General features: G+C 44.4%; 2 protein-coding genes and 1 pseudogene across 4 annotated transcripts; 2 read left to right on the forward strand and 1 right to left on the reverse strand.

The window, feature by feature from the left end:
- Window positions 1-12,826: 12,826 nt before the first annotated feature.
- On the forward strand, window positions 12,827-27,148 carry LOC115158485 (delta(24)-sterol reductase-like; annotated as a pseudogene).
- Window positions 27,149-27,890: 742 nt separating this feature from the next.
- Window positions 27,891-32,678, reverse strand: LOC115158487 (lymphocyte expansion molecule-like). Of its 2 annotated transcripts, XM_029707485.1 has the most exons (10): window positions 32,596-32,678; window positions 32,389-32,476; window positions 32,024-32,197; window positions 31,828-31,947; window positions 31,415-31,555; window positions 29,312-29,455; window positions 29,046-29,219; window positions 28,757-28,888; window positions 28,546-28,676; window positions 27,891-28,376 (listed from the first exon to the last, which is right to left on the reverse strand). In XM_029707485.1, exons 1-10 carry the CDS (start codon window positions 32,643-32,645, stop codon window positions 28,289-28,291), a joined length of 1,242 nt encoding a protein of 413 aa, XP_029563345.1. In that variant the 5' UTR covers window positions 32,646-32,678; the 3' UTR covers window positions 27,891-28,288. The 2 variants fall into 2 exon arrangements, with proteins under 2 accessions (XP_029563345.1, XP_029563344.1); XM_029707484.1 differs by lacking the exon at window positions 32,596-32,678 and having other exon boundaries at window positions 32,389-32,563.
- Window positions 32,679-38,890: 6,212 nt separating this feature from the next.
- LOC115158488 (collectrin) lies at window positions 38,891-41,574 on the forward strand. 2 transcript variants are annotated; one of them, XM_029707487.1, is made up of 7 exons: window positions 38,891-39,028; window positions 39,142-39,220; window positions 39,882-39,940; window positions 40,154-40,239; window positions 40,673-40,789; window positions 41,034-41,228; window positions 41,320-41,574. In XM_029707487.1, the coding sequence occupies exons 2-7, from the start codon at window positions 39,148-39,150 to the stop codon at window positions 41,450-41,452; spliced, it is 663 nt and encodes a 220-aa protein (XP_029563347.1). In that variant the 5' UTR covers window positions 38,891-39,028; window positions 39,142-39,147; the 3' UTR covers window positions 41,453-41,574. The 2 variants fall into 2 exon arrangements, with proteins under 2 accessions (XP_029563347.1, XP_029563346.1); XM_029707486.1 differs by lacking the exon at window positions 38,891-39,028 and having other exon boundaries at window positions 39,057-39,220.
- Window positions 41,575-51,733: the final 10,159 nt, after the last annotated feature.

A 51,733-nucleotide genomic window follows, 5' to 3' on the forward strand; every position in this document is an offset into this window, starting at 1 on the left:
TTGAGAACAAGTTCTCATTTACAACTGCGACCTGGCCAAGATAAAGCAAAGCAGTGTGACACAGACAACAACACAGTGTTACACATGGAATAAACAATAAACAAGCCAATAACACAATAAACAAGTCAATGACTCAGTAGAAAAAAATTAAGTCTATATACAGTGTGTGCAAAAGGTATGAAGAGGTAGGCAATAAATAGGCCATAGTAGCGAAGAATTACAATTTAGCAGATTAACACTGGAGTGATAAATGAGCAGATGATGATGTGCAAGTAGAGATACTGGTGTGCAAAAGAGCAGAAAAGTAAATAAAAACAGTATGGGGATGAGGTAGATAGATTGGGTGAGCTATTTACAGATGGACTATGTACAGCTGCAGCGATCGGTTAGCTGCTCAGATAGCTGATGTTTAAAGTTCGTGAGGGAAATAAAAGTCTCCAGCTTCAGCGATTTTTGCAATTCGTTCCAGTCACTGGCAGCAGAGAACTGGAAGGAAAGGCAGCCAAATGAGGTGTTGGCTTTGGGGATGATCAGTGAGATATACCTGCTGGAACGTGTGCTACGGGTGGGTGTTGTTATCGTGACCAGTGAACTGAGATAAGGCGGAGCTTTACCTAGCATAGACTTATAGATGACCTGGAGCCAGTGAGTCTGGCGACGAATATAACGAGGGGCCAGCCGACTAGAGCATACAGGTCGCAGTGGTGGGTGGTATAAGGTGATTTGGTATCAAAACGGATACCACTGTGATAGACTGCATCCAGTTTGCTGAGTAGAGTATTGGAAGCTATTTTGTAGATGACATCGCCGAAGTCGAGGATCGGCAGGATAGTCAGTTTTACTAGGGTAAGTTTGGCGGCGTGAGTGAAGGAGGCTTTGTTGCGAAATAGAAAGCCGATTCTAGATTAGATTTTGGATTGGAGATGTTTAATATGAGTATGGAAGGAGAGTTTACAGTCTAGCCAGACACCTAGCAATTTATAGTTGTCCACATATTCTAGGTCAGAACCGTCCAGGGTGGTGATGCTAGTCGGGCGGGCGGGTGCGGGCAGTGAACAGTTGAAAAGCATGCATTTGGTTTTACTAGCGTTTAAGAGCAGTTGGAGGCTACGGAAGAGGTGTTGTATGGCATTGAAGCTTGTTTGGAGGTTTGTTAACACCGTGTCCAAAGAAGGGCCAGATGTATACAGAATGGGGTCGTCTGCGTAGAGGTGGATCAGGGAATCACCAGCAGCAAGAGCGACATCATTGATAAATACAGAGAAAAGAGTCGGCCCAAGAATTGAACCCTGTGGTACCCCCACAGAGACTGCCAGAGGTCTGAACAACAGGCCCTCCGATTTTACACGTTGAACTCTGTCTGCGAAGTAGTTGGTAAACCAGGCGAGGCAGTCATTTGAGAAACCAAGGCTATTGAGTCTGCCGATAAGAATACGGTGATTGACAGAGTCGAAAGCCTTGGCCAGGTCGATGAAGACAGCTGCACAGTACTGCCTTTTATCGATGGCGGTTATGATATCGTTTAGTACCTTGAGCGTGGCTGAGGTGCACCCGTGACCAGCTCGGAAACCGGATTGCACAGCGGAGAAGGTACGGTGGGATTCGAAATGGTCAGTGGTCTGTTTTGTTAACTTGGCTTTCAAAGACTTTAGGCAGGGCAGGATGGATATAGGTCTGTAACAGTTTGGGTCTAGAGGGTCACCCCCTTTGAAGAGGGGGATGACCGCGGCAGCTTTCCAATCTTTAGGGATCACGGACTAAACGAAAGAGAGGTTGAACAGACTGGTAATAGGGGTTGCAACAATGGCGGTGGATCATTTTAGAAAGAGAGGGTCCAGATTGTCTAGCCCAGCTGATTTGTACGGGTCAAGGTTTTGCAACTCTTTCAGAACATCTGCTATCTGGATTTGGGTGAAGGAGAAGCTGGGGAGGCTCGGGCAAGTAGCTGCGAGGGGTGCGGAGCTGTTGGCCGGGGTTGGGGTAGCCAGGAAGAAAGCATGGCCAGCCGTAGAGAAATACTTATTGACATTTTCGATTATCATGTGGTGGTGACCGTGTCACCTAGCCTCAGTGCAGTGGGTAGCTGGGAGGAAGTGCTCTTGTTCTCCATGGACTTTACAGTGTCCCAAAACTTTTTGGAGTTAGAGCTACAGGATGCAAATTTCTGTTTGAAAAAGCTAGCCTTTGCTTTCCCGACTGACTGTGTGTATTGGTTCCTGACTTCCCTGAACAGTTGCATATCGCGGGGACTATTCGATGCTATTGCAGTCCCTCACAGGATGTTTTTGTGCTGGTCAAGGGCAGTCAGATCTGGAGTGAACCAAGGGCTATATCTGTTCTTAGTTCTACATTTTTTGAAAGGGGCATGCTTATTTAAGATGGTGAGGAAATTACTTTTAAAGAACGACCAGGCATCCTCGACTGACGGGATGAAGTCAATATCCTTCCAGGATACCTGGGCCAGGTCGATTAGAAAGGCCTGCTCGCAGAAGTGTTTTAGGGAGCGTTTGACAGTGATGAGGGGTGGTCGTTTTGACCGCGGACCCATAGCAGATGCAGGCAATGAGGCAGTGATCGCTGAGATCCTGATTGAAAACAGCAGAGGTGTATTTGGATGGCAAGTTGGTCAGGATAATATCTATGAGGGTGCCCATGTTTACAGATTTAGGGTTGTACCTGGTGGTTTCCTTGATAATTTGTGTGAGATTGAGGGCATCTAGTTTAGATTGTAGGACTGCTGGGGTGTTAAGCATATCCCAGTTTAGGTCACCTAACAGAACGAACTCTGAAGATAGATGGGGGGCAATCAATTCACATATGGTGTCCAGGGCACAGCTGGGAGCTGAGGGGGGTCTATAACAGGCGGCAACAGTGAGAGACTTATTTCTGGAGAGATTAATTTATTTAATTAGAAGCTCGAACTCTTTGGGCATAGACCTGGGAAGTATGATAGAACTTTGCAAGCTATCTCTGCAGTAGATTGCAACTCCTCCCCCTTTGGCAGTTCTATCTTGACGGAAAATGTTGTAGTTGGGTATGGAAATCTCAGAATTTTTGGTGGCCTTCCTAAACCAGGATTCAGACACGGCAAGGACATCAGGGTTGGCGGAGAGTGCTAAAGCAGTGAGTAAAACAAACTTAGGGAGGAGGCTTCTGATGTTAACATGAATGAAACCAAGGCTTTTTCGATTACAGAAGTCAACAAATGAGAGTGCCTGGGGAAACACAGGGCCTGGGTTAGCACCTCCACATCACCCGAGGAACAGAGGAGGAGTAGGATGAGGGTACGGCTAAAGGCTAGCAAAAATGGTTGTCTAGTGCGTTGGGGACAGAGAATAAAAGGAGCAGATTTCTGGGCGTGGTAGAATAGATTCAGGGCATAATGTGCAGACAGGGGTATGGTGGGGTGCGGGTACCGTGGAGGTAAGCCCAGGCACTGAGTGATGATAAGAGAGGTTGCATCTCTGGACACGCTGGTTATACTGGGTGAGGTCACCGCATGTGTGGGAGGTGGGATAAAGGAGGTATCTAAGGCATGTACAGTGGGACTAGGGGCTTCGCAGTAAACTAAAACAATGATAATTACCATAAACAACAGTATACAAGGCATATTGACATTTGATTGAGACATAAAGCGAGGCATAAAGCAATCACAGGTGTTGATTGGGAGAGCTAGCTAAGTCAACCACGGTTAAGACAACAACAGCTAATCATCTAAGACAACAACAACAGGTAAAATGGCGATGAATGGGCAGAGAGGGTCGGTTAACTACACACAGGGCCTGAGTTCAGGGCTAGGGCCAACAGATAAACAAAGATAAACAAAGTGGAGTACTGTGATAAATGAACAGTCCAGCAGGCATCAGCTATGTAGCCAAGTGATCATTGGGTCCAGTGTACAGCAATAGATGAAACAGGGAAGCAGCTAGGTAGTCATTACTACGCTAGCACGCGGGAGACACAGCGTTTAAAGTTAGGTAATCCAGGGTAAGTAGAAGCGTCTGCTCCGTCGTCCGGCAAAGGCCGGTTGAAGGCACAGCTGATGGAATTACGTCTGCGGACCAGTCGTGGTGGTTCGGCGGGGCGCCGTGTCGACGAAGGGACCGGGCCAGATGGCGAAAGAGGTAATGTAGTTGTGGTAATTTCGTTTGCGGGCACATGACAGCCTGCTTGGAGTTTGCCAAAAGGCACCTAAAGACTCTCAGACCATGATAAACAAAATTCTCTGGTCTAATGAAACCAAGATTGAACTCTTTGTCCTGAATGCCAAGAGCCACATCTAGAGGAAACCTGGCACCATCCCTATGGTGAAGAGTGGTGGTGGCAGCATAATGCTGTAGGGATGTTTTTCAGCGGCAGGGACTGGGAGACTAGTCAGGATCGAGGCAAAGATGAACAGAGCAAAGTACAGAGAGATCCTTGATGAAAACCTGCTCCAGAGCACTCAGGACCTCAGAATGGGGTGAAGGTTCACCATTCAACAGGACAACGACCCTAAGCACACAGCCAAGACAACGCAGGAGTGGCTTCGGGACAAGTCTCTGAATATCTTTGAGTGGCCCAGCCAGAGCCCGGACCTGATCAAACATCTCTGGAGAGCCTTGAAAATAGCTGTGCAGCAACGCTCCCCATCCAACATGACAGAGCTTGAGAGGATCTGCAGAGAAGAATGGGAGAAACTTTCCAAATACAGATGTGCCAAGCTTGTAGCGTCATACCCAAGAAGACGCAATGCTGTAATCGCTGCCAAAGGTGCTTCAACAAAGTACTGAGTAAAGGGTCTGAATACTTATGTAAATGTGATATTTCCATTTTTATTTTTTATAAATAAGCGAAAATGTAAAAAAAAAATTGGTATTGTGTGTAGATTGATGAGGGGGAAAAACAATTCAATACATTTTAGAATAAGGCTGTAAAATAACAACATTTGTAAAAAGTCAAGGGGTCTGAATACCTTCTGAAGGCAATAGACAGTTTATTAGGTACACCCATCTAGTACTGGGTTGGACCCCCTTTGCCTACAGAACAGCCTGAATTCTTTGGGGCATTCTACAAGGTGTGGGAAATGTTTACAGGGATATTGGTCCATGCTGAAGCAATGGTCAAATCAAATCAAATTGTATTTCTCACATGCTCAGAGTTAAACATGTGTAGATCCTACAGTGAAATGCTTACTTACAAGCCCTTAACCAACAATGCAGTTTTAACTTCTTACATCTAGGAACACCCGTTCCGCCAGCGGAACCCCTAGCCAACAGCCAATGGGATCGCATGGCGCGAAATACAAAAACAACTAAAATACCACAATTCAATTTTCTCAAACATACGACTATTTTACACCATTTGAAAGATAAACCTCTCCTGAATCCAACCACGTTGTCCGATTTCAAAAAGGCTTTACAGCGAAAGCAAAACATTAGAATATGTTAGGATACCACCACAGCAAAAAAACAACAACACAGCCATTTTCCTAGCAAGGACAGCCATTTTCCAAGCAAGGGTAGCCGTCCAAAAGCACAAAACCAGCTAAAATTATGCACTAACCTTTGACGATCTTCATCAGATGACACTCCTAGGACATTATGTTAGACAATACATGCATTTTTTGTTCCATCAAGTTCATATTTATATAAAAAAAAAACATTTTACATTGGCGCGTGACGTTCAGAAAATGTATTCACCCCAAATTTTCCGGTGAATGGGCACCATAATTTACAGAAATACTCATCATAATCGTTGACAAAATATATAAAAATTAATTAAAGAAGTATAGATGAACTATTCCTTTATGCAACCGCTTTGTCAGATTTCACTTTACGGAGAAAGCACATTGTTCAATATTCTGAGTACTGAGCCCCAAGCTATTCAGTTAGCCGTCCAGCCACGGCATCCACAAAACGCTGAAATATGTTAAAAATATTATCTTACCTTTGCTGATCTTCGGCTGAATGCACTCGGAAGGTCTCCCACTTCCACAAGAAATGTTCATTTGTTTGATAAAGTCCATAATTTATGTTGAAATAAATCCGTTTTGATGGCGCGTCCAGATCACCATTCCAAAATGCATCTATCCACCATCGACGAAAAGTTATAAAGTTCCCTCAGCGTTTGTAGAAACATGTCAAACCATGTTCACAATCAATCTTTAGGGTGTTTTTAACGTAGAATTTCGATAATATTCCAACCGGACAATAGCAGATTCATCACAGAAGAAAAATAAAAATGGCAAGCCCTACGTGAGTGCGCACGAGGTAAGTCAATGACACCAGGTCGACCACTTACTGTTCCGGGTATTATTCAATCAAATTGCATTGTAGAAGCCTCAAACAAGGTTCTAATGACTGTTGACATCTAGTGGAAGCCTTAGGAAGTGCAATATGACATCACAGACACTGTAGTTTAGATAGAATATCATTTGAAATGACTACAACCATGTGAGGTCAAACTTCCTGGTTGGATTTTTCTCAGGTTTTTGCCTGCCGTATGAGTTCTGTTATACTCACAGACATCATTCAAACAGTTTTAGAAACTTCAGAGTGTTTTCTATCCAAATCTACTAATACTATGCATATCCTACCTTCTGATTCTGAGTAAGAGGCTGTTTAATTTGGGTATGTTTTTTCATCCGACCGTGAAAATACTGCCCCCTATAGTGAAGAGGTTGTTAAGTAAAAATAAGATTTAAGTAAAAAATAAAAAATAACAGTAACAAATATTTAAAGAGCAGCAGTAATAACCATAATGAGGCTATATTATGGGGGTACCGGTACAGAGTCAATGTGCAGGGGCACCGGTTAGTTGAGGCAATTGAGGTAATATGTACATGTAGGTAAAGTTAAAGTGACTATGCATAGATAATAAACAGAGAGTAGCAGCATAAAAGAGGGGGGGAATGCACATAGTCTGGGTAGCCATTTCATTAGCTGTTCAGGAGTCTTATGGCTTGGGAGTAGAAGCTGTTAAGGAGTCTTTTGGACCTAGACTTGGCGCTCCGGTACCGCTTGCTATGCGGTAGCAGAGAGAACAGTCTATGACTAGGGTGGCTGGAGTCTTTGACAATTTTAGGGCCTTCCTCTGACACCGCCTGGTATAGAGGCCCTGGATGGCAGGAAGCTTGGCCCCAGTGATGTACTGGGCCGTACGCATTACCCTCTGTGGTGCCTTGCGATCGGAGGCCGAGCAGTTGCCATACCAGGCAGTGATGCAACCAGTCAGGATGCTCTTGATGGTGCAGCTGTAGAACTTTTTGAGGATCTGAGGACCCATGCCAAATCTTTTCAGTCTCCTGAGGGGGAATAGGCTTTGTCGTGCCCTCTTCACGACTGTCTTGGTGTGTTTGGACCATGATAGTTTGTTGGTAATGTGGACACCAAGAAACTTGAAGCTCTCAACCTGCTCCACTACAGCCCTGTCGATGAGAATTGGGGCGTGCTCGGTCCTCCTTTTCCTGTAGTCCACAATCATCTCCTTTGTCTTGATCACGTTGAGGGAGAGGTTGTTGTCCTGGCACCACATGGCCAGGTCTCTGACCTCCTCCCTATAGGCTGTCTCATCGTTGTCGGTGATCAGGCCTACCACTGTTGTCATCTGCAGACTTAATGATGGTGTTGGAGTCGTGCCTGGCCATGCAGTCATGAGTGAACAGGGGGTACAGAAGGGGACTGAGCACGCACCCCTGAGGGGCCCCCGTGTTGAGGATCAGCGTGGTAAGGGTTGTTATCTACCCTTACCACCTGGGGGCGTCCAGGATCCAGTTGCAGAGGGAGGTGTTTAGTCTCAGGGTCCTTAGCTTAGTGATGAGGTTTTAGGGCACTATGGTGTTGAACGTTGAGCTGTAGTCAATAAATAGCATTCTCACATAGGTGTTCCTTTTGTCCAGGTGGGAAAGCAATGGCTTATCCGTGACAAGGATCAGCAAGTTGTGCATTCTGAGATGACGTTCTGCACATCACTGTTGTACTGTGCCATTATTTGTCTGTTTGTCTGTTAGCTTGCACGATTCTTGCCATTCTCCTTCAACCTCTCTCACCAACAAGCTCTTCTTGCCCACAGGACTGCCGCTGGCTGATTGCTTTTTTTTCTCGCACAATTCTCCGTCAACCCTCGGCCTTGACACTGTCGTGCGGAAAAAGCCCAGCTTTCTGAGATACTGGATTCGGCGCGCCTGGCACTGACAATCATACCAAACTCAAAGTTGCTTAGGTCACTTTTTCTTTGCCCATTCTAACATTTAATTGAACAGTAACTGAATGCCTTGATGCCTATCTGCCTGATTTATATAGCAAGCCATGGCCAGGTGACTCACTGTCTGTAGGAGTGATCCATTTTTGTGTACCTTTTCGTGTACCTAATAACCTGGCGGGTGAGTATATTTCCACACTGAGTCTAGAATAATACTGTGAAATTGGTAGAGCATGGTGGTTGCAACACCAGGGTTGTGGGTTCGATTCCCACGGGGGGCCAGCACAGAATTTTTTTTTTAAAAATGTATGAAATGTATGCATTCACTACTGTAAGTCGCTCTGGATAAGAGCGTCTGCTAAATGACGTAAATGTAAATGTGAATTATAATGCCCTTTCAGTGTAAGAACTGTTTGAAAATACCACCTGAAATGTCTGCCTGTTTTGGTGGGACAGTCCTTGCAGTCCTTGCAAAATTCTTGCATGAGGGATTTCTGTTTGGTAAGAAGCTATTTTTGTTTATTTTTTACCATATTAATTGAGAAAAAAAATCACAGTAAGGTACTTAATTGTTACCCAGAAATTATTTGATATTGAGATAAAAACGGCTGCATTAGACCTTTAAATTCAACAATACCAATTCAAGAAGAACGCTATACACCTCTGCAGCAGGGCTGATTGTGACTCTGGGAAGTGTCCAACGGGACCAGGATGGCTGAAGAGGACGTGGCCCAGGTCAGGATGGGCGTACCGGCCAAGGTAGTTGAGGTCTGGGTGTGGATAGGGGTAGTTGGGGTGTTGTCCCTGGTGAGGATAGTGGGGGATGTTGGGGTACTCTCCCTGGCTGTACTCTACGTGGTTCTTGTTGTTCATGGCCCAAAACAGCCCCAGAATCAGCATGATGGCTCCCAGAACCACGCAGCACAGAGAGAAGGCCTGCAGGCGACTCTACAATCATAACAACATCATATTTATATTAACATTAATTTGAACAATAATAGTAATACATTTCACATTGTATTTCTTTATAGTACCCACCTGAGGGGAGGTGAGAAAGGCAGTGGAGCCACCTGTCACAATGAGGAAGAATCCAAGGAAGATGGCTGCTTGGTGGAGGGAAGGCATCGCTCCAGGACCCCCGGGGATGGTGTTTGTTAGTCTCTGTGGTGTAGGGAAGGCATCTCTCTCTCCATGGGACCACCGGGGATGGAAAATATTAGTCTTCCCAGTGGAATAACCCCCTGGTAAATAACCCTAACCCCCGTTAGGCATGCTCTGTCCCGATCAGTTCCATGGGACCAGGTCCAATTCTAAGTGTGGCTTCCGTGTCGGTTATTTGGGATTCAAGAAGCAATGAGATGATGAATGGAGCTGAAGTTAAAGGAGAGTTGAAGTTTAAAAACATTCCCACAGAGTCCCGTTACCTCCAGGTATTAACACAAATAAAATGAGTGAAATGTTGGTCTTTTATTCCTTCCAGGCTGGATAATGAAATTAAGACAAAAGATGAAATGATCTCCATCAATTTCTTTTAGAATAACAGAGACACATTTTCCAATGATATCCAGAGGCTCGGATGAAAAACTGTCAATATAATACAGTTTCTTAGATAAAGGCACATTTTCTCTGAAAGCTGGAGAGCATTGCCCGGGACGGCTGAGTATGTGTGTGAGTGAGAGAGAGAGAGCGAGAGAGAGTGTGTGTGTGTGTGTGTGTGTGTGTGTGTGTGTGTGTGTGTGTGTGTGTGTGTGTGTGTGCGTGTGTTCCGGACTGGAGAGACAGACAAGCTGACAGCAGAAACCATTAAGGATCCTTACTGGCGCCCCACCCTCTGTCTAATGTGTGTGTACTACTCACCAGCCTAGTAACGCTCCATTCGTGTGTGTGTGCGCGCATGCCTGGGTGTATGTGTGTTTTCATGTTCACTCCTTTTTATTTGACCCAACAATTGAAAGTGAATTAAACAGATTTTCATTGAAGATGTGAAAACACCTTAATTGAAACCAATCAGTCAGAATTCCCTCCCATCACTGTGACAGTTCATAGATGTCACTAAAGCTATGTACAGTTGTGGCCAAAAGTTTTGAGAATGACACAAATATAAATTTTCACAAAGTCTGCTGCCTCAGTTTGTGTGATGGAAATTTGCATATACTCCAGAATGTTATGAAGAGTGATCAGATTAATTGCAATTAATTGCAAAGTCCCTCTTTGCCATGCAAATGAACTGAATCCCCAAAAACATTTCCACTGCATTTCAGCCCTGCCACAAAAGGAGCAGCTGACATCATGTCAGTGATTCTCTCATTAACACAGGTTTGAGTGTTGACGAAAGGAGGGTGGTGCTTGGAATCATTGTTCTTCCTCTGTCAGCCATGGTTGTCATGGACAAACTGATATTCTGCAAAAGGTACAGGGATTGGACTGCTGAGGACTGGGGTAAAGTCATTTTCTCTGATCAATTTTGACTTTTTGCATCAACTTCATGTAATTGTCAATAAAAGCCTTTGACACTTATGAATGGCTTGTAATTATACTTCAGTATTCCATAGTAACATCTGACAAAAATATCTAAAGACACTGAAGCAGCAAACTTTGTGGAAATTAGTATTTGTGTCATTCTCAAAACTTTTGGCCACGACTGTATACAGACCTACCTGAAAGTATGGTTATGGTATATGGTATTATTTTTACGGTTTGATTTCAGAATACAGTGGCTTCAGAAAGTATTCATACCCCTTGACATATTCCACATTTTATTGTGTTACAGAATTATTTTTTTTTCACACAATACCCCACAATGACAAAGTGAAAACATGTTTTTAAAAAGGTTTGAAAATGTATTGAAAATTAAATACAGATATCTAATTTACGTAAGTATTCACACCCCTAAGTCAATACTTTGTAGAAGCACCTTTAGCAGCAATTACAGCTGTGAGTCTTTCTGGGTAAGTCTAGAAGAGCTTTCCACACCTGGACTGTTCAACATTTGCCCATTATTATTTTCACGATTCTTCAAGCTCTGTCAAATTGGTTGTAGATCATTACTAGACAACCATTTTTAAACCTTGTCATAGATTTTCAAGTAGATTTAAGTCAAAACTGTATCTCGGCCACTGTCATTCACTGTCTTCTTGGTAAGCAACTCCAGTGTAGTTTTTGCCTTGTGTTTTAGGTTATTGCCCTGATGAAAGGTAAATTAATCTCCCAGTGTCTGGTGGAAAGTAGACTGAACCAGGTTTTCTTCTAGGATTTTGCCTGTGCTTATCTCCATTCAATTTATTTTTATTCTGAAAAACTCACCAACCCTTAATGATTACGAGCATACCCATAACATGGTGCAGCCACCACAATGCTTGAAAATAAATGTTATTTGGGGATTTGCCACAAACATAACAATTTCTATTCAGGACAAAAAATTACTTGCTTTGCCAAATTCTTTTGCAGTATTACTTTAGTGCCTTGTTGCAAACAGGATGCATGCTTTGGAATATTTTTTATTCTGTACAGGCTTCCTTCTTTTTAATCAATTAGGTTACTATCGTGGAGTAACTACAATGTTGATGACCCATCCTCAGTTTTCTCCTATTATAGCCATTAAACTCTGTAACTCTGTAACTCTGTGAAATCCCTGAGTGGTTTCCTTCCTCTCCGGCAACTGAGTTAGGAAGGATGCCTGTACATTTGTGGTGACTGGGTTTATTGATACACCATCCAAAGGGTAATTACTTCACCATGCTCAAAGAGCTATTAAATGTCTGCTTTTTTTCTCTTTCTTTTTTACCCATCTACCAATAGGTGCCCTTTTTTGTGAGGCATTGGAAAACCTCCCTGGTCTTTGTGGTTGAATCTGTGTTTGAAATTCACTGCTCCACTGAGGGACCTTACATATAATTGTGTGTGTGGGCTACAGAGAAGAGGTAGCCATTTAAAAATCATGTTAAACACTATTATTGCACACAGAATGAGTCCATGCAACTTATGTGACTTTTTAAGGAACGTTTTACTCCTGAATGTACTTAGGCTTGCCACAACAAAGGGGTTGAATACTTATTGACTCAAGACATTTCATCTTTTCATTTTTTATTCATTTGTAAAAATTTAAAAAACAATATTCCACTTTGACATTATGGAGTATTGTGTCTAGGCCAGTGACAAAAAATCTCAATGTAATCCATTTTAAATTCAGGCTGTAACACAACAAAATGTGGAAAAAGTCAAGGGTGGTGAATACTGTCTGAAAGCACTATAGTTAAATGCATTAGATTTTGCACTGGTTATTGTTTCATGTAATAATCAGGGGAGTTTTATTACCTGGTTTATGGCAGTAATATTGTTATATAATACCGCCAAATAAAATCTATAATTACTATGGTAGTTAGATGTAAGTTATAATAAATAGGTTATTTAAATAATGGTTAACCACTGTAGGCCTAGTTTGATATCAGTTTAGTTGAATGGTTTTAACAATGTATTATTGACACTGTATTACTTAACTGTTGCATGTTAACGAAGGTTTGCGCCGGGTGCATGGGGTGACGGGATTTCTGCTCTCTGATTGGACGAAGCGCGCCAATGAGCGCTGGCCAGAGGCAGGGCTAGCCGACCACACAGCCAGACTCGCCTATCAGAGAAAACGACAGGAGTGGCAGGATTCTAACTTCAATATTTACCCACCTGTCTGTCTATGTTGTGATGTGTGCATTTATGTGTGTGTATGTGTTGGCATAGATAATCTATGTGGATTTTAAAAAGCAGAAGTTTAGAAATCTTGCATCGCTCGCTCCTAACTAAAGGCAATAGAAAAATCGATTGTTCCTAGGAGGGAGTTATTCTCTGGAACAGTCTTAAATAGACCATCATCAGGCCAGTAGACCAGCAGCGCAGGGAGGATAGGATGGATCCGTTGTATCTCGGTGGACTGGTAGTTCTATTTCTGTTGTGGATCAAGGTGAATGGCTTAGACTACGTGATCGTTCACCAGAGATGGATATTCGTCTGTCTATTTCTGCTGCCGCTCTCAGTGATATTTGATGTCTATTATTACATGCGCGCGTGGCTCACCTTCAAAATGTGTTCCGCGCCAAAACAGCACGACCAGCGCGTGCGGGACATCCAGAGACAGGTAAATCCACGTGGCTAAATTACAACGACAATGTGTGTGTGTGTGAGAGAGAGAGAGAGACTGCTGTGAGGTTCCTGGGGTGAGGAAAGACTGTAATCCCTCTCTTCCTAAAGGGATTTTTGGAAAGAACGAGGGATTTGGGAATGAACGAGAGGAATAACAAACTGCAGCATTCACTGCATAGGTCTTGGAGTTCAGTGTGTGAGTGTGTGAGCATTCTGGGAGCTCAGTATTTGAGCATGGCATCAGATACTGTATTTCCTTCTGTCTTTTACAAAGTTTAAATTCTTTCTTCCATCTCGAATGCTCTGTAGTGATTTATAGGGAATAGCAGGAGTAGGGCTTTAATCAGAGACCCCAGAGAAAGTGTAGTGCCTTCTGTGCCATAAAGGTCCAGACCTTTAGGCAGAGGCCATAATACTTACATACAGTATGATACTGTGTGTGGGTTGCAGGTACATGTGTGGAGGAAGGAGGGGGGGGAGACTCACATGTGTACAGGTCGACCCGGCTAGCTGACTGTCTCTCTCAGAGTTGGGAAATACAAGAAGACTAACAAGAACATCATGATCAACATGATGGACATACTGGAGGTGGACACACAGAGACAGGTAAGACAAACACGCTCACACGCTGTAGCTCTGTATATAAAAGTATGTATGTGTGTGTAAACCTGTATGATCCGGGCAAGTATATGTACAACAGGTGGTTCGTGTATCTCTTCAACTCACTGGGCTGGACTCTGCCTGTGCTGCCAGAACTGGACAAGCTCACTGTCGGTACGCTATGCATATCATTATCATTATATCTGCATATCATCAGCATATATGGTTGGCTCAGGTTTTATGGTGTATAGTGGTATATGTTTTTGTGTATGTTTTTGAGTTATATGGTTTATAATGTATATATTATGAACCTACCCGATCCTGTAGGTTCATGCTCTACAACATTCGCAGAGTACGACCCTGCCTCACACAGGAAGCGGCGCAGGTCCTAGTCCAGGCACTTGTCATCTCCCGCCTGGATTACTGCAACTCGCTGTTGGCTGGGCTCTCTGCCTGTGCCATTAAACCCCTACAACTCATCCAGAACGCCGCAGCCCGTCTGGTGTTCAACCTTCCCAAGTTCTCTCACGTCACCCCGCTCCTCCGCTCTCTCCACTGGCTTCCAGTTGAAGCTCGCATCCGCTACAAGTCCATGGTGCTTGCCTACGGAGCTGTGAGGGGAACGGCACCTCCGTACCTTCAGGCTCTGATCAGGCCCTACACCCAAACAAGGGCACTGCGTTCATCCACCTCTGGCCTGCTCGCCTCCCTACCTCTGAGGAAGCACAGCTCCCGCTCAGCCCAGTCAAAACTGTTCGCTGCTCTGGCACCCCAATGGTGGAACAAGCTCCCTCACGACGCCAGGACAGCGGAGTCAATCACCACCTTCCGGAGACACCTGAAACCCCACCTCTTTAAGGAATACCTGGGATAGGCTAAAGTAATCCTTCTACCCCCCCCCCAAAAAAGATTTAGATGCACTATTGTAAAGTGGTTTTTCCACTGGATATCTTAAGGTGAATGCACCAATTTGTAAGTCGCTCTGGATAAGAGCGTCTGCTAAATGACTTAAATGTAAATGTAAATATTGTTGTATGGCTGTTATATGGTATATATGGTGGTATATGCAATGATGTATATAAACCCCGGATTGCTGATGCTATGTATTGGCCATTGGCTTCTTTCACGCTTCCGGGTTTGTAGAACCGAAGTTCAGCAAAGTGGTATTGTTTATGTTCTGGTTTATGTTCTGGTCACTAGCAACAGCGCAGAATTATCAAGCTTGCATAATGGCGGCACAATCCTCTCACCGATGCTGTTATAGTGTCCCTTTTTGTTCCAACAACAAACAAAAACCATACCTCAGCTTTCACGACTTCCCAAGGATGCCACTTTACGTGACAGCTGTGTGAGAGCAATTAGAAGAGATGAGGGCCCTGACGTCACTATTTTACATGGGAGCACCTTTGTCTGTAGCCTGCATTTTAACCTGGCCAACTGTCGGTCCATATTGGCACTCCCCAGTTGGTGCAGTCCTCCATAGGAATGGATGGAATTCTACACTATTTCAATTAAGGACAAAATTATATGTATTTAAGTATTTTTGTTTTTGTAGTGGGGACAGTAAAATTATACTTTAAGGAAAATGTTTTTACATCTATTTATTTTAATTTTAGTGTTTAGTTCACGTAATAAAATTTATACTGAACAAAAATATAAACGCAGGCCTCCCGAGTGGCGCAGCGGTCTAAAACACGCAGTGTTGCAGCGTCACTACAGCCTGGGGTTCACAACCGACCAGGACCGGGAGTCCCATAGGGCGGCACACAATTGGCCCAGAGTTGTCCGAGTTAGGGGCAGATAATGCCAAGAGTGAGCAAAGCTGTCATCAAGGCAAAGGGTGGCTACTTTGAAGAATCTCAAATATGAAATATATTTTGATTTGTTTAACACTTTTTTGGTTACTACATGATTCTATATGTGTTATTTCATAGTTCTGATGTCTTCACTATTATTCTACAATGTATAAAAATAGTAAAAATAAAGAAAAACCCTTGAATGAGTAGGTGTGTCCAAACATTTAACTGGTACTGTATATAAACGGAATATGTAACAATTTCAAAGATTTTTTCTTGTTGTAGTTCATATAAGGAAATCAGTCAATTGAAATAAATAAATTAGGCCCTAATCTATGGATTCTAGGGCATAGGCCCACCCACTTGGCAGCCAGGGCCACCCACTGGGGAGCCAGGCCCAGCCAATCAGAATGATTTTTTTCTCCACAAAATGGCTTTATTACGGATAGAAATACTGATCATAGCTTTTTGTGTGTATGGAACATTTCTGGGTGGCACGGTGGCTTCAACCCAGCGCCCCATGTCAGTCATCTAGCATATATATAAATCATTGGGTATATATTGTTGTCGGCTGTGTTATATGGTGTATATATATGGTGGTATATGTTGTTGTTATTGTTGTTGTTCTATAGAACAACTGACCGATTGTCATCCAGAGGGGTATACCACAAAGCAGGATCAATGAGTTAGTCAGCTGACTTGCCTATATATTTCTGAAATTACTTTTTTTTTTAAAGATAAGCTTGAAATGGGCATGGACTAATTGACTCAACAACCAAAAACACATATCTATGTTTAGTTTTCTTAATGAACCAGAAAATCACTAGTTATTTCTGGTTGTTGATCAAAGTTAGCTGGCTAACTCATTGATTCTGCTTTGTAGTATACCCCTCTGTAGCTGAGTGTTTCCATGGCATCTTATCCATCAGGGTTGTTTATTTCCTGTTAGGAGCATCATCACCCTCTCTTATTGGATTAGAGGATCAATTGTTTATAGATGGTAGAGTTCCGAGGGTGAAACTCAGAGGAAATGGCTTTGGAGTGCACAGCACTCCTAGATCAGATTCCATAATGGTTTTCCGGATCCATAAATGTTAGAGCAACAGCTTAATGTTTTCTCTTCAGCATGCTGTAGATTAATCTGGAGCACCACAGAGAATGACACACACACAAACACACAAACACACACACACACACACACACACACACACAACCGACAAACTGTTTTGAGTGTTTACGCTGCTCTCTGCTTCACCTGTGAGGAGATTGAGTTCCCCAAGTCCCTAAAGTGTTGTTGTTGTGTATGTCTGTGTGTCCTGTATTGTTGGTGTTGTATATTGACTGTGTCCCTGAGCACTAGTATGCCCCAATTGTCTTTTGTTTACTAAATAATCAAGCCTACCCACCCACTCCATCTCTCCCTCTTTCTCGCTCTCCCTCTCCCTCTCTATCTACAGGAGGTCTGGTGATGGGTACAGGTATAGAGTCATCCTCTCATATCTACGGACTCTTCCAGCACATCTGTGTTGCCTTTGAGCTGGTGCTGGCTGACCGCAGCCTGGTCCGCTGCACTGAGGTGAGCAGAGCTCTCTTTACTGCTCAGATCTTTAAGAGAACTTTGGTGTCGGAGCAGAGCAATACCTCCAGTTCTGTAGCTAACAGAGCAATGCTACAGGCTTCCAGTTCTGTAGCTCACAGAGCAATGCTACAGGCTTCCAGTTCTGTAGCTCAGAGCAATGCTACAGGCTTCCAGTTCTGTAGCTCAGAGCAATGCTACAGGCGTCCCATTCTGGAGCTCAGAGCAATGCTACAGGCCTCCAGTTATGTAACTAACAGAGCAATGCAACAGGCCTCCAATTCTGGATCTCACAGAGTAATGCTACAGGCCTCCAATTCTGGAGCTCACAGAGCAATGCTACAGGCCTCCATTTCTGGAGCTCACAGAGCAACGCTACATCCAGTTATGTAACTAACAGAGCAATGCTACAGACCTTCAGTCCTTAGCTCACAGAGCAATGCTACAGGCTAGAGGCTGACCGATTAATCGGAATGGCCGATTAATTAGGGCCGATTTCAAGTTTTCATAACAATCGGTAATCCGCATTTTTGGACACCGATTGTGGCCGATTACATTGCACTCCACGAGGAGACTGCGTGGCAGGCTGACTACCTGTTAAGCGAGTGCAGCAAGAAGCCAAGGTAAGTTGCTAGCTAGCATTAAACTTATCTTATGAAAAACAATCAATCTTAACATAATCACTAGTTAACTACACATGGTTGATGATATTACTAGTTTATCTAGCTTGTCCTGCGTTGCATATAATCGATGCGGTGCCTGTTAATCTCTCATCGAATCAAAGCCTACTTCGCCAAACGGGTGATGATTTAACAAGCGCATTTCGCGAAAAAAGCACTATCGTTGCGCCAATGTACCTAACCATAAACATCAATGCCTTTCTTTAAAATCAATACACAAGTATATATTTTTAAACCTGCATATTTAGTTAATATTGCCTGCTAACATGAATTTCTTTTAACTAGGGAAATTGTGTCACTTCTCTTGCGTTCCGTGCAAGCAGAGTTATGTTATCTGCAGCAGTTTGGGCCGCCTGGCTTGTTGCGAACTGTGTGAAGACCATTTCTTCCTAACAAAGACCATAATTAATTTGCCAGAATTGTACATAATTATGACATAACATTGGAGATTGTGCAATGTAACAGCAATATTTACACTTAGGGATGCCACCCGTTAGATAAAATACGGAACGGTTCCGTATTTCACTGAAAGAATAAACGTTTTGTTTTCAAAATGATAGTTTCCGGATTTGACCATATTAATGACCTAACGCTCGTATTTCTGTGTGTTATTATGTTATAATTAAGTCTATGATTTGATATTTGATAAAGCAGTCTGACTGAGCGGTGGTAGGCAGCAGCAGGCTCATAAGCATTCATTCAAACAGCACTTTCCTGCATTTGCCAGCAGCTCTTCGCTGTGCTTCAAGCATTGAGCTGTTTATGACTTCAAGCCTATCAACTCCCGAGATTAGGCTGGTGTAACCGATGTGAAATGGCTAGCTAGTTAGCGGGGTGCGCGCTAATAGCGTTTCAAATCGGTGACATCACTCGCTCTGAGACGTTGAAGTAGTTGTTCCCCTTGCTCTGCAAGGGCCGCGGCTTTTGTGGAGCGATGAGTAACGATGCTTCGAGGGTGGCTGTTGTCGATGTGTAGGGGCGAGCCCAGGTAGGGGCGAGGAGAGGGACGGAAGCTATACTTTTACACTGGCAATACTATAGTGCCTATAAGAACATCCAATAGTCAAAGGTATATGAAATACAAATGGTATAGAGAGAAATAGTCCTATAATTCCTATAATAACTACAACCTAAAACTTCTTACCTGGGAATATTGAAGACTCATGTTAAAAGGAACCACCAGCTTTCATATGTTCTCATGTTCTGAGCAAGGAACTTAAACGTTAGCTTTTTTACATGGCACATATTGCACTTTTACTTTCTTCTCCAACACTTTGTTTTTGCATTATTTAAACCAAATTGAACATGTTTCATTATTTATTTGAGGCTAAATTGATTTTATTGATGTATTATATTAAGTTAAAATAAAAGTGTTCATGCAGTATTGTTGTAATTGTCATTATTACAAATAAATAAAAATATAAATAGGCCGATTAATCGGTAGCAGCTTTTTTTGGTCCTCCAATAATAGGTATCGGCGTTGAAAAATCATAATCGGTCGACCTCTACTACAGGCCTCCAGTCCTTAGCTCACAGAGCAATGCTACAGGCCTCCAGTTCTGGAGCTCACAGAGCAATTTTTATTTTTAATTTCACCCTTATTTAACCAGGTAGGCAAGTTGAGAACAAGTTCTCATTTACAACTGCGACCTGGCCAAGATAAAGCAAAGCAGTTCGGCACATACAACAACACAGAGTTACACATGGAATAAAACAAACATAGTCAATAAAACAGTAGAAAAAATAAGTCTATATACAATGTGAGCAAATGAGGTGAGATAAGGGAGGTAAAGGCAATTAGTAGGCCATGGTGGCGAAGTAAATACAATATAGCAAGTAAAACACTGGAATGGTAGATTTGCAGTGGATGAATGTGCAAAATACAAATACTGGGGTGCAAAGGAGCAAAATAAATAAATACAGTACAGGAAGAGGTAGTTTTTTGGGCTAATTATAGATCGGCTATGTACAGGTGCAGTAATCTGTGAGCTGCTCTGACAGATGGTGCTTAAAGCTAGAGAGGGAGATAAGTGTTTCCAGTTTCAGAGATTTTTGTAGGTCGTTCCAGTCATTGGCAGCAGAGAACTGGAAGGAGAGGCGGCCAAAGGAGGAATTGGCTTTGGAGGTGACCAGTGAGATATACGTGCTGGAGCGCGTGCAATGGGTGGGTGCTGCTATGGTGACCAGCGAGCTGAGATAAGGGGGGACTTTACCTAGCAGGGTCTTGTAGATGACCTGGAGCCAGTGGGTTTGGCGACGAGTATGAAGCGAGGGCCAGCCAACAAGAGCGTACAGGTCGCAGTGGTGGGTAGTATATGGGGCTTTGGTGACAAAACGGATGGCACTGTGATAGACTGCATCCAATTTATTGAGTAGGGTATTGGAGGCTATTTTGTAAATGACATTGCCGAAGTCGAGGATCGGTAGGATGGTCAGTTTTACAAGGGTATGTTTGGTAGCATGAGTGAAGGATGCTTTGTTGCGAAATAGGAAGCCAATTCTAGATTTAACTTTGGATTGGAGATGTTTGATGTGAGTCTGGAAGGAGAGTTTACAGTCTAGCCAGACACCTAGGTATTTGTAGTTGTCCACATATTCTAAGTCAGAACCGTCCAGGGTAGTGATACTGGACGGGCGGGCAGGTGCAGGCAGCGATTTAGTTTTACTTGTATTTCAGAGCAGTTGGAGGCCACGGAAGGAGAGTTGTATGGCATTGAAACTCGTCTGGGGGGTTGTTAACACAGTGTCCAAAGAAGGGCCAGAAGTATACAGAATGGTGTCGTCTGCTTAGAGGTGGATCAGAGAATCACCAGCAGCAAGAGCGACATCATTGATGTATACAGAGAAGAGAGTCGCCCAAGAATTGAACCCTGTGGCACCCCCATAGAGACTGCCAGAGGCCCGGACAACAGGCCCTCCGATTTGACACACTGAACTCTATCAGAGAAGTAGTTGGTGAACCAGGCGAGGCAATCATTTGAGAAACCAAGGCTGTTGAGTCTGCCCATGAGTATGTGGTGATTGACGGAGTCGAAGCCTTGGTCAGGTCAATGAATACGGCTGCACAGTATTGTTTCTTATCAATGGCGGTTAAGATATCGTTTAGGACCTTGAGCGTGGCTAAGGTGCACCCATGACCAGCTCTGAAACCAGATTGCATAGCGGAGAAGGTACGGTGGGATTCGAAATGGACGGTAATCTGTTTGTTAACTTGGCTTTCGAAGACCTTAGAAAGGCAGGGTAGAATAGATATAGGTCTGTAGCAGTTTGGGTCGAGAGTGTCCCCCCCTTTAAAGAGGGGGATGTTCGATGCTAATGCAGAACGCCACAGGATGTTTTTGTGTTTGTTAAGGGCAGTCAGGTCTGGAGAGAACTAAGGGCTATATCTGTTCCTGGTTCTAAATGCTTATTTTAGATGGTGAGGAAGGCATTTAAAAAAAAAAAATAACAACCAGGCATCCTCTACTGACGGGATGAGGTCAATATCCTTCCAGGATACCCGGGCCAGGTCGATTAGAAAGGCCTGCTCGCTGAAGTGTTTCAGGGAGCGTTTGACAGTGATGAGTGGAGGTCGTTTGACCGTTGACCCATTACGGATGCAGGCAATGAGGCAGTGATCGCTGAGATCTTGGTTGAAATTTAGAGGGCAAGTTGGTTAGGATGATATCTATGAGGGTGCCTGTGTTTACGGCTTTGGGGTTGTACCTGGTAGGTTCATTGATAATTTGTGTGAGATTGAGGGCATCAAGCTTAGATTGTGATGGCTGGGGTGTTAAGCATGTCCCAGTTTAGGTCACCTAGTAGCACGAGCTCTGAAGATAGATGGGGGGCAATCAGTTCACATATGGTGTCCAGAGCACAGCTGGGGGCAGAGGGTGGTCTATAGTAAGCGGCAACGGTGAGAGACTTGTTTTTAAAGAGGTGGATTTTTAAAAGTAGATGTTCACTGCTACAGGCCTCCATTTCTGGAGCTCACAGAGCAATGCTACAGGCCTCCAGTTATGTAACTAACAGAGCAATGCTACAGACCTCCAGTCCTTAGCTCACAGAGCAATGCTACAGGCCTCCAGTTCTGGAGCTCACAGAGCAATGCTACAGGCCTCCAGTTCTGGAGCTCACAGAGCAATGCTACAGGCCTCCAGTCCTGTAACTAACAGAGCAAAGCTACAGACCTATAGTCCTTTAGAAAACATAAAGCCAACACCACTGGAAATGGCAGTTAATCTGGAAACAAAGGGTCCACAGTACAACTAGAGAGAGAGAGAAGGAAAGGAGAAAGAAGGAGGATTGCTTCTGCAATCTGCTATGTGGCTCTCTTACAGGAGGGGAACTGATGTCTGTGTGTGTGTGTGTGTTCTGTAACAGGAAGAGAACTCTGACCTGTTCCACGCAGTTCCATGGTCCTGTGGAACTCTGGGGTTCCTGGTTGCTGCAGAGATAAAGATCGTCCCGGCAAGGTATTGGGTTTGTCTGCAGTATGAGCCAATCAGAGGGCTGGAGAACATCTGCCGTCGTTTCAGTGAGGCATCTGAGGACAAGAACAACACGTTTGTAGAAGGACTGCAGTACTCACTTTACGATGCTGTTATCATGTCTGGCACTATGACTGACACGGCTGAACCCGACAAGGTGAGAGAGAAAAAGAGAGAAATAGAGGAAGAATGATAAGGTACGCTCAGAAGGACAATAGAGGAGAAGAGTGCTGTCTGTCTAAAATATCTAACCATAACCCTGCACTGTGTGTGTCTGTGTTTCAGATCAACAGGATCGGCCTGCACTATAAGCCGTGGTTCTTCAAGCGCGTTGAGAGATACCTGACGGAGAACAACACAGCAGTGGAGTACATCCCTCTACGCCACTACTACCACAGACACACACGATCCATCTTCTGGGAGCTCCAGGTACACACATGCACACACATACACATCAAAATCTAATTTTACTTGTCACATGCGCCGAATACAACAAGTGTAGACCTTACCATGAAATGCTTACTTATAAGCCCTTAACCAACAGTGCCGTTCAAGAAGTCAAAATATTTACCAAATAAACTAGTAAAAAAAATGTAAGTAACACAATAAAATAACAATAACGAGGCCACATAGAGGTTGGTACCGGTACCGAGTCAGTACGTGGGGGTACAGGTCAGTTGAGGCAATCTGTACGTGTAGGTTGGGGTGAAGTGACCATGCATAGACAACAAACAGCGAGTAGCAGCAGCGTACAAAACAAATGGAGGAGGGGTGGTGGTGTCAATGTAAATAGTCTGGTGGCCATTTTATTAATTGTTCAGCAGTCCCATGACTTGGGGATAGAAGCTGCCAAGGAGCCCCCCGGTCCAAGACTTGGCGCTCCGGGACCATCTGCCGTGCGGTAGCAGAGAAAACAGTCCTCCTAATAGGCTGTCTCGTCATTGTCGGTTCTCAGGCCTACCACTGTTGTGTCGTCAGTAAATGTAATGATGATGTTGGAGTCGTGTTTGGCCACGCAGTCGTGGTTGAACAAGGAGTACAAGAGGGAACTAAGTACACATCCCTGAGGGGCCCCAGTGTTGAGGATCAGCGTGGCCGACGTGTTGTTGCCTACCTTTACCACCTGGGAGCGGCCAGTCAGGAAGTCGAGGATCCAGTTGCAGAGGGAGGTGTTTAGTCCCAGGGTCCTTAGCTTAGTGATGAGCTTCATGGGCACTATGGTGTTGAACACTGAGCTGTAGTCAATGAACAGCATTCTCACATAGGTGTTCCTTTTGTCTAGATGGGAAAGGGCAGTGTGGAGTGCGATTGAGACTGCGTCATCTGTTGGGGCAGTATGCGAAGAGTGGGTCTAGGGTATCCAGGAGGATGCTGTTGATGTGAGCCATGACCAGCCTTTCAAAGAACTTCATAGCTACCGATGGGAATGCTACGGGCGGTAATCATTTAGGCAGGTTACTTTCACTTCCTTGGGCACAGGGACTATGGTGGTCTGCTTGAAACATGTAGGTATTACAGACTCAGTCAGGGAGAGGTTGAAAATGTCAATGAAGACACTTGCCAGTTGGTCCGCGCATGCTTTTAGTACACGTCCTGGTAATCCGTCTGGACCCGCGGCTTTGTGAATGTTGACCTGTTTAAAGGTCTTGCTCACATCGACTACCAAGCGCGTTATCACACAGTCATCCAGAACAGCTGGTTCCCTCGTGCATGCTTCAGTGTTGCTTGCCTCAAAGCGAGCATAAAAGTCATTTAGCTCGTCTGGTAGGCTCGCGTCACTGGGCAGCTTGCTTCTGGGTTTCCCTTTGTAGTCCGTAATAGTTTTCAAGCCCTGCCACATCCGACGAGCGTCAGAGCCGGTGTAGTAGGATTCAATCTTCATCCTGTATTGAGGCTTTGCTTGTTTGATGGTTCATCTGAGGGCATAGCAGGATTTCTTATAAGCGTCCGGATTAGTGTCCCGCTCCTTGAAAGTGGCAGCTCTTGCCTTTAGCTCGATGCGGCTGTTGCCTGTAATCCATGGCTTTTGGTTGGGATATGTACGTACGGTCACTGTGGGGATGGCATCGTCAGTGCACTTATTGATGAAGCCGATGACCACTTCCGTATTGAGCGATTCACTGGTACTTTAGTTTTTGCTTGTAAGCAGGAATCAGGAGGATAGAATTATGGTCAGATTTGCTAAATGGAGGGCGGGGGAGAGCTTTGTATGCGTCTCTGTGTGGAGTAAAGGTGGTCTGTAGTTTTTTTCCCCCCTGGTTGCACATGCTGGTAAAAATTTGGTAAAACGGATTTAATTTTGCTTGCATTAAAGTCCCTGGCCACTAGGAGCGCCGCTTCTGGATGAGCATTTTCTTGTTTGCTGATGGCCTTATAGAGTTGGTTGAGTGCGGTCTTAGTGCCAGCATTGGTCTGTGGTGGTGAATAGACGGCTACAAATAATATAGATGAGAACTCTCTTGGTAGATAGTGTGGTTTACAGCTTATCGTAAGGCACACTACCTCAGGTGAGCAATACCTCGAGACTTCTTTAATATTAGACATCGCGTACCAGCTGTTATTGACAAATAGACACACACTTTGTTTTACCAGACGTAGCTTCCCTGTTCTGTTGGTGCATGGAAAATCCCGCCAGCTCTATATTATCCGTGTCGTCGTTCAGCCACAACTCTGTGAAACATAAGGTATTACAGTTTTTAATGTCCCGTTGATAGGATTATCGTAATCGCAGGTCATCAATTTTATTTTCCAATGATTGCATGTTAACCAGAAGAACGGATAGCAGTGGGAGTTTACTCGCTCGCCTACAGATTCTCAGAAGGCAGCCTGATCTGCACCCCCTTTTCTTCATGCAAATTATGTGGATTTGGGCCTGTTCCCGGGAAAGCAGTATATCCTTCTCATCGGACGCGTTGAAGGAAAAAGCTTCTTCCAGCTCGTGGAGAGTAATCGCTGTTCTGATGTCCAGAAGTTATTTTCGGTCATAAGAGACGGTAGCAGAAACATTATGTACAAAATAAGTTAAAAAATAAGTTACAAACAATGCACAAAAATAAATAAAAAATAGCACAGTTAGTTTGGAGCATGTAAATCGTCAGCCATCATCTTCGGCGCCATCTTATTCTGGTACAGTTGTCATATATACATACACATACATACATACATACATACATATACACACACACACAGTGCATTAGACAGATGATACAAAGTGACCCTTTTATCCTGCAGATTTCAGCATGTCATCATCTCCTCCCCCAGCACATAACTCTGCATTAGTCTCCCTAATGTACACAGACACACACACACGCTGTCATTAGGAAGCCATGTGTGGTTTGCTGGTAATTGTTCCTTCCCATAACCTTAAATTATGTTCGAAATTATGCCGAGTTTTTCTCTGACAGACGGATGATGTTGTTGTTGGGGGAGGAAGGGGGGAGGTGGGGTAAAGGGGCTGTTTTACAGCCCCCCAACCTCTCCCGTTATATGAAACATAGACCAACCAGGGTTGTGTTCTGTGGGACATATAATAGCCAAACCTTCTGAAATAGAAAACTAAAATGTGTTTCACTCCATTTCAAAACAGTTTTTCCCTACTGGACACAACTGTGGAGCTGGAAAGCTGATTGCTGTAAACATGAATGTGTGTTTTTATCTCCAGGACATTATCCAGTTTGGTAACCACCCAGTGTTCCGGTGGTTGTTTGGCTGGATGGTTCCTCCTAAGATCTCTCTGTTGAAGCTGACCCAGGGAGAGACCATCAGACAACTGTATGAGCAGCACCATGTTGTCCAGGACATGCTGGTCCCCATGAAACACATCCAGACCGCTATCGCACGCTTTCACCAGGACATCCATGTAAGACACACACACACACACAAACTAGTACATTTCACATAAGACACATAGCTTGCTTCCTCAACGTAACATACCCTAATACATTATACACACAAGTGTGACTGAGTTGGTATATCTCATTTTAGGGGTGTGAATGAGTTGGAACAGTATATCGAATTTTAGGGGACTGACTGAGTTGGTATATCTCGTTTGAGGGTGTAACTGTCTCATTGTAGGGGTGTAACTAAGTTGGTATGCCCCTCCCTGCAGGTGTACCCTCTGTGGTTGTGTCCTTTCGTGCTCCCCCTGTGCCGGGGGATGGTTCATCCTAAAGGTGAGGAGGCAGAGCTGTATGTGGACATCGGAGCGTACGGAGAACCCAGGGTTAAACACTTCCAGGCTAAAGCCTCATGTAGACAGCTGGAGCAGTTTGTCAGAGAGATGCATGGGTGAGTTTCTGTACACACACAAACCCTTACGCACCCCAAAAGCTGTATGCTGAGGGTCTATATGGAATGATGGGAATAAGGCTCCGATTGTGCTGACGTGTGTGTGTGTGTGTGTGTAGGTTCCAGATGCTGTATGCTGATGTTTACATGGAGCATAGTGAGTTCTGGGAAATGTTTGACGGGACGTTGTATCACCGTCTGAGAAAGGAGCTGGGCTGTCAGGACGCTTTCCCTGAGGTATACGACAAGATCTGCAAAGCTGCACGACACTGACCTCTGACCACTAACCCCTGATCCTTTATCATCTGCCCTCCCACTAGTAACACGATGAAGATTAGAGCCTTTAAGGAGTGTTCTCTGCCTGTTTGGATTGCAAAGCCCAGTGAATGTGAATGTGCTGATGAAACAAATACAGCCTTAACACCAGCCTGTTTTGATATACACTAGCGTTCAAAAGTTTGGGGTCACTTCGAAATGTCCTTGTTTTTGAAAGAAAAGCACATTTTTTGTCCATTAAAATAACATCAAATTGTTCAGAAATACAGTGTAGACATTGTTAATGTTGTAAATGACTATTGTAGCTGGAAACAGCAGATTTTTTATGGAATATCTACATACAGTGAGGGAAAAAAGTATTTGATCCCCTGCTGATTTTGTACGTTTGCCCACTGACAAAGAAATTATCTGTCTATAATTTTAATGGTAGGTTTATTTGAACTGTGAGAGACAGAATAACAACAAAAAAATCCAGAAAAAATGCATGTCAAAAAAGTTGATTTGCATTTTAATGAGGGAAATAAGTATTTGACCCCCTCTCAATCAGAAAGATTTCTGGCTCCCAGGTGTCTTTTATACAGGTAACGAGCTGAGATTAGGAGCACACTCTTAAAGGGAGTGCTCCTAATCTCAGTTTGTTACCTGTATAGACATTGATACAAAGAGACACTAATGTACTTGTCCTCTTGCTCAGTTGTGCACCGGGTCCTCCCACTCCTCTTTCTATTCTGGTTAGAGACAGTTTGCGCTGTTCTGTGAAGGGAGTAGTACACAGCGTTGTACGAGATATTCCGTTTCTTGGCAATTTCTCGCATGGAATAGCCTTCATTTCTCAGAACAAGAATAGACCAACGAGTTTCAGAAGAAAGCTCTTTGTTTCTGGCCATTTTGAGCCAAAATGTTTTGCTTTAAAAAAAACTAAACAAGGACATTTCTGAGTGACCCCAAACTTTTGAATGGTGTGTACAACTTCTGACCACTAACCCCAACACCTGCCTGTTCTGACCTCTAAGCCCCTAACATGTTCTAACCCTAACCTGGTTATTTCTACTGCCTGGCAAAGAGAAAGGAGATCACTGCTATTGTCCACAAATGTTTTTGTTGGTGTATGATAATAACGTTTGTTTTGTCAACAGCAAATCTCTACTACTTTCTACCAAACATAAAAACATCTCATGTTGATCAATATTGATTTTGATATAGTTGAAAAACTAAACTTGAAATCTGATGGGTTGTAACATGTATCCGGAGTCTTTGTTCCATGCTGCTTCGATGTGTGTGTGTGTGTGTTTAAGCTGATTTCATCAAAGTGTTCCTTCCGGGCGGCACCAGGAAGCTCAGTCTGTCCACCGGAACATTTATCGCACGCAACCTCTCCCTGAAACACACAGAGCAATACACACACACACACACATCAGCACAATCGGAGCCTTATTCCCATCATCCCATATAGACCCTCAGCATACTCACTGTATACTGATAGAAAATTTGATATTTCTTTAATTTCAGGTGAGGTATCACTGTATGTGCATGTGTGTGTGTCTTACTGTGTGTGTTTGTCTCTGTCTGGTTTGTGAAGATATCTCTGTGTCCGGGAACTGAAGGAGGAGGTGTAGCCATTGTTAGTCTTACTCCGCCCCTTTTCTGCAATGTCATAACGACCAGGACCAACCATGCTCTGATTGGAAGAGAGGATGTTAGAGTTCAGGGGACAGGGTTAGAGGTCAGAGTTAGAGGTGAAGGTTAGGCTTAACTCACATAATTTCCATTCTGCAATCTCTCTGTCCTATGGCTGGAACGGGGGGCAGAGGAGAGGAAGGGGGGATGGGTGTGACTCTCTGGACGGGACTGTGGAGAGACGACCTCATACCACCCTGGCCCTGGGAACGTCTGAGTGAAGAGGGATAGAAAGGAGGAATAGAGGGAGAAGAGAAGGATATTATATTTTTTCTTTCACCTTTTGGGGCAGGGGTTGGATGTTAAAGGTTAGCTAGAATGGTTGGAGAGCATTGGGGCAGGGTTAGGGGTCAGAGGTTAGGGTACTCACAGCAGGTCGAGAGCATTGGGACGGGGTGCTGTGGTAGATTCTCTCTGTTGGAACAACTGGGTACTGATCCAACATTCCAAACACACCGTGGTTCCGCTTTTCACGACGACACAACTCCTCTCCAAAGCCCCCACACCCACTAGGGTACTCCCCTGGAGTTAGATTTACACACTTCTACACATGTACACACACACACACAATAAGTTGATGGTGGTCCCTCGCAGTTTTATGTGTTCTGAGGTGTGTGTGATGTAAGAGTGTGTTACCGGGGTAGCGAAGTATCCAGCGGTGATGGGTTTGTCTCGTGGTCCAGTGAAGAGGTCATATGCACCTCTCCTGCTGCTGCCGCTGGCCAACAACGCCTCTGTGCTGCTCTTTAGAGTATAGGTACAGGGACTCAGCCCACAGTCCTACACAGACGCACACACAGTTAGTTGTAGTATAGCAAGTTTTATAAACTGTGTGGTTCGAGCCCTGAATGTTGATTGGTTGACAGCCATGGTATATCCAGACCATTTACACGGGCATAACAAAACATTTATTTTTAATGCTCTAATTACAGTGGGGGGGAAAAGTATTTGATCCCCTGCTGATTTTGTTAGTTTGCCCACTTACAAAGAAATTATCAGTCTATCATTTTAATGGTAGGTTTATTTGAACAGTGAGAGACAGAATAACAACAACAAAAATCCAGAAAAACGCATGTCAAAAATGTTATAAAATGATTTGCATTTTAATGGGGGAAATAAGTATTTGACCCCTCTGCAAAACATGACTTAGTACTTGGTGGCAAAACCCTTGTTGGCAATCACAGAGGTCAGACGTTTCTTGTAGTTGGCCACCAGGTTTGCACACATCTCAGGAGGGATTTTGTCCCACTCCTCTTTGCAGATCTTCTCCAAGTCATTAAGGTTTCTAGGCTGACGTTTGGCATCTCGAACCTTCAGCTCCCTCTACAGATTTTCTATGGGATTAAGGTCTGGAGACTGGCTAGGCCACTCCAGGACCTTAATGTGCTTCTTCTTGAGCCACTCCTTTGTTGCCTTGGCCGTGTGTTTTGGGTCATTGTCATGCTGGAATACCCATCCACGACCCATTTTCAATGCCCTGGCTGAGGGAAGGATGTTCTCACCCAAGATTAGACGGTACATGGCCCCGTCCATTGTCCCTTTGATGCGGTGAAGTTGTCCTGTCACCTTAGCAGAAAAACACCCCCAAAGCATAGTGTTTCCACCTCCATGTTTGACGATGGAGATGGTGTTCTTGGGGTCATAGGCAGCATTCCTCCAAACACGGCGAGTTGAGTTGATGCCAAAGAGCTCCATTTTGGTCTCATCTGACCACAACACTTTCACCAGTTGTCCTCTGAATCATTCAGATGTTCATTAGCAAACTTCAGACGGGCATGTATATGTATTCTTGAGCAGGGGGACCTTACGGGCACTACAGGATTTCAGTCCTTCACGGCGTAGTGTGTAACCAATTGTTTTCTTGGTGACTATGGTCCCAGCTGCCTTGAGATCATTGACAAGATCCCCCCTGTAGTTCTAGGCTGATTCCTCACCGTTCTCATGATCATTGCAACCCCACGAAGTGAGATCTTGCATGGAGCCCCAGGCCGAGGGATATTGACAGTTATTTTGTGTTTCTTCCATTTGCGAATAATCGCACCAAATGTTGTCACCTTCTCACCAAGCTGCTTGGCGATGGTCTTGTAGCCCATTCCAGCCTTGTGTAGGTCTACAATCTTGTCCCTGACATCCTTGGAGAGTTCTTTGGTCTTGGCCATGGTGGAGAGCTTGGAATCTGATTGGTTGATTGCTTCTGTGGACAGGTGTCTTTTTTACAGGTAACAAGCTGCGGTTAGGAGCACTCCCTTTAAGAGTGTGCTCCTAATCTCAGCTCGTTACCTGTATAAAAGACACCTGGGAGCCAGAAATCTTTCTGATTGAGAGGGGGTCAAATCCCTCTCAATCAATTTATACAATTTTTGACATGTGTTTTTCTGGATATTTTTGTTGTTATTCTGTCTCTCACTGTTCAAATAAACCTACCATTAAAATTATAGGCTGATCCTTTCTTTATCAGTGGGCAAACGTACAAAATCGGTAGGGGATCAAATACTTTTTCCCCCCACTGTATGTTGGTAACCAGTTTATAATAGCAATAAGGCACCTTGGGGGTTTGTGGTATATGGCCAATATACCACGGCTAAGGGCTGTATGCAGGCACTCTGCGTTGTGTCGTGCTTAAGAACATCACTTAGCCGTGGTTTATTGGCCATAAACCACACCCCCTCGTGCCTTATTGCATAAGTAACCTATACCTTGTTGTTTTCAGTTATAGTGTTGTGTGTGTGTTTGTCGTACCGTACTGTTGCCTTCTGGGAAGCGTTGCAGCGAGGAGCTGAGGTGCATGCTGGGAGCCCCATTTGACCCCGACCTCTTCTCTTCCAGCGCTGCCCATGGAACACCCCCATTACCATAGCAACCAGGGCCTGGCGTCCAGCTCTGTACACACAGAGTTTGAGAAGGGGTTGGGGTGTAAGGCACTTTGAGTATCACGGAGAAAGATTGATCTTAGTCGTTTGTAGCCAGTTTACACCTGCTATTAACATGGTGTTAACATGTGACCTACCAACAGTATGCTGAGTATAACATATTGTGTCCTCCTGCCCTCTAGTGGTGCACTGTGGTACCTCTGTGTGTGTGTGTGTGTGTGTGTGTGTGTGTGTGTGTGTGTGTGTGTGTGTGTGTGTGTGTGTGTGTGTGTGTTGTGGTACCTGTGCGTTTCTGAACCGCTCTTCCCTGCTGTCACACACTCCTCTCACACTGCCTGGTTTCTTCTGCAGCTCCTCTATAAAGTCTGCTACTCTGTAGGTTCCTGGACCCACTTTAGTTTTCTATGGGACAGACAGAGAGACAGGTTAGCGGTCAGGTGTGTGTGTGCACACGTGCGTGCATGTGTGTGTGACCCACCAGGAAGCGTTTGTTTTCCCATGCCTCCCTGTAGAGGAGGTGAGGTATGGCTGCCAACCTGGCAGTCTCCTGGGCCCTCTGCCACCCCGGCCCTTTGGCCCGCTCTGCCACCGACCGTTCACTGAAGTCCCCACGGCCTGCAGCATCATACGACCCCGGGCCCAGCCGCCGCTCCTGACATAAACAACACACATATCCTTATAAGAGAAAATGTTTGTTATGATTTTGAAGCATTAAGAGGAAGTTTGAGAGTTATTTCACTTGCTTTGGCAATGTAAACATATGTTTCCCATGCCAATAAAACCCATTGAATTGAATTGAGGGGGAGAGAGAGAGAGAGAGAGGTTGGGAGTTACAAGTCATACCAGGTCATTGGTCATATTTTTGCAGTAGGGGATCTCTGTGTAGGTCCCTACTCTCTTATTGGCTGGATGGACCGCTGACACATCAAACCTGCACAGCACATTGCAGTAAGACATCAGGCCGGTAGTGCTACGGATAACATCCATATTGTTTCCCTTATTAATCTCCATGATTCGCCACTTCCTTTTGGCGCTTGTCTAATGTCTTACCTCGATGTCTGTGTTCCAAACGGGGCTCCTTTGAACTTTTTTTCAGCCATTGTTTATTTTAGCCTCCCCTGACACAAGAAATGAGACCTGTGTTTTTGACAGAGACGTAGCTATGCAACAGTGACGTATACGAATATCCCATAATGTATTGTTGATAGGATCTCCTAGCAACGCGAATTCTATCTTTATTCTCTTTTTATACAGCAGCACTCTGGCAGGCAGGGTTGCGATCTCCAGTTTGCTGCCAAATTGGGCTACTTTCAAAACGATGTCGCGGGTCAAACTGTATTGATCGCGGGTTGCGGGTTTTTGGGCTACTTCTAAATTGCACCGCGGCCGCCATGGCATTTTTCTTAAAAATATATATTTCACTGTGACCTGCTGCTGCTTACTATCAGGTAGTAAGGCAGCCTGTTGCTGAGTGTGTGAGTGGTGGGGAGGGGGCGGAGACTGAGACTATGTTGAGACTGAGCGCTGCAGCACGCAGGAGTCACATGAGCAGCACTCGACGTCATGACAACTTTTACCAGTTGTTGGTAGGCTATTTGGATTGTCATTATGGAGACACCTATTCCCAACCGTATGCTATTTGGATTGTCATTATGGAGACACCTATTCCCAACCGTATGCTATTTGGATTGTCATTATGGAGACACCTATTCCCAACCGTATGCTATTTGGATTGTCATTATGGAGACACCTATTCCCAACCGTATGCTATTTGGATTGTCAATATGGAGACACCTATTCCCAACCGTATGCTATTTGGATTGTCATTATGGAGACACCTATTCCCAACCGTATGCTATTTGGATTGTCATTATGGAGACACCTATTCCCAACCGTATGCTATTTGGATTGTCATTATGGAGACACCTATTCCCAACCGTATGCTATTTGGATTGTCATTATGGAGACACCTATTCCCAACCGTATGCTATTTGGATTGTCATTATGGAGATACATATGCCCAACCCTTTTTCCATAAAACATATTAACGCGCTGTGAACTGATGCGCATCAAGAAATAAGGCGACAATGCACAGAAATAAAATGACTTTAGGCGCTCTAGAGTGCATTAGATAAAGTCGTTCGGAGGTGGTTTAAACTGCATTCTTTTGTCGACTTTTCTTATGGAAAACCACATAAAGAAAAGGGTTTTACGCATGCTCCGTTCTTTGGTCTCGAGTGCTGCGCGATTGGAAATTTCAAATGGAAGATTTGGAACTGACTTGCATGCTTCTGACATGGGGAAAAGTACACAATGAAAGTGACATTGAATGTGGAGAGTGATATATCTGTTGTAGCCTACCGGAGCTGGCAAACTGATTGAATAAATAGCCTATAACTTCAGTTTATTGTTGTTGTAGCCTTGTGTTATTATGCAATTATTAATGGCCATGTTTAGTTAATGAAATTGGAAGTTATCAATCATGGTCACAGCTCAATCAACTGTTAGAATACATTAGATTGAAGGTAACAGTCAATCAGATTAGGCTACACAGATTAGGCTACAGGTTTAAAACAAACAAAAAAACACTGGCTGTTGACAAACATGGGTCTATTCAGTTCATATCCATATTATTAATATACGATTTATTGATTGAAATTAAGACCCCATTCTCGGTAGCCTCTTCCAACAGGCTATCGGGCAACAGAAGCACTTCTTACCTCGAAATCGCCTCGCTATTCATGTTGAATACATTAGTCTGTCGAAGCAAACTGCTAAATCGTTCATTTTACATCTTGCCGAAGCTAATGTAGGCTATCAGGGGCTATAGGCTACCTGCAATTAACATAACTAAACCAAATTTAATTACAATCATAAACTCAGATTTTAGTAGGCCTAGCCTATGCCTATTGAAATGACAAGTCAATCTCGCTAATGGGCCATATATAATGGTTTGTAGTCTTAACATCTGGCACATAATAACGGCACAATCACCAGAAAATAGTTTTAACATTATTTTGAAGTTCGTCCAAGTGCTTCTTGCACAGAGATTTCGAGATGATCTGTCCAATTTTCATCCCTCACGCTCCTGTTGGATTTATCTATAGTTATGCACATGCGAATAAGGGATTTATTTACAATCATAGCAGTCAAACAAGTTAAATCAACATCCATTGATGGAACATGATCTGGCGACATATTGAAATTCCTTTATTAGTCACGGTTAGCTCGCAATAATTAGACCTATTATTTTTATGGAAAACCAAATTTAGCTTCTTACATCGTTACAAATGACTTTGATATTCCTCATAATTTGCTCGATAACGTTATGGAAAAGGGGTTCATTGGCTAAATGTGGCAACTCATCTTGCTGCAGCAAAAACAATGTGGGCTAGTATTTAGGGTTTATGGGCGGGTTTTGAGTAGTTAAAGGGAGAGAAGTCTTTGCTATACCTGGCAACCCTGGCAGGGCGGTTCCGGACGTGCGGTTCCGAATGTGCGGTTCAGGACAGTCGATATCAGCTTCTAGACGTCATCATCATGATGCTGGAGATAATAAACAGGAAAATAGACTACAAAGAACTCTCGTCATACAAAGTTGAATACCAGTAAATTATATATCAACCCCACGGAAAATCCCTAGTTAGTTGCAGTAGCAGTGCGTGAGTCAAATCAGTGGGGAAGCCAAGCAAGAATAAAAAGCCATATTACAGCCCATGGGTTGTGATAATTGTGTTGTTTGCTCTATAACCTGTTAGTTCATATGGCTTGCGACCATGTTATGTAGGCCTAAGGCCGATACAATAAGAAGACACTGGCAGAATAATTCACAACTTTGTTTCTTCACAAAACCGGAGAGCAACCTCTGTTGGGTGAAGTGCGCAAAGCGTATTTATTGCATGTAACAAACAGTTACATGACCTACAGCATGGTCAGGTAAGTTAATGTTCCTGACATTTTCAGACCACTAAACAACTATTGATTTAGAACCAGGGAGAGTTACCACAAGTTTCAAAGAAAACAGGAGCTGACTCCACTATTCCAGCACCATTTTAACTTCAACATTTCAACATCATCAAATCACCTATGTGCATAGTCTAATACAGTGACAACTAAAATATACCAAAAACAATTTAGTCCAATCAACTTAAACTAAATATGATGTGGCTGTCCATGGTTCTGATTTGTGTGTTTGTGCGTGCGTGCGTGTTCGTGCAAGTAGAAAAACATGTTGACCCACCCTACTTGTAGAGAAATGCCAATGCCATCCTCCTATCTTTCATTTTGACAAAATGGTCTATCACTCTGTCATACAGTTTATGCGTTTATTTTATGCTGTCCTGCTACCTGGCTTAAGTGCTTGTTCGCCAGCCTAACTTCATTTCATGGTCATCGTTAGCTAGTTAACATTAGCCTTCTACATCTAGCTACATATATGAATTTATGGTTGGATCAGAATCACCTTTATAGTCATTAGCCAGTACGGAGAATGAACTAAAACCACAAGTGCAAATCCCTATCTCCATGGCTAATTTAGAAAATGTACCATTTTAGCTAACTAGCAACTGGAGGACAACAACACAACGAGATGCAACAATTCAAGTTGTTTCTGTCAATGAAGTATGCTCTCAATGCAATGTGATTGGAGAGAAGCCAAATCCAAACTGGCTTCCCTTAACACTTTTTTTTTTGGTGCACCAAGACCATTCATAGTTGAGCTCACTCAGTTTAGCTCAATGCTGATTGGCTTTTATTATTTATTTTTATCAAGGGATGTAACGGTTGTCGTCGGATAAAGCGGACCAAGACGCAGCGGGGAAATGTGCACTCATCTTCTTTATTAAAGAAAAGAAGGGAAACCAAAATAAACACGTACACAAAAGACACAACGACGAATAACAGTCTGGTAAGGCACAAGGCTATACACAGAACAATCTCCCACAAAACACAAACAAAACACATACCTATATATAGGACTCTCAATCAAAGGCAACTACAAACACCTGCCTCCAATTGAGAGTCCAACACCCAATTACCTAACATAGAAATACAAAAAACATAGAACATAACCCAAAACCCGGAAATAATAAATCAAACACCATTCTAAGCAAACCACCACCCCGAACCACATAAAACAAATACCCTCTGCCACGTCCTGACCAAACTACAATACAAATAACCCCTATTACTGGTCAGGATGTGACATGGGAGGCCAAATACTTGCTGGCTTCCCTTGCATTCAATGCTACTGGTGGCAACAATGTCATTCTCTTTTGGACCAGACAGCATCAGATAGATGGCCAACACATACAGAAACAGGGGCGCTGAATGAAAATTATGAAACACAGAGATGAAAGATAAATTATTTCATGTTTTTTGGGGAAGTCTGGCTTTATCAGGAATCAAGGTAAGACCCAAGTGCAGACTGTGTGACGTAACAATGATTATTGTAACAGCAGGGGCAGGCAAACAGGTCAAGGTAGGCAGGGGTCGATAATCCAGAGTAGAGGCCAAGGTACAGGACGGCAGGGAGGCTCAGGTCAGGCAGAGGTCGGTAATCCAGAGGTGGAGCAAAGGTACAGGATGGCAGTCAGGGTCAGGCGCAGACAGTGGTCAGACGGGCGGGTACAGGGTCAGGACAGGCAAGGGTCAAAAACCAGGAGGACGAGAAAAGAGAAACTGGAACAAGCAGGAGCTGAGACAAAACGCTGGTAGGCTTGAACAAACAAGACGAACTGGCAACAGACAGACAGAAAACACAGGTAGAAATAAACAGGGGATAATGTGGAAGATGGGCGACACCTGGAGGGGTGTGGAGACAAGCACAAGGACAGGTGAAACAGATCAGGGTGTGACAGGCTTCACTTGGCATCCACAAATACATGCCACTGGTTAGTTGAGCATGCATAGGCTACAGACTTAATATACCTCAGTTGCTACAGAGCATGAAGTCCATTCTACAATTGTCCTGCAGGGACTCCTCAACTTCAAACTGCAAAATGCACATCAACCCTAGTTTTATGTTCAAGAGAGGAGTTCAACCAGCAATATATCTTTCAATAAAATGATTTCAGTATAATTTCTGATGGGCGTTTCCTGTATGGCGAAATAACCTAGCATTTTATGAGAGCAAAGATCATTTACTGATAATGCGTTATTGTATGTCTTGTATTCATGAGCTAACAAGAAAGCTTCACCCTGAGGGTGTGTTACATTTAATATGCTTCTGCATGTTCTTCTTCCTAAATAGATTTGCAATCAGCTAATTTGGTGTTAATAGCCAGCAATCAGCTGGAAGAGTAGAGCTGCCCTCCACAGGCAGACCAAGTGAAATGTGTGAACCCATGTTTCTCATGAACAATCAATGATTGAATTTGAACCAAAGATGTGCTTGACAAAAACCTTCACTGGTGAAAAATTAACCACATTATAGGTAATGTATCCAGGGCAGTGTGAATGGTTAATCATGACAGTTTCAATGAATTGTAAAAGTGTAATGTTACATTTGGTCTACCTTCATCTTTGTTATGTTACCTTAGTACTGTAGAAGCTGATGTGTCCCCCAAATGGCACCCTATTCCCTATAGGGCTCTGGTCAAAAGTAGTGCACTATGTATGGAATAGAATGCCATTTGGGACAGAATCACTGATACTCATAATAAAGGTATTATTAACTGTAAACACCCAGAAGAGAAGTGTCAGCTATCTTCCTTGACCTCAGTGTGACCTGTGGTGGAGCATAAGTCTGAAGGTGTCAGCTCTCCAGGTTGGGAAAATTACAAAAAATATGTTCATAGGTGCTACAAACCTACGAGTGGGTTGTTACAAGGATGTACTCTATTATCAACTATTGTCAATTATATTATTTTGTCTGGCCAAATACCCCTTAGGCTCTACCCTTGTTGAGGGATCTGAATTTGATCACTCGGATGTCGCTGAGAATATTCCTGTGCCGCATGATTTACATAAATTCACTGAAAACCTGCAATAACACACGGTTATATTAACAGTATTGCACTTTTCAAGTAGCCTCATTTTGGCCAGCTAATAGCCTAACCCCTGATCAGGCAACTGATCAAGCATCAGCGGAAAAGTGTGACTGGACTAAACGTTAAAATCCTGTTTCTGCATGATTATTGTGCTGCAACATTACTGGTCATTTTAAGATCCCATCTGTACAGTAAAGCAGGCCCACTGGGTAAACAAAAGCAGACTGGGTCTGTGTGTTTATCTTCCCGAGGTCTGCCTCCCTCTCACATTATCAAACCTCTTCCAATTCTCTGAGGCTTGGACAAATAGTGCTGACACTGCTGCGCACACACTGCTGTTCTCACATCCTTCTGCTCTTTGGGCAGGCTATCTGTACTGTTGGTGACAACTGTTATAGGGCTGTTACATTTTTAAAGGTGGGCAGGGAGGGTTTTAGCTAGCAGCTGTGTGTGTCATAGTTTAACCAATAAACTCTGGTAGTGGCCACCCCAAGGTTTGTTTGATTCCATTGTTGGCCTGCTCCTTCAACTTTAATGTCTGTCCACTGGGACTTTGACTGAGCCAGCAGCACAGCAGACTCTTTCTTAGTTCTGTTCTTATCCTCAGGAGGGGATGTTGGTGTGGATCCTGTTTCTGCTCTGCCAGGTGGGGGCACCTGCTCTGGCACAAGACCTCTGCCAGCGCGGTGAGTGACTAGGTTTATAAGACGCTCACATCCTCATAGTTGGAATTACTTGGTGTTTGGTTTTTATTCTTGAGTTTGTGAGTGTTACAATTTGTACAATACCAGTTTATTGCTTCCCTGAATGTTTGTTTCAGCTAATATTTCAATAGATTAATGTAGGGAGAAAGACAGTTTAATATGTCAGCTGATCAGAGTCTTGAGGAAGAAGGTACTGGTTCTGAGTGTTTTCATGACTTCAAATGGTCTACACAGGATGTTGTTATCTTGTCTTTGCATTTAATCTGGCTAGTTTAACAGAAGCGAGTGCCTGAGTGGGCAGAGGGCGAACACGCAGTAAATATTCAAATACTTTATGATTTGTGGTACAGATAGTGTCCTTCATACTGTCCTGATAAAGGACTGTGAGACTAGATGAGCAGGGTGTCCTATTCATTGTTTGTTTCATTAGTGTCCTGTTTTTTTTGTTATTGTACTGTTTGTTTGATTGGTGTCCTGTTTTTTTGTTATTATACTGTTTGTATCAACCGATGTGACAAGTCAACATCTTCGTGACTTATTAGACTAGACTATTGTATGCTAATGTTTCATGATGTCTAAAACATTGAGCATACAGTATTTGAGGCAGGGGAGAGAGATAAAAAAACTGTTATTCTCTCTGTAGATGCTCCAAATGGCTACAAAGTGCGCATCAGCCTCAAAACTGCTTTGGGAGAGGATGCTGTGAGTACTATGCTTACCAAAAGATACAGTAGATTATTAAATTATTTTCAGAAATGTTCTCTGAAATCAGTGGTATGCTCTAAAATACAGAAGGGGTCCTTTCGATCAAGAGCTTTGAAATGCTATTCATTTATTATTTTCAACATTATCAACACAGAAAAATGTGTTTGAATATTGTGATTGGTGATGAGATTATACTTTTTTTGTCTGCAGTATGAATGGAATCAGAGTGAAATGTTCTTTTTCCGAGCTACTATGGCCTTTGCCATGAGGAAGCATTTCCAAATGGAAACATACAAGTAAGAATATCTACAGTGCCCGAAAAATGTCTGACACATTATTTAATCAGTCGCTGTTTGAACTCAATACAAAGCACATGCTACAGTACATCAGCATGTAGTACATTATAAATTGTGTTGTTTGAGCCCTGAATGCTGATTGGCTGACAGCCGTGGTATATCAGACCGTAAACCACGGGTATGACAAAACGTTTATTTTTACTGCTCTAATTAAGTTGGTAAGCAGTTTATAATATTAATAAGGCACCTCGGGGGTTTGTTGTATATGGCCAAATATGTTTTTTCACTTCGTAAAAAAAAGGTATATTTCCAGCCTTCCTGTGAGCATGTTTTATGACTTCTGTTTAAGTCAATAAAATTGTCTTCCTGGTGTGTTGTGTAATGCTGTCAACGTGGCATTTCTGGCATTATGATGTTTGTGTGACTTTTCCAGTGTCGACAACATTATCCTGTGTGTTCAGACTTCGAGGGTGTCCTTCTGGTTTGTGGTGACATCACCAGACAACGCCACCATACTTATTCCTAAGGCAGATGTGGAGAAAGCTGTGAGGTAATATTCTGGTCTACTTTAAAATAAAATGTCCTGGTCTACATCTGTAGATGAACTAAAGTAAGAAAATGAACATAAACATCCACCTGAATACCTGATTAAACAGACAATAGATATTATGCTTACAATGTGAAACACAAGGCAAGCGGTATTTAGACAGATTCAAGTACAGTTTGAGATAACAGACCTGTAAAAGATGAGATGTACTATCTGGACCTAAATTAACCCCTTCTATAACCAACAGGATGTCAAGGCATCGCATCAACAATGCCTTCCTCCTGTCAGATAGGACCCTGGAGTTTCTGGGCATCCACCCTACACTAGCAGCGCCAGTCATCCCTGACACCCCTCCCTGGCTCATCGTGTTTGGAGTGGTCATCGGTGCTGTGTGTGCTGGAATCATTACCCTGCTCGTATCCTCTCTGCTTCAAAAGAGACGGTGAGTCCACCCTTTGACAATACTTCAGTCTTTCTGTTCATAATGATATGTTTGGTTATTGAACTTGTGTTGATGGTTCATCTTGATCTAGGAAAGAGAAAGGGATGACGGAGGATGGGCAGGATGAAGAGGACATGCAGGTGAAAGGAGTGGAGAATGGCATCAACCTGGATGGCACCTACAATAGAGGATTCACAGATGATGATCGCTTTACAAAGCTGTAAAGGCTTTTCCGGTACAATGCTGCCAAGTAAGCACTCCAATGAGACGTTTATGCACTGTGTCTACAGTTTCAAACTGCAGCGGGTATGAAATTTGGAAAAACAGACTCTAGCCACTAGTTAAATAAATAAGTGAAAAGAACAGTAAGACATTTCCCACTGGGCACAGACATCAGTTCAACTAATGTGAATTCAATATGAAATCAACAAAAAAATGTAGGTTCTAAGTTTGGTGAAAAAAAATACAACATTCCCTTATGTTAATGACATACACCTTAGCCAAATACATTTAAACTCAGTTTTTCACAATTCCTGACATTTAATCGTAGTAAAAATTCCCTGTCCAGTTAGGATCACCACTTTATTTTAAGAATTTGAAATGTCAGAATTATAGTAGAGAGAATGATTTATTTCAGCTTTTATTTCTTTCATCACATTCCCAGTGGGTCAGAAGTTTACATATACTCAATTAGTATTTGGTAGCATTGCCTTTAAATTGCCTTCAAACATTTAGCATTGCCTTCAAACGTTTTGGGTAGCCTTCCACAAGCTTCGCACAATAAGTTGGGTGAATTTTAGCCCATTTCTCCTGACAGAGCTGGTGTAACTGAGTCAGGTTTGTAGGCATCCTTGCTCGCACACAGTTCTGCCCACCAATTTTCTATAGGATTGAGGTCAGGGCTTTGTGATGGACACTCCAATACCTTGACTTTGTTGTCCTGAAGCCATTTTGACACTACTTTGGAAGTATGCTTGGGGTCTTTGTCCATTTGGAAGACCCATTTGCGACCAAGCTTTAACTTCCTGACTGATGTCTTGAGATGTTGCTTCAATATATCCACATAATTTTCCTACCTCATGATGCCATCTGTTTTGTGAAGTGCACCAGTCCCTCCTGCAGCAAAGCACCCCCACAACATGATGCTGCCATCCCCGTGCTTCACGGTTGGGATGGTCTTCTTTGGCATGCAAGCCACCCCCTTTTTCCTCCAAACATAACGATGGTCATTATGGCCAAACAGTTATATTGTTGTTTCATCAGACCAGAGGACATTTCTCCAAAAAGTATGATCTTTGTCCCCATGTGCATTTGCAAACCGTAGTCTGGCTTTTTTATGCGGTTTTGGAGCAGTGGCTTCTTCCTTGCTGAGCGGCCTTTCAGGTTGTCGATAAAGGACTAGTTTTTACTGTGGATATAGATACTTTGTACCTGTTTCCTCCAGCATCTTCACATGGTCCCTTGCTGTTTTCTGAGGTCTTGGCTGATTTCTTTTGATTTTCCAATGATGTCAAGCAAAGAGGCACTGAGTTTGAAGGCAGGTCTTGAAATACAGCCACACCTCCAATTTACCCAAATTATGTCAATTAGCCTATCAGAAGCTTCTAAAGCCATGACATAATTTTCTGGAATTTTCCAAGCTGTTTAAAGGCACAGTCAACTTAGTGTATGTAAACGTCTGACCCACTGGAATTGTGATACACTGAATTATAAGTGAAATAATCTGGCTGTAAACAATTGTTGAAAAAATGACTTGTGTCATGCACAAAGTAGATGTCCTAACCGACTTGCCAAAACTATAGTTTGTTAACAAGAAATTTGTGGAGTGGTTGAAAAACAAGTTAATGACTCCAACCTAAGTGTATGTAAACTTCCGACTTCAACTGTACAGTATGTGTTATCCATGGCTTTAGTTAAGCATTTCTGCAAACCAAGTAGGTGACAATGGTCTACAATTTTCATATATATTTAGTATTGTCAAAACTGTGAAATTATAGAAAGATTCCATAAGCATGTTCATTTAGAGATCATGAATGCTTCTTCTCAGTGATCGCAGATCTGAAAATAATCAAAATGTAGCAACAGTTCAATAAATGTATTTGAAAGGGAGGAAAACCCCATAATTGATTTAACTGAGAAATGCATCTAGTTAAGTGTTAAACGCCTATTAATGTTTTTTACTGCTTGTTTTGCACAATGTGAACCACTGGAGTAGAACACGTGAACAGATGGGTTTAAACTTTAAACAGGTTTTTATAGTGGATGTTCTAGTAGTTTGACATAATGGCCATTTTGATATTACTGTAGATGGTTAAATTATGGAAAACTATACCAATTGTGTGAATCAGAGGATATGCAAACCATCTGTGATTTAGATGTCTCCCTCTTTCCTATAGTGGAACCTCTGGAGTCTGTTGAGATTAAAGCAAATTAAACTTCATTAAGGACTTAAGCTTCCAATTGGCTCATTTATCCCCCACTGTTACTATTCCCTAGGTCGCTGCTGTAAATGAGAATGTGTTCAGTAAATTTTTTTTTTTTAAAGTGTTACCTCTATTCAGCTACAGCATACGACGAAAGATTATGGACACATGATGGAACACACATCCAGTCAATGCCTGCAATTATGCATGGATAATGGGTAGATGTGGGGTCAGCTGTATAATGATTAAAATGTTACACCCTGTCCCAACCCAGTTCCTCAGTAATAATTAAATGGCTAAATGGGCACATACCTGGTTGACTGGGGTGCCGGCGGTGGAAGTCAGTGATGAGGGCTGGGTCCAGGATGTCTCTAGCGGGGACCCAGCACCTCTCCTCTGGGCCATAACCCTCCCAGTCAACCAGGTACAGGAAACCCCTGCCCCGTGGTCGAACACTCAGGAGACGTCTCACCGTGTACGCCGGATGGCCATCGATGACACGGGGAGGATGGGTGGGCCAGGAAACAGAAGACAATGGGCTGTGAGACACAGGTTTAACACAGGACACATGAAAGGTGGGGTGTATACGAAGGGTACGGGGCAGCAGAAGACAAACAGCAGAGGGACTAATCATTTTTGAGATGGGAAACAGGCCAATAAACTGGGGGGAGAGTTTGTGGGATTCCACCCGGAAGGGCAGATCTATAGCCATACCTTCTATAGCCATACCTTCTGCCCGAGACGATACCGGGGAGCCGGGGTCCGATGGCGATTCGCTTGTCGTCGATACCTGGTGGTGGTCTTGAGGAGGGCCGACCGGGTTCTCCTCCAGGTACGATGACAGCGGCGGACAAACATCTTGGCAGAAGGTACACCGACCTCTTCCTCCTGCTTGGGGAAGAACGGGGGCTGATACCCCAGGGAACATTCAAAGGGCGATAGGCCCGTGGCAGAGCAGGGAATGGTGTTGCGTGCGCATTCCACCCACACCAGCTGCTGGCTCCAGGTGGTGGGGTTGGCAGAGACCAGGCAGCGCAAGGTGGTCTCGAGGTCCTGGTTGACTCAGTCAACTTAGTGTATGTAAACGTCTGACCCACTGGAATTGTGATACAGTGAATTACAAGTGAAATAATCTGTCTGTAAACAATTGTTGAAAAAATGACTTGTGTCATGCACAAAGTAGATGTCCTAACCAACTTGCCAAAACTATAGTTTGTTAACAAGAAATGTGTGGAGTGGTTGAAAAACATGGCCGTCTCCTTGGCAGAGGGTAACTTAGGGAGAGGAATGAAGTGGGCGGCCTTGGAAAAGTGGCCGTTAAACTGGGGGTGGAACCTGGAGGACAGGCTGGCCGACGACCCAATGGAGGGTGCAGAACGCCTTCCAGAACCGGGACGAGAACTGAGGGCCGCCGTCTGAGACCATGTCCACGGCAGTCCATGGATCCGGAAGACATGCTGCACCGTGAGCTGGGCCGTCTCCTTGGCAGAGGGTAACTTGGGGAGAGGAATGAAGTGGGCGGCCTTGGAAAAGTGGCCGTTAAACTGGGGGTGGAACCTGGAGGACAGGCTGGCCGACGACCCAATGGAGGGTGCAGAACGCCTTCCAGAACCGGGACGAGAACTGAGGGCCGCCGTCTGAGACCATGTCCACGGCAGTCCATGGATCCGGAAGACATGCTGCACCGTGAGCTGGGCCGTCTCCTTGGCAGAGGGTAACTTGGGGAGAGGAATGAAGTGGGCGGCCTTGGAAAAGCGATCCACCATGGTCAGAAGACCCGTGACAAAGTCCAGGGAGATGTGAGACCAGGGGCGATGGATGGGCAGAGGTTGGAGGAGGCCATCCGGAGCTTGTCGAGGGGTCTTGTTCCGTGCACAGACCGTGCAGGTGGCGACAAATGCGGCAACGTCCTGAACCATGTAAGGCCACCAAAAGCATTGTCGCACAAAGTCCAGGGTCCGCTGGGAGCCTGGGTGGCAGGCAAGCCTGGAGGAATGGGCCCACTCCAGGACAGCAGAGCGGACAGCATCAGGCACGAACATCCGGTTATCTGGGACTCCCCCAGGGTATGGCTGGGACCTGTTTCCCATTACCCCAGCTGAGTGCCGTCGCCAGGCACGAGCTGGGAAGGATGATCTTGGGCTCCGGGGTGGTAGCCGTGGGGTTATAGCGGCAAGACAGAATATCCAGCTTGTAGGAGAGGGAAAAGTTGAACCGGATAAACAGCAGGGCCCATCTTGCCTGCCTGGAGTTGAGGCACTTGGTGGTGCGGAGATACTCCAGGTTTTTGTGGTTGGTCCACACAATGAACGGATGTTCCGCCCCTTCGAGCCAGTGCCTCCATTCCTCCAATGCCATCTTCATCGCGAGAAGCTCCCGATTCCCTACATCGTAATTCCTCTCTGTGGCGGTGGGAGAAGGCGGCGCAGGGATGCAGCTTAAGGTCCAGTGCAGAATGTTGGGACAGAACAGCCCCCACTCCGACATCCGAAGCGTCGGCCTCCACCACGAATTGACGTGAAGGGTCCGGATGAACCAGGATGGGAGCCGTGGTGAAGCGGTAGTTAAGGTCCCTGAACGCTCTGTCCATGGCCGTAGACCACGTGAACGGAACCTTGGTAGAGGTGAGGGCAGACAGGGGGGAGGCCAGTGTGCTGTAACCCTGGATTAAGCGTCGATAAAAATTGGCGAACCCCAGGAAGCATCACAGCTGCACCCTGGACGTAGGCTGAGGCAAATCCACCACCACTTTCACCTTCTCGGGATCCATCTTGATGCTCCCAGCATAGATGATGTAGCCCAGAAAGGGAATGGTGGAGCGATGGAACTCGCACTTTTCTGGCTTAACAAACAATTGGACCTGCCGGACATGGAGCACGTGTTTTTGGGGAGAGTGGGAGAAGACGAGGATGTCATCAATGTCGACGAAGACGAACCGGTTCAGCATGTTGCGGAGAACGTCATTCACCAGACCCTGGAACACAGCAGGGGCGTTGGTGAGACCAAAGGGCATGACCAGATATTCGTAGTGGCCGCTGTCCGTGTTGAAGGCGGTCTTCCACTCGTCCCCCTCTCGTATCTGTACCAGGTGGTAGGCATTATGTAGATCCAACTTGGAGAACACAGTGGCCCCTTCGGAGTTGTCAGGTCCCGACAGCGATTACAGACGCCCCTGGGGCGGCGTGGTGGTAGGAGGAAAGTCAATCTCGCAGTCACAGGGGCGGTGCGGCGGAAGGGAAGTGGCCCGGGACTTGCTGAACACCTCCCGGAGATCCTGGTACTTCGCGGGAATGGCGGAGAGATCCGGAACCACCTCCGAGGACCCAGGAAGATGTCCTGGGGAAGGTTGCGCCAACTTCAGACAATGGGCGTGGCAGAACGGACTCCAGCCCATGATGGCACCCATAGACCAGTTGATGAGTGAGCTGTGTCACTGGAGCCAGGAGAATCCCAAAACCAGGGGGATCTGGGGGGACTTTATGAGCAGGAACTGAATTTTTTATTTATTTTTATTTCACCTTTATTTAACCAGGTAGGCAAGTTGAGAACAAGTTCTCATTTACAATTGCGACCTGGCCAAGATAAAGCAAAGCAGTTCGACAACATACAACAACACAGAGTTACACATGGAGTAAACAACATACAGTCAATAATACAGTAGAACATTTTTTGACTATATACAATGTGAGCAAATGATGTGAGATAAGGGAGGTAAAGGCAAAAAAATGCCATGGTGGCAAAGTAAATAAAGTATAGCAAGAAAAACACTGGAATGGTAGATTTGTAGTTTGAAGAAAGTTCAAAGTTCAAATCTAAATAATATGGTGCAAAGGAGCAAAATAAATAAAATAAATAAATACAGTAGGGGAAGAGGTAGTAGTTTGGGCTAAATTATAGATGGGCTATGTACAGGTGCAGTGATCTGTGAGCTGCTCTGACAGCTGGTGCTTAAAGCTAGTGAGGGAGATAAGTGTTTCCAATTTCAGAGATTTTTGTAGTTCGTTCCAGTCATTGGCAGCAGAGAACTGGAAGGAGAGACGACCAAAGGAGGAGTTGGATCTTGCTGAAAGGAGAATGATCTTGCTGTGATTCCCTGACACACGTAGGTTGATGGGAGTGGTGTTATGGGTGACCCGACCTATAGAGCGCCCATCCAACGCTCTGACATCCACGGGAATGGAGAGGGGCTGTTCAGCTCGGAAGCCAGTGTGGCGTCCATAAAGCTCTCATCGGCCCCAGAGTCAATGAAGACCCGAAGAGATTTGGACTGGTTTCCCCACAGCAGAATGACATGAAAATGGGTGCGAGTAAGGGAAGCAGAAAAGTTCCCCATATGGCCCACAAGAGTACTTGCTCCTACGGGTGAGCCTGGTCTTTTACTGGGCACGAGGACACAAAATGACCAAAATTGCTGCAATACAGATAGCTCCTTGTGCTGATCCGGTATTGCCGTTCCGCTGGCGACAGCCCAGCCCTGCCAAGTTGCATGGGCTCGGGAAACAGTGCCTCGGCCCTCCGCTGTAATTCTCTAGGAAGGTCAGGATATCTATGGTGCTCTCAGCCTCGGGACCACCGGGGACTTCCGGGATGACTCGGAGGCGAGGTGGAATCCCTGGACGTGGGAGTGAAATTGAATTTCCTCTCCATCCGTCATTCTTGCAATTGCCCATCATTGCAGATGGTCAAAGCAATGAGGGAGTCAAAATCTGTGGGTAACTCCCAAGCCGCAAGCTCGTCCTTAACCTCCTCCAAGACGCACTGCAGGAACATGTCGAACAGTGCTTCCAGGTTCCACGTACTTTCCACTGCCAACGTGCGGAAATCCACCGCTTAGTCGGCCACAGTGTGGGTGTCCTGCCGGAGCTGGATTAGCTTGCGGGCAGCTTCTCTTCTGGAGAACGGGGCATCAAAGACCTTCCTCACCTCTCCCACGAACCCCTCCAGGCTCGCGCATACGGCCGGCTGCTGTTCCCATACGGCGGTAGCCCAGGTGAGAGCCCTTCCAGACATCAGCGTGATGAGGTAGGCTATTTTGGAGCGGATCCGAGGGGAAGGAGCAGGGCTGAAGCTCGAAAATGGAGGCACACTGAGCTAAAAACGCCCAACAGGTGATTGGCTCTCCATCAAAGCGTTCCGGAGTAGGTAACCGGGGCTCCCGGGAAGGTGGATGGGGCGGCACTGCTAACCGCCGAATTGCTGAGGGGCAGTGGGGTTACCACCATGGCAGGCTGCCTCTCAGACAACCCACAGAATTGCTCCAGCAGCATGTCCAACGCCCGGTCATGACACTCAGCCAACATTTGGACCACCTCCATCAGCCCACGAAGCAATTCCTCATGCCTACCAATGGAGGCTCCTTGGGAGGAGATGGCGTTGCACAGCTGGTCCGGGTCTGCTGGGTCAGTCATGGCCAGTTCGTACTGTCAGCCAACACCCCCTTTGGCCGCCTTTCCTTCCAGTTCTCTGCTGCCAATGACTGGAACGAATTGCAAAAATCACTGCAGCTGGTGACATATCTCCCTCACGAACTTTAAGTATCAGCTGTCAGAGCAGCTTACCGATTACTGTACCTGTACACAGCCCATCTGTAAATAGCACACCCAACTACCTCATCCCTATGTTATTCATTTTTGTTGCTCTTTTGCACCCTAGTATCTCTATTTGCACATCCTCATCTGCACATCTGTCACTCCAGTGTTAATGCTAAATTGTAATTATTTCGCCACTATGGCCTATTTATTGCCTTACCTCTAACCTTACTACATTTGCACACACTGTACATAGATTTTTCTATTGTGTTTTTGACTGCATGTTTGTTTATCCCATGTGTAACTCTGTTTTTGTCGCACTGCTTTGCTTTATCTTGGCCAGGTCGCAGCTGTAAATGAGAACTTGTTCTCAACTGGCCTACCTGGTTAAATAAAAATGAAATACTTTTTTTTTTATCAGGTATGAAGGTAAGACCCAAATGCAGACCACGTCGAATAAACAATAGTTTAATATTCCAACAGGGGCAGCCAATAGACAGGTCAAGGCAGGCAGGGGTCAGTAAACTAGAGGTGGGGTAACGGTACCAGGCAGCAGGCAGGCTCAGGGTAAGGCAGAGGTCGGTAATCCAGAGGGGGGCAAAGGTACAGGTCGGCAGGCAGGCTCAGGCAGAGTGGTCAGGCAGGTGGGCTCGGAGTCAGGACAGGCAAGGGTCAAAATCAGGAGGGCGAGAAAAGAGAGACTGGAAAAAGCAGGCGCTGTGACACAAACCACTGGTTGACTTGAACAAACAAGATGAACTGGCAACAGAGAACACAGGTATAAATACACAGGGGATAATGGGGAAGATGGGCAACACCTGGAGGGGGGTGGAGACAATCACAAAGACAGATGAAACCGATCAGGGTGTGACAAAATGGTTGGCTCTTAACTTCCTACAACCTCTAATGGGTAGGTATTCTACCAGTTTCAGCTCTGGTAGCGGAACACACAAGGGCTTTTGATTTTTTTTAAACAAATGTAGCATCAGTAACTAAAGCAGCTGGCAACAAACTCAAGTGTGACGCTCAAATGCCTTTGATCCTTCTCCAGACAGGACATGTTACAAAGGGAAAGCTTCTGTGAGTCATTTGTTTGAGAACATTCTGTTCACTGGCTGAATTGTTTTCTTCCCACATCATAGCCATTTCTTATTCTAGACACAAAGGGGAGGTTTTAGCCATGTGGTCAGAACATGGTTGAATGGCTATTGAACTTTAGGACATACAGTTGTTTTAGCTATATAGTGTAGTATGAGCCAAGGTAGATTAGATTGTCCTTTGTATTAGTATTTATTATGGATCCCCATTTGCTCCTGCCAAGGCAGCAGCCACTCTTCCTTGGGTCCAGCCAAATTAAGGCAGTTATACAATTGTAAAAACATTACAATACATTTCACAACACATTAAGTGTGTGCCACTACTCTACAACACAAAATCCATGTGTATGTGTGTGTATAGTGTTGATATTATCATGTGGGTTTGCAGTCTTATGACTATTCATTTGATAGATAAGGGGATAACTTCCACCTCCAAAGCTTGTATTGTAGGCCTACGGAGACCATTGACAGAGACTGAAGTATGACCTCTTGCTGGCCGATAAGTGTATACCAAAGATGGTTTAGCTAAAGTGTGGGAAGATCTCAATTGAATACTCCTCTCCTTCTCAAAACCCATTAGATTCCCTCAGATTACACACACCCAAAAATAATTTGAAAACAAATCCAATCTTGATAAACTCCCATATAAACTCCCACATCTATTACGTGAAATACCAGTGTGCCATCACAAAAAAGGGCACAAACACTAATGTAAATACAATCTATATTTCTGTTTATATATTTCCCCTTTTGTACTTCAATTATTTGCTCATTGTTACAACCAATAATATAACATTTGACATGTCTATTCTTTTAAAACTTTTGTGAGTGTAATGTTTACTGTTTGTTTATTTCCCTTGTTAATTTCCCTTTTGTTTATTTTCTATTTCACTTGCTTTGGCAATGTAAACATATTTTTCCCATGCCAATAAAACCATTTGAATTTAATTGAAAGACAGAGGTCCCTTCCCTCTGACTTTCTCCTCCAACGGGTTTTGAAAAGAAGAGAGGAAGCTTCATATCCATTGCCAAACCCACTGGCTCCAGGTCATCTATAAGTCGTTGGTAGGTAAAGCCCCGCCTTATCTCAGCTCACTGGTCACCATAGCAGCACCCACCTGCAGCACGCGCTCCAGCAGGTATATTTCACTGGTCATCCCCAAAGCCAATTCCTCCTTCGGCCACCTTTCCTTCCAGTTCTCTGCTGCCAATGACTGGAACGAACTGCAAAAATCACTGAACCTGGAGACTCATATCTCCCTCACTAGCTTTAAGCACCAGCTGTCAAAGCAGCTCACAGATCACTGCACCTGTACATAGTGCACCTGTACATAGCCCATCCATCTACCTCATCACCATATTGTTATTTATTTTGCTCCTTTGCACCCCAGTACCGCTACTAGCACACTCATCTTCTGCACACTCATCTTCTGCACATCTATCATCCCAGTGTTTAA

Source organism: Salmo trutta, chromosome 22, assembly GCF_901001165.1.
Source record: "Salmo trutta chromosome 22, fSalTru1.1, whole genome shotgun sequence".
NCBI lineage: Eukaryota > Metazoa > Chordata > Actinopteri > Salmoniformes > Salmonidae > Salmo > Salmo trutta.

Excerpts from the sequence above, each read along its gene's own strand:
- LOC115158487 (XM_029707484.1), bottom strand. The coding sequence starts at position 32,556 with ATGGAGATTAATAAGGGAAACAATATGGATGTTATCCGTAGCACTACC. Across the intron at positions 32,198-32,388 it reads AAAATATGACCAATGACCTG|GAGCGGCGGCTGGGCCCGGG; the intron begins GTATGACTTGTA and ends TGTTTATGTCAG. Across the intron at positions 31,948-32,023 it reads GGGAAAACAAACGCTTCCTG|AAAACTAAAGTGGGTCCAGG; the intron begins GTGGGTCACACA and ends TCTGTCCCATAG.
- LOC115158488 (XM_029707487.1), top strand. The coding sequence starts at position 39,148 with ATGTTGGTGTGGATCCTGTTTCTGCTCTGCCAGGTGGGGGCACCTGCT. Across the intron at positions 40,240-40,672 it reads TTCCAAATGGAAACATACAA|TGTCGACAACATTATCCTGT; the intron begins GTAAGAATATCT and ends TGACTTTTCCAG. Across the intron at positions 41,229-41,319 it reads TCTCTGCTTCAAAAGAGACG|GAAAGAGAAAGGGATGACGG; the intron begins GTGAGTCCACCC and ends ATCTTGATCTAG.